Source organism: Salvelinus namaycush, chromosome 40 (assembly GCF_016432855.1).
Source record: "Salvelinus namaycush isolate Seneca chromosome 40, SaNama_1.0, whole genome shotgun sequence".
In the NCBI taxonomy this organism is placed as follows: Eukaryota; Metazoa; Chordata; class Actinopteri; order Salmoniformes; family Salmonidae; genus Salvelinus; species Salvelinus namaycush.
The window spans coordinates 22444338-22516426 of record NC_052346.1 but is presented as its reverse complement, the minus strand read 5'-3'; the positions used below and the strand labels follow the sequence as shown (position 1 = coordinate 22516426).

The 72089-nt window shown below is 40.9% G+C and overlaps 1 protein-coding gene, 1 non-coding gene and 1 pseudogene across 2 annotated transcripts; all 3 read left to right on the top strand.

Annotated features, from left to right (window-relative positions):
• Window positions 1–4161: 4161 nt before the first annotated feature.
• Window positions 4162–4354, top strand: LOC120033778. Its single transcript, XR_005473991.1, has one exon. It is a non-coding gene; the product is annotated as a U2 spliceosomal RNA (small nuclear RNA).
• A 34305-nt stretch (window positions 4355–38659) lies between these two features.
• On the top strand, window positions 38660–39941 carry LOC120033644 (gastrula zinc finger protein XlCGF71.1-like). Its single transcript, XM_038980078.1, has one exon. It carries the CDS (start codon window positions 38761–38763, stop codon window positions 39583–39585), a length of 825 nt encoding a protein of 274 aa, XP_038836006.1. The 5' UTR covers window positions 38660–38760; the 3' UTR covers window positions 39586–39941.
• A 17333-nt stretch (window positions 39942–57274) lies between these two features.
• LOC120033494 lies at window positions 57275–65473 on the top strand (annotated as a pseudogene).
• Window positions 65474–72089: the final 6616 nt, after the last annotated feature.

Below are 72089 nucleotides of genomic sequence, written 5' to 3'. Positions count from 1 at the left end.
AAGCCTGGACATGCATAATATGATGGAATCCGGGTTTGGCAACCCTCCCATGGGGGAGCCGTCACTGGCTCACCACCTTAGCCCCTCGTGCCATGTCACTAACAACACCAGAGCTTAATACATTCCTCCCTGAAGGTAAATAATGTACTTATGTTCAGAATCTCGCTCTGATTTGTATGTAGCATAGTTTTGTTTGATCAAATCATTTTTATATTAAAATGTAGGAACTGGGTTCTACAGTTTGAACCCCTGACGTCTCTGAAGTCCAAATTCAATCCCTCCTTATACATATTTAATGTTATCTTATATACATTAAAAACACGATCATTATTTCAAATGAATTATCAACATAGTAATAGGTTTTGGTAAAACTTAATTCTTAATCAAATATAAAATATAGAGGTAAAAATACATTGTTCCTTTTGATAGTGGTGATAGTAGTGACTGAGTAAGCCTAATTGTAAAAGTAAGCCTCAAAAGTGGCATGTTTATTATGAGGAGGAAACATTTAGGCAGCCAGGACCACAGCCGCTCTGGCCTAGCTCTCACTGCAGTCCAGTGCCATGGATGGACATCGTTGAAGTTTGGCCTCGAGTAATTTAGGAGGGCAACTTTATGAAGGCTTCTTCACAAAGGCCTTATCATACAACGCTCTACAAGAAAAAAATGCATAGGCTACTTTTATTGTTCACATTATTTGCATTGATGATGTATTGAAGTCAAGTGGTTCAACATTCAAATGCAGTTTGATGTACCACACGGGACAGCTTGGAAAAAGGGACGGTTGGTGGAACTCTGGTGCCACCAAGTGGACAATTGTTTCTGTTCCATTGTGGCAGCAACGCTACCAGAGATATTTGATACAAGATCAAATCTTATGTCAATATTATTATCTCCAAATTGTTTCCACCCCACCCGTGATAAATTATTATTCCAATTTCGCTGTTAATATGGTTTTAATTGAACAACGCTTTCTCTCATTCCTGATTGGAGGGCGGATAACCACGTGACTTTAGAACCTACAACTGTGTTACTTTGTAACAGTCGAACGTGGTTATTCCTGACGTTGATCAACTCGCAATCCATGCCACCATTTATTTAAAGCATTATCTTTTTTTATGGGGAAAAAAAGCATACAGAGCTCATTTTGGTGTAACCAATGTCAAATTTGACGTGTCGGAGAACGGCCACTTCTTCCCGAAACCATTGTGGGTATCGCTTCTCGGCCTTTTGGCTCAGATCAAGCTTGGTACCGAGGTGCCCCAGAGCTCGCTGAGTCAGAAGGTCGAGGGAAGCCCGGAGGGAGGAAATTTTATTGTTTTGGTTGGAGAAGGTATTGGTTTTTCAAACAAATTAGTAAGAGCATTTATCAAAGGGAAAATGGCGCAATTTTCACCTAGTAGTTCGGTTCCGAGGATTGGGCTGGCGAACACGGTTCGTTTCGCATGGAGAGATAAGGAATTGGAGCCAAATGGGAGAGAAACCTTTGGGAGAACGATCTTGATGGGCATATTGAAACTGGAGGTGAAAGAGGTCTTTTGCTTACAGGGGAACCCTTTGGAGGCAGCCTATGACGTGACTTTTTACAAAGAAGCAAAGCATGACGAGATCATGAAGAAGGTGGAAGAAGTTGGAGATGATAGGCCGATGTGCCAGTACAGAGTCACTAGTTTGGCAAAAAGTAATTTTAGGGTTGTGACTGTGAACATTTACAACCCGCATGTCAAAGAAGAAGAGGTGAGGAGCTTCCTGGGGAGGTATATGGACAATGTATCCTCAGCGAGGCTCCTCAGAGACTCAATGGGGTTTTGGACAGGGAAGAGAGGGTTTCAGGCCCTCCTCAGGGAGGACCCAAGGGGGGAAGGTGGTTACCTCCATCCTCCTGCGATGTTCTCCCTGGGGGCTGACAGGGGGACGTTGCATTACGCACGTCAGCCCCCGTTTTGCAGGCGTTGTATGGCCTACGGTCATACCCTCGCCTCGTGTAGGAACAGAAAGTGCAGGTTCTGTGGGTCTGACGAGCATGAGGCGAGGGAATGTGCCGAGCCTAAGGCATGTCATGGGTGTGGCTCGGTGGAGCACCTGTGGCGAGACTGCCCGGCTAGGCACAGGTCATACGCGTCTGCAGCTGGGGGGAGAGCGGGGGATGGGGGTAGAAGAGAAGAGGAGCGGGAAGAAGGTGGTGGCAGAGGAGGAGGAACGGCATCGAAGGAGCCAGAGAGAGAAGGGGATGGGGGTAGAAGAGAAGAGGAGCGGGAAGAAGGTGGAGGCAGAGGAGGAGGAAATACACCGAAGGAGCCGGAGAGGGAAGAAGAGGGAGAGGAGGAGAGGGCCGGGACAGAAGTGGCTGGGACAGAAGGAGGGGTGTTTGGGACAGAAAGAGTGGTGGACGGGACAGATGGAGTGGTGGACGGGACAGAAGGAGTGGAGGCTGGGACAGAAGGAGGGGTGGCCGGGACAGATGGAGTGGAGGCCGGGACAGAAGGAGTGGAGGCCGGGACAGAAGGAGGGGAGGCAGGGGCAGAAGGAGGGGTGGCTGTGTTAGAAGGGGTGGTGGAGGGGGCAGAGAGAGGGTGGGTGGGGAGGGAAGGAGTGGTGTTAGAGATAGAAGAAGAGGGGGTTGGGGGGGAAGGAGAGGTGGTAGGGACAGAGGAGGAGGAAAAAAGAAAGGAGGAGAAGGAAACACTAAGGGAGGAGAAGAAGGTGGGAAAGGAGATGATGGATAGACTGGTTTTCGGGAAAATAGAAGAATATAGGAGGAGAAAGGGGGTTTTGAAAGAAGGGGAGATTGGGGAGGTAAGGTGGAATTTTAGGAGGGAGGTGTTATACATGTCGGGAGAGGATTTTGATAGGCAGTTGCCGAAATATGAGGGAGAATTTGGAAAGGAGATGAGGAGGGAGGGTTTATTTAAAGAGATAGACAGGGTAAGGGGGAAATATAAAGATTGGCAGGAAGTAGACCATGAAGGTACAATGAGAGAGATGGGTTACTACGAAAGGTTTTTGGAGGTAGGAGAGAAGGAAGGGAAAAAAGGCGAGGCGGCTGAGAGGGAAGGAGAGGAGGTTGGGATAGAGGGAGAAGAGAGGAAGGAAGCAGAAGAAGAGGAATTGGAGATGGAGGTAGAGACAGGGGGAGAGGAGAGGAAGGAAGAAGAAGGGGAGGAATTGGGCATGGGAAGGAAAAATGAAGTCCTTCGGATGATAAGGGAGAGGATAGAGAAGAAGGGGCCGGTAAAGGGTTGGAGGGAAGGGGAATTTGAGAGGGTGAAGAGAGAATTTGAGAAGGTAGTTAGGGAAAAGTTTTTGTCTGGGGATCAGGAGGGTAGGGCAGGGATAGAAGGAGAGGTGGAGGGGGAAGAGGAGGGAAAAGGAGGGAAAAGGAAGGGGAAGGGGTTAGAGGAAGGTAGGGTAGAAGAGAGGAGGGTGGAGGAGCAAAGAAGGCTAGTATATGGGAGAATGTTGGAGATGGAGGAAGGGAAAAGGTCGATAGATAATTGGGGGAAGGAGGAAACTAGTCGGAACTTGGAGAGGTGTAAGATGGAGGTTAGGATGATGGGGAATAGGGATTATAGGATGGAGCTTGTTAGATATGATAGGGTGTTTGGGGAGGAGATGAGGAAGCAGGGTTTGTATGTGGAGAGGGATAGGGCAAGGGAGAAAAGTGGTTCTTTGGTGCATAGTAAAAAAACGAAGAAGAAGAAAAAGGTAGAGACTGTGGATAGGGGGAGAGGTGGTGGGGAGGGAAGGGGGGAGGGAGAGGTGGCAGGACCTTCGGGTGTTTCTGCTTTCCTCTCTTCCTTTTCGTCCTTGGCACCTTTGAAGGAGCAGGTTGACAGTTGATAATTGGGGGGAAATGAAGGGAGGGAGTCAGGGACAGGGAGATGGCCCTGAGGGACATTTTGGTGTTGGAGGGTAGATGGGAGAGGGGAGGGGGAGGGAGGAGTTTCCCCTAGATGTTAATTGATTGATTGGTTATGGTTATTGTTTAAGTTTTGGATGGATTTTTGTTAGTTAGAGAAATATAGTTTGAAATTATGTAAAAATTGAAGATATGAGTTGGTTATTTAGTAGGTTGAGAATGATTTTGTTGGTCAAAGAGATATGATTTGAAATTATGTAAAAATGGAAGATTTTTGTTGGTTTATGAAAGATAATAAATAAATATTTTATATTTTTTATATAAAATAATAAAAAAAAAAAATCTGTTCTTATCAGTTTAATATCTGATACGTCCCCTATCTGGGGACCATATATTAAATTGATTTTTGGAATAGGGAGATGGAATAGGGGCTTGCTCCGTCCACTCCACGCATCGACCTGGTATTGCAGTACCTCCAGGAACGGTGCACCCCCTGTCGTTGTAAATATAAATCAGGCGTTGATTCGTTTTTAAGGTTCATAATCTATATTGTATTTTCACATTGGACAAGTTCATTTTAGTGTCAGTGATGGCTCGATACTGCTGGTCAAGTCGGTCACCGTTATATTGACTTTGATAGCTGATGTGAATGCTACGTTAATCTTTAAAAAAAAGTTTTCGTCACATGCACGGGATACAGGGTGTAAACGGTACAGTGAAATGCTTAGTTGCAAACTCTCCTCAACAGTGCAATACACACGATCAAAAATATACACATAGCTAAGTAATAAAGTAGTTATAAAAATGGTTATGATTGGATATATATATATATACACAAGAAGACTATACAGTTCAAACTATGAAATGTGCTAAAGTCATGTACTGGTAACATGGACTGCCTCACATATCGGTAACGTTATCTGATGTATTTGTCTGAAGTCATTATTTGATAGGCCTGCTATTTTCACAAGACTCAAATATATGACTCATCTGCCTGTATTAAAGTAACTATGTCAATTATCCCATTGATTCTATTTCAATGATTTCACACTGCACTTTCTCAAGTGACATAAACTTGATATAGTGTAGTAAGAGTTATTCCTTCACTTACGGCATTATTACATATCATATATACACAATACAGTCACTGGCTTAAGGCCATACCAGTCTCAATACGCCTGGTCTCGGAAGCTAAGCAGGGTCGGGCCTGGTTAGTACTTGTATGCTACGCTGCCTGGGAATACCAGGTGCAGTAAGCTTTTTTGTCCAGCAGGGTGTACTCTTGTACTATTTAATCAGGGAGCAACTGTCTTTATCTATTACAGTTTCTCTCAATCGGCTACAAGCATTTTTTGGAACAATGTTGTTGATTTTCAAAACAGAGTCCACAAAACACACAACTTTTGCAAAACAGTAAATGCTTTTAGAAAATGTAGTTGTCTTTTTAAAAAACATAACATCGGTATCATCACAATCCAATTCCATGTATTCAATACATAGGCTGGTTTGCTCATAGTTTTGTAGACTTTCCATTGGTGTACAGAAACACAATCCACAATAGAAATAAGTTACACTGAATACAACAGGGGAACACAACTGATATGAATGTATAGGCCTCAATCCACACCCAAGCAAAGCTCTAGAATAGGTCACATGTTGGAGATGATGACATAGGAGTCAGCCAAAGTTACTTAGAAGTAACCCAACTTCATTCTCTGCATCTCTGAATATCTGCTCAACTAAATATTAGGAAGGTGTCCTTAATGTTTTGTACACTCAGTGTACATACACTGAAAAAATATATAAATGCAACATGTAAAGTGTTGGTCCCATGTTTCATGAGCTGAAATAAAATATCCTTAACCTAGAATACAAGGGTTGGATTTGCACTAAACAATTTAATGTCAGATAAATCATGTAACAAATCTGGCTTATGGTTAGCCTCATATACATTATCTATTTCAAATGTAGAACAGCTCAACAATATGAAAATTCTGTGAGTTTAGCTATTGTCTGCTGCTGATGTATAATGACAAGGGGCACATTGATTGCACATGTCCATTAGGCCAGTAATGCCATCATACTGTAGACATATGGCTGCATTGGTAATGCATGCCATTATGATAAGCAGCTAAATGGATGATATACTGAGACAGCGTGACAATCAAATAAAACCTCTCAGAGAGATTACAACTGGACAAAAAGGTCATGTTCATTTGAGACAGAAACACAGACAAATTAGAGACAGATCCCCTTCACACCTTTTTATTGTAGAATTCTGATCTGTAATTAATGAACATTGACACTAGTTCATCTTGAATAATGTTTTTACGTTACAATTAAAACAAGTTGAACAATTAATAAAAATGGAATGAATCAACATATAATTTCAATGTACAAATAAGCTAACTTGTTTGTAAATGTTAGACATCTTAGTATAAGTATGCTATTATTACTAAAGCATCATTTTTAGAAAAACAAAAATATCCATACCAGAGGTGGCCAACCTTGATCCACTCCCTGATCTACTGGGTGAGCAGACTTCTATTCCAGCCCAACAATAATACACATTATTATCAAGTCATTAGGATTGATACGTTTGTATCAGGTGTGTTAGTGCAGGGTGGGAAGAGAAGCCTGCACACCCAGCAGACCTCCAGGAGCAAGATTAGCCTGCTACAGTTGTAATATGTTTGTAGCCTACATTGTGTGTGAATTTTTAACTTTATTGTTGTGTACAACATGTGCTAACATAAGTACACACAAATCCTATGGCCCACAAGGATGTGCCTGCAGTCTCTTTGACCTTCACTGGGACCTTTTCATCTGCAGACAGTCTCTTGGACCTTCACTGGGACCTCTTCATCTGCAGACAGTCTCTTGGGACCTTCAATGGGACCTCTTCATCTGCAGACAGTCTCTTGAACCTTCACTGGGACCTCTTCATCTGCATACAGGCTTTCACAGCTCTCCATATCTGAGGACAGACATCACAAAGAAACAGGCTTCATTATATTCCAATTAGACAAACCTGACTATTATCTCTCTGTCTTCATAGTTTTCCTTTTCTGACAGCAGGAGCAGAAAATCCTTTCACCCACTTCCATTACTGTTATCTACAAACGCATTTGGATTATGAGTTTTTAATTTACAATGATAAATAGGTGAACATTAAGATAACAAGCTAATATGGCGTTAGCTAGCTGATGATATTTATCTTCACTCTAGTATGTAAAGTTGCTAGCGAGCAGCTCATCAGCCTACACACAGTGGCCTGACTTACTTGACTATCTTCATGCTCGCTTCTGGTCAAAACCTACCGTGAGTCGAACCAAAAGTCCACACCTCTTCTCAGTCTGCGGCGCCCTGGAGCAGCACCTGGGATCAGTTGAATTGCCTCATGGGGTACAAACAAAGGATCCAATTCAGGAAAGTTGTATTTCAGGTTGAAATGCTGGTGAGTGACCGCCGATCCAATAACCAAAAGTTATTTTCAGCTGTAGGTAATAATGCAAGAAACGTTCTGAACTAATAATGCAAGAAATAACCCCCCCCCCCCCAAATAAATACTACAAAGTTGCTTAGCAGCAAGGAACAGGGCGTCCATGTATACCGGCGCCATCTTGAAAACCACATGAGTACATGCATCCATCATGCCTCGTGTCAACACTGCAGGCTGGTGGTGATGGTGTGGAGTGTGTTTTCACAGCACATATTGGGCCCCTTGATAAAAGTGGAGCAACGTTTGAATACCACAGGATATCTAAACATCATTGCCAACCAGGTGCATCCCTTCATGGCAGCAGTTTATCCATCTGCAAATATATTTTTTTCAGCAGGAAAAAGTCCCATGCCACAAGGCTAGGATTGTCCAGGAATGGTTCCATGAGCATGACAGTGAATTCAGCCAACTACCAGCCATAATGACACAAGTGTGGGAAGCATTGGAGTCAATAAGGGCCAGCATCCCTGTAGAACACTTTGTACACCTTGTAGAGTACATGCCCTGATGAACTGAGGCTGTTCTGAGGGCAAAGGGGGTGTAACTCCGTATTAATGTGTTTCTAATGTTTTGTACACTCAGTGTCTATTGAGACACATTACAGACAGTAGCCTACAAGTAGCAAAACAGAACTCACTTGATTGACAATTAAATGTATTTCAACATTTATATAGGTCTATAGGCTGCTGTTTATACACTATATTGCCAAAAGTATGTGGACACCCCTTCAAATGAGTGGATTCGGCTATTTTTGCCACACCCGTTGCTGACAGGTGTATAAAATCAAGTTACACAACCATGCAATCTTCATAGACAAACATTGGCAGTAGAATGGCCTTACTGAAGAGCTCAGTGACGTTCAATGTGTCACCGTCATAGGATGCCACCTTTCCATAAAGATACTTCAAATAGAGAAGACAATTTTCAAAATTCCAAAAAAGACAATGTCGTTATCACCTTTGTTCCAAAAATATCAATCGAATTTGTCCATGAATTGTCTTCAAGACCGATTTTTTTTTTTAATCCCCCCCCACAAATCACAGCTAAAGTTATTAACGTTTTATTTTCATGCTATTACATGGAAGAGCTTGTGCTGCATGCAGAAGGAAAAACAATGGAAATCACTCTCATCCAGGACCTGCTCATTCAATGTGATGGATTCCTGACATTGGAAGATGAGACAGACTGACTGAAGTGAATGGATAGTCCAGGATCTACTGTTTGTATGTGGCTGCTTTGAAAATGAACTGTGTTTGTGTGTGATCAGGGGTGTATTCATTCCGCCGGTTCTGTTGAAAAACGTTCCTTAAATGGAAGCAAACGAAACAAAGATAAACAAACATACCGAAATTTGTCAAAAATTTGTCCAATTGTTTGCAACTTTTGGACTAATGATTACACCCTAGATCAGCTAGATACAGGCAAGAGTGTGCAAGGCGGTATTGAATGTGTCAATGTTACCTTGATCACTCAAATTTCTCTCGACCTGTGCACCTACATTGTAAACTTTCCTTCATAGGCTAGGTTGTAGTGTAACAGTTTAACTTTAGTCCATCCTCTTGCCCCGAACCCGGGCGCGAACCAGGGACCCACTGCACACATCAACAACTGACACCCACGAAGCATCGTTACCCATCGCTCCACAAAGGCCGCGGCCCTTGCAGAGCAAGGGGAACCACTACTTCAAGGTCTCAGAGCAAGTGACGTCACCGACTGAAAGGCTGCTAGCGCGCACCACCGCTAACTAGCTAGCCATTTCACATCGGTTACACTCACCCCCCTTTCGACCTCCTCCTTTTCCGCAGCAACCAGTGATCCGGGTCAACAGCATCAATGTAACAGTTTAACTTTACGTCCGTCCCCTAGCCCATACCCGGCCTAGAAAAAGGGACCCTCTGCACACATCAACAACAGTCACCCACGAAGCGTCTTTACCCATCGCGCCACAAAGGCAGAGCAAGGGGGACCACTACTTCAAGGTCTCAGAGCAAGTGACGTCACCGACTGAAAGGCTGCTAGCGCACACCACCGCTAACTAGCTAGCCATTTCACATTGGTTACAGTAGCAACCTCTTGATGGGTATAGGGAAAATTTGAGTATCATGTAGTAGCCTAAACTTATCGATGTTACATTGAGCTGGGTGAATGGCATATGAACGATAGTCATCCAATATGCTGTTATAGAAATAAGGCCATGCTCATTTAAAAAAAAAAACCTGTCCTCACTTGTCTTAAACGGCAGACCGCCACTGGCATTTACTAATGGGCTCCTGAATCCGGAACTAGCAAGATGTCAGCCTCCTTGAATAGGAGAATCTGACCGTGAGTAGATTACGTTCAAAACAACGGTCGGCCATCTTGGAGGCTGTTTCTAGTTCTTATTATAACTCAATGCATTGCTGGCTTCCACCATTTTAATGTAGTCAACTGGGTGGTATTTCCAACTTCATTGACTGATCCCTCGTGACCCGGTTGGAATCTCCAGCTGGCACATCAGTAGGGATTATGCTGAGCCACTGGGCACCGGTCTATGGCCCGTGATGTAAACAGTAACAGGCAAATGTGGCAAGGGATTAGCGCCCTTCTCAAATAGCAACAGTAATCTGCGCCTTTTGGTCATTTTGTCAACAAGGTGCATCATCCAGAAACATCTCTTTTCCATCAAATATTTATTTGATTTTTTTTAAACCAGGTTTCATTGGGAAGGCAGATAAAGCTTTTTTTTAATCAAAATCAATAACTTTTTCATATGAAACACAGAATCCTACTCATTACTCCAAGTGCTTAATTACATCACTTTTGTTTGGAGCCGACTTAGTTGTGGGCTTTGAATGTGGCACCTGGCCAAAAACAAAACGAATGCCATCAACTTTCCCCCCGTGCAAAACACGCCTATCCGGGAGCCCAGGCCAGATTAATCGAATCCCGTCAATGCCGCTGCGCATTCTGTCACAGACGCTATAATGACACAGATACAAAGATGAGTCCTCTATCTGTCTCTATGGCCGCGCACCATTGTTAAGAATCTGTGCTGTGAAGACGATATTTTTTGTCTCCGTTTCTATGTATTATTACAGGTAGGTAATAGTTTAAACGTGCTATCTAAAATCGAAAGAACATGATGTCATGATAGGTTACAAATCCGTCAAAAGATTGCCAGGTTTCTTATGTTAAATTTGTTTCGTGATGAAAACGATTTTACAAGTCATATAGCTTGAGATTTTGGGTTTGTCTGACTCAATGTACACCATTTCGTCAAGGTAATTTAAAAATATTCAATTTATTTGAGATTTCTGAGTTCGTTTTGTTATTGGTTTTGTGTATTTTTTTTAAATCTCACGAGCTGGTAAAATGGCGGCGCCGCTGTCTGCGTTTTAATAAAGTCCAAATAGAAGACAATGGACCCGATCATATATTTATGTAGTTGGTGCAGTATATTAATTAATATACATGGGTTCTAAACGGAACCATTTATTAGTTTACAATTGTACAATTTATGCTCCCCGCAAAAATAAACAACTAGCACAAGATCGTAATTTTGATGACACATGGGGAGGTTACTGCCTACTATACTGAGTAAAATGGTGCGCACCAAATTGTAGTTCACATTTTGGTGTGGAAAACGGCGGTGAGAATTTTTCTTCAATATTCATCAGATATGAACACAATTACAATCTTTAGAGAATACAAATCTCATTTCATCAATTGCATGTGAAAAAACGTTATCAAGCCAGCAGCAGATGAAACGGAACCAAACAAAATCTAGCTCACTTATTTTGCCAGCTAGAAAGAAATGGACACACACTTATTCAGAATCGGAGCAAGCTGCACACCCAGCAAACTGTCTTTAAAAAGACGACTATGCCCGTTCGTGTTTGGTTGAAAGTGAAAGCTGAAAATATGTATTTTTCATGTCGTTGAAAAGACGTCCTTCTAGGCCTGTTTTGGTTGAAAGTTGAAAATAAGTATTTTTCAGGTCGTTGTTTTAACGACTTGCAAAGAACATAATTTAAATGTACTTGTAGCCTATACACATGGATGCAGTAACCAAAAAATGCTCAATCCCACTACTCATTACATTACTCCAGTATTTGCACAAAACATTCAGTCAAAGAATACTATCTAGTACAATGATAAGACAAAATACAGTTAAGGTCAAATGAATATAATTATATTCATTGAATAATTATCAATCAAAATTATAGATATATTTCGCTGCGTTAGCAACGGCCCTATGTGGTGGTGACGTGGAAACCATCACCCCCGACTCTACCACGAGCATGCTTGAGGTGGTCTGCCACAGCTCTCCGAACATCATGGTCAGTGGCCTTGCTGTTCCATTTCTTGACTGCAGCTGTAACACCAAAATAAACACAGTAAGTTATAGAAAAGACTAATAGATCTGGAGCATCTTACAGGTTCCCCACGGCATTCAGGGCTCAAACCACCGGTTTATCACTAACCAATGGTGGCTATTTTGTGTTGTGCAGTAATAATGATAATTTATTACATTTATTCAGAATAATTTAGAAGTGGATAAATGTGTTTGCTTTTCCGTGTCTGTCAAAGACAAAAAGCAATTTACAAGATAAGTTTGGTTAAAGTTGTCCTTCTCAGGGGCTGACAATTGATTAGGGCTGGGCTCAAACTTGCACGCAGTGTAGAAAAGACGAGGGCCTGTTTGAATGGCACAAGTTGTCTCTTTCATTCCTCCCTAATAGACTATTATAATCACATTCATTGGTAAACTCTGAACACGGCAGCCTAATATATTTGTCAGTATGCGGAGATCGCAAGTCAAAAATGTTTACTTGAAATGGGGGAATGTTTAACCGACAGTTGTGTTTCCTAATCGCCACTTTGCGTGATGGCCGTTGAAGTTGAACAAGGACATCAGGCCATTGGTAAAGAGCCTGAAAGTCAAGCACACATAGGATGTTCTTTGTGAATTGAACACTTTCAAACTGCTGAGGAGATAAGGCTCTTGGATTTACTGTCTTTGTTGCAGACAGTTTGTATCACTAACGATACCTTTAAAATTACTTTCTTATTGGATCCATTCTAAAGATATGACATAACTGTCCATGACCTTGTTGGCACAGTCCTTTGTGTCCTTACCACCAATTTTGCTTAACCTTGAAATCTGTGTCAAGAGACCTTGTTTGAAACCCTGGAAGTTATGCTTTAACCTCTGTCTCAGTAGGACTAATAAAATAAAATAAATATATTCTACAGGCATTGCTTGTAAGAGTGGAATGAACAAATTGTATCGTTTTAGGTAGCGTGAAAAATGCTGACAGTGTAAATTAAATGGTACCTACAGTGTAAATTAAATGGTCAAATAAGCCATACTAGTTAGTTAGCAAACCAACCAGCTTCACGGTAGGTACCCAGAGAGTAACGTTGATGTTAGACTCCAGCTAGTTCATAAAATAAATAAAAATGACTCCACACCTGTTACAAGAAAACATAGCTAACCGTAGTTAGCTAGACCGATACAGTAAGTTAGCTAACAGTACAACAATCAAATCTGTTAGCCCTGCTTTCCCGCCCTACTTTCTAACGTAAACTGACCCCATTCCGTATAAATGTGCACAACCGCAACATTCAAACGAGGCTGCAAAGAAAACTAATGGGACTGTACGGCATGACACGTCACGATGTAACAGAGGGTCAGTTTTTTCAGCTTTTCTCCAATACCAGAAGGCCATTACCATGTCGATCAACGCTTAAATAGAAACGTAGTAGAAACGTAGTTCACACCCCAGATTTTGAAGTCAACACAGTCACAACACTGTCACAGTCACAACACTGTGTTGACTTCAAAATCTGGGGTGTGAACTACGTTTCTATTCAAGCGTTGATCGACATGGTAATGGCCTATAGTATTGGAGAAAAGTTTAAAAAACGGACAGTCCGTTTCATCGTGACGTGTCATGTCGTAACGTACAGCACGCATAAAGCAACTATTTCTGTTTTACAATCTCTCTCCACCAGGTGTAGCACTTCTCTCATCATTTAAAAACAAGAAATGGACAGTGACGGGGGTAAGGGGGGGATAACTAGTCATTTTTTGCATCATCATTGCATACGATCATCATTCTCAAAGCCGCTGTTTACTTCTAAGATCACTTTAGCACCGCCTTAAAAACCCGATTCAAATTCGACACAAACCTTCAAATAGGTATATAATGACACATTATATAAACTCTTTATAGTGTTTTATTTACATTTTTAGAGGCGATAAGGTGATAAGTTGGACAGATTAAGTGAAAAAAAGCAATTTTCCCACACAACATCTCTACTTCTCACTATCACGCATTATTTTCCCTTCCCCACCCGCCATTTTTAAAAAGACCCGACGGGGCTCATTGCCTGCTTGAATCATGCAGAAACGGGCAGCGTTTAGGTCATGTAATTGATTCTGTTGGAAAGGGGAGAAATTGTGCTTTACAATGGTATTGACATTACAGTTGATCTGGAAGTATTAGGTTTTTGGGGCGCTAAAATAAGGGCAATTTGTACGGACCAAGGCGATGTACGAGTTTACGTGAGTTAACGTTAGCTAGCTAGTTAGTTATCAAGGCATAGTTGCTTATGTTAGCCTAGAGAAAATAATAGTTTGCGACATTAACAGAAACTGATAATTATTATAACAACCTTATCAAATTACAAATGTTTTCAGAAATGTTGATGCTTATAATTATCCTCGTGTCGTTGTGTTAGTCTTGAGGAACAAATGTCGGGTGAATGACTTGCTCTTTCTGCTTCTCCCAGTTTTGAGACATGACGGTTATACATTGTAATAAATTCCGTTGTGATATTGTAAACTAATGATTTGAAATTACAGGTAATTTTCTGTCATTCTGTCTATATCAGAACATCTAACAAGCTATTCGATTTTATTTTAAATCAATATATTTCATGATATTGTGTATATCAAAAAAATAATCAAACTTGCAATATTGTATAATTGTATTTGTGTATCTGTAACGGATGTGAAATGGCTAACTAGTTAGCGGGGTACGCGCTAATAGCGTTTCAATCAGTTACGTCACTTGCTCTGAAACCTAGAAGTAGTGTTGCCCCTTGCTCTGCAAGGGCCGCGGCCTTTGTGGAGTGATGGGTATTGATGCTTCGTGGGCGAACGTTGTTGATGTGTGCAGAGGCTCTCTGGTTCGCGCCCGGGTTGGGGCGAGGGGACCCCGTAAAGTTATACTGTTACATTGATGCTGTTGACCCGGATCACTGGTTGCTGCGGAAAAGGAGGAGGTTGAAAGGGGGGTGAGTGTAACGGATGTGAAATGGCTAGCTAGTTAGCGGGGTACGCGCTAATAGCGTTTCAATCAGTTATGGCACTTGCTCTGAAACCTAGAAGTAGTGTTGCCCCTTGCTCTGCAAGGGCCGCGGCTTTTGTGGAGCGATGGGTAACGACGCTTCGTGGGTGTCAGTTGTTGATGTGCAGAGGGTCCCTGGTTCGCGCTCGTGTCGGGGCGAGGGGACGGGGTAAAGTTAAACTGTTACATATCTCATGCATTTCAATGAGTACAAGCTGATCAGGCTGACCCTCGGCTATATTTGGATCAAAACAGACGGACAATTTTGGGTGAAATAAAGTCCATGATGGATGGACCTGATATAGGCGAAAATTCGCCGTCCGTGGACGTCACCACTGATGCCATGGCAAAGTCACCGTGAAATTCCCCTTTAACCTGTAGTTGTTGGCTTTTTTCAATGCAGGATTCTACATGCAGGAGTTAGTCCGTGGCGGGGTGTGTCTGGTTTTGGGTAGGAAAATATGACGAAGCGGAAGTGCATTTCGAGTCTGATAGCTCCCAGTTGAGTAAAGTTGGTAGGAATTAATGGAAGACGGAGACAACGAAAAATGGAGCAAACAGACCAAAAGTTGTAAACGAACATTGTTTTTTTTTGGAGCGCGATTCATCAACAATTGTGTAATTTGGGCAGTGGCGTGCCGTGGGCCTGGGGCCTAGGCCTTCAGTGAGGTACTACACAGTCCCACCCGAATTAATCCACCTCTTATTATCATCAATTATGCCATGGCTCTAGACACTATACATTTAGACAGAAACGCAGTATAACCAGGCGTTGCGTCACCTTGAAATTGACAAATTGACATTTTTGGGTAAACAGTGTTTAACAGACAACTCAAGTTTGCAAAGCCAGTGTGGCTCCAAACACCAAATCGATCACTTGCAAATAATAGGCATTCCCAGCAGTACAGTTTGCAGTGCTTCTCGGAGCCTGTGAGCCATTGACAGCGCTCGTAGTTGAAACTTTGAAAGTGGCGAGCGAACGAACCCCTTTCCCGCCTGTGACAGGCTTTGTGGCGTCGGGCGACCTCTCCTTACAATGTCTAACTTTTCTTGAAAAGTTCGTCTTGAGAATGGCGTTATAATTATATCCTCGACGAAATCGATATCTTCTCCTCCTTCCGCCATTGTGGGTTCAAAAAACAGCTTAGTAGAGTTTCCTAGATCTGCATAGACCTGCCCATAGGACCTGCCTCTCAATATTGGTAATCCAATCAAAAGACGTGGACGCCCTACGCCTGCTAGCTGGCTCCTGTGTAACACTGGAGCCAGCCAGCAGGCGTACAATAGCCAACTCTAAAGCTGATTGGTTGACACAAAATTTTAATTTCCATTCACTTTAAGCTACAAGCGCCCGCACTGTTGATTCTGAAGGCCTGAGAGCAGATTTTAGACCCCTGGCAACACATGATGGCTGAATATGATTGGATAAAAGATCTAACATAAAGACCAGCCCTCCAAATCTCAACCTGGGGCTGGAAGCAGTGCAACCAAGAGGAAAGCTATGAAATGAAGAGTATAACTCTTACTCTGGGGAATAATTTAATACATATTTGTGGGAAAATATATTTAAAAAAAAATTATATTCTGATGATGTTTAGGCCAGCAGAGAAGGCCTTGCAGGCCCTGACGGCCCACCACTGAATTTGGGAGATCATTTGAGGTCAGGAAGATGGTAAAGGAGGCATTAGGAAAGGTAGAGTCAGTCATTGACCAGTAGTGGTTTTGATTTGATTTCATGCGTCTCAGAAGAGCAGAAGGAGAGAGCATTGTTTTTCGGAGCAGGGCACCGTTAAAATGTGTTATATATGGAGTTTCGTTGAAAGAGTGAAGAGTGTCTGCCTACTCATGTGATGCGGCAATATGTAAGATACGCAGTGAGAGCTATTGTGAATAAACCACTGCAGTTATGAAATTTATAAAAGGATGACCATGTTTGAAGTGTGTTTCGACGGAATATCTTTGGTATTTATTAGGATCCCCATTAGCCACTGCAAAAGTGTCAGAATTGTTCACTTCTCATTGACTTGTCAAACTTCTCTCCACCGGGTGGAGAACAAACAATGACTGGAATGAACTACAAAAATCTCTGAAACTGGAGACACTTATCTCCCTCACTAGCTTTAAGCACCAGCTGTCAGAGCAGCTCACAGATTACTGCACCTGGACATAGCCCATCTATAATTTAGCCCAAACAACTACCTCTCCCCCTACTGTATTTATTTATTTAGCTCCTTTGCACCACAATTATTTCTATCTTTACTTTGCACATTCTTCCACTGCATATCTACCATTCCAGTGTTTTACTTGCTATATTGTATTTACTTCGCCACCATGGCCTTTTTTTGCCTTTACCTCCCTTATCTCACCTCATTTGCTCACATTGTATATACTTATTATTATTTTTTTAATTATTGTATTATTGACTGTATGTCTGTTTTACTAGATGTGTAACTCTGTGTTGTTGTATGTGTCGAACTGCTTTGCTTTATCTTGGCCAGGTCGCAATTGTAAATGAGAACTTGTTCTCAACTTGCCTACCTGGTTAAATAAAGGTAAAATAAATAAATAAAACCCCGGCTTGGTCTGCTTCGCAAGCCTTCTCGGAAGTGTCGCGTTTTTACGTCTCTGGGTTTAGAAACTGGTAGTTGGGGAACAGGAAGTTCCGCGCAGGCGCGCATCATTCTTCATAATAAAGGATACGCCAGAATTGTGCAGTCGAGACAACTTCTGTGTCCGTTTCAAATGTATTGCTACTGGTATGTAATAGCACGTTCTAATATCGAAAGAACATGTCATAACATGCTAGGTAACAAATACGTCAAGGTATTATCATGTTTGATCAAGGTTTTATGTGCTATTTTTGTGTCAAACCGCATGAGTGAACGTGATCAATTTTTTACAAGTCACATAACGTTAGAGACTTTGGGTTAGTCTGAGTGGATGTATATACTTTCGTCAAGGTAATTTCATAAAGGATACATTTATCTGAGATTTCTGGGTTCGATTTACATGTCGTTTTTGGTTTTGTGTAAAATCCACGAGATGGTAAAATGGCGGTTCCCACTCGGTCTGCATCAACGCACTTCAGTGCAGGCAGTGATGTTGCAGCAGAGAGAGACAATTTTAAGGCTGCACTACTGTTTGGAGCTAAATGTAATGATTATCAGTTTTCAACATTCAGTTGTTTCTGTCTATAAATGTTACTATGGTGTGAACGGAAATACTATTGCTTTTTGATTGAAATAATACAGTGAATACAAGGTTATTCAGGAAAATAGTACATAGTGCTGCCTAAAACAATGCAACCTTGTACTAAATGTTTTTTTCTATGCATTTGTGAATTCAGGAAATCTATAGATTATGTGCATTTAAGTTGTGTTGCCTAATTTTAAAGTGTATACTTTGTCTAATATAAATTAATTAATTTTGTCAATGCTTAGCTACCAGATCTATTGAAGTGAGATCAGTGCTTGACTTGGACAGGAGCTCACCGGACCGGAGTACCGTCACCTCACATTTCTACTGCTTGAGCTCATGTTCCTCTTTATAGAATATTAGCTCAACAGTATTGTGGAGCTCCTGCACCTAAATATAAACCATATTTTTAGAGAATAAAGAAAGTCTTGACAGTTCTGGCACTAACTTTTGTGTCTGCTTCTCTTTATTACTATTGGCCGACTCAGATTAAGTCTGAGGCCGGTAACCAACAGTGAGGACAAACCCAGCCTGCCTCTCCTTCCACACTGAGTCCAAACCTACAGTCACTGGGTCCTGATTGTGAGAGTGGAGCCCAGTCTGCACTGCAGGATCCAGAGATGGCATCAGTGAAGCTGGAAGACTGCAGTGGGTCACTGGAGCTGAATGCCTTCATTAAAGATGAAGAAGAGGAGGAGAAGATTGGGAAATCTGTTTTTCATGGTAAGCACAGGTTCTATCTAATTAAGTTTGTTTTTCATACCAGCTTCCCACTGCATGAAAAGTTGCTGTAGAACTGTTTTATTTATTTATTTTATTTCACCTTTATTTAACCAGGTAGGCCAGTTGAGAACAAGTTCTCATTTACAACTGCGACCTGGCCATGATAAAGCAAAGCGACAATAACAACAACAGTTATACATGGGATAAACAAATGTACAGTCAATAACACAATAGAAAAATCTATATGCAGTGTGTGCAAATGTAGTAAGATTAGTTTTCAGATTTATAAAAAATTAAAAACAGAAATGCCTTATTTACATAATTATTCAGACCCTTTGCTATGAGTCTCGACATTGAGCTCAGGTGCATCTTCTTTCCATTGATCATCCTTAAAATGTTTCTACAACTTGATTGTTGTCAACCTGTGGTAAATTCAATTGATTGGACATGATTTGGAAAGGCACCCACCTGTCTATATAAGGTCCCACATTTGACAGTGCATGTCAGAGCAAACACCAAGCCATGAGGTCGAAGGAATTGTCCTTAGAGCTCCATGAATGGAAATATTCACGAGCTGGTAAAATGGCGGCACCCGCTCGGTCTGCGTCAACGGACTTCAGTGCAGACAGTGTGTATGCAGCAGAGGGAGACAATTTTACGGTTGAACTACTGTTTTGAAGCTAAATGTAATGATTATCGGTCTTCTACATGTATTTTCCAAGATGGCATAGCAGTCAGACGTCCTTTGTCCTCGTCTTGTCGTGTCCCGTGTATATATATATATATTTACATATTTTCTTCGCATATCTTTTAATATGTTTTTCCTAAAAACTCAACTTCAAAACACTCCTGCAACCCGCCTCACCAATAAAAAATACAAATAGTATTATTTGCCTCAAATATGAAATCCAGAACAGAAGCTAGACAGAAGTTAGCTGGCTAACGTTAGTATTCGGCTAACCACGGTTGGCGGTCATCAGCTATCCTTTAACTCGAAAAGCTATCACCAGTTTTGTACAACGGGACTCAGACCAGAGCATACCGGACCTATTTTCTCTCCATATCCCCGGATTTCTACCTCAAGCTCTGGACATTTACACCTGGATCTTGCAGCTAGCCAGCTGCTATCCGAGTGACTATTGGCTAAAGTCAGTCCCGGAGCAAACATCAATTATTCCGTAGCTAGCCAGCTGAAGAGTTCCATTAGCCACTCCTGGGCTACAATCACCTATCCGGACCCATTTTACTGCCGATGCGGAGCCCCCACTGGGCCTTCACGACTGGACTACCGACGTTATCTGCCCGAGGGAGTTATCTAACTCGTCCCTCCGTCGTAACCTGAACGCCCATCTGCGGCCCGCTAATCGTTAGCTGTCTTATCGGCTGCTATCTGAATAGGTCTATCGGACAATTTTCTTGGACCACTATAACTATAACTATTTTGCCAATTGGATTGGTCCCGTCTACCACACGGAACCCCACTAATCTACCAACGGAAACGCACAAGGTGGCTAAAAACAGACCTCCATCCTCTGCAAGCTTGCTACCCATGGCCCGGCTATCTGTCTGAATCGCCGTGACCCCAACCAACCTCACTAATCACTGGACCCTTATGATCACTCGGCTAAGCATGCCTTTCCTTGATTCTCTCCAGACCTGACTGCCCTTAACCAACACAAAAACATCCTGTGGCGTTCTGCATTAGGGTCGAACAGCCCCCGTAATACGCAACTTTTCAGGGAAGTTAGAAACCAATATACACAGGCAGTTAGAAAAGCCAAGGCTAAATTTGCTTCCCGCAACACAAACTCAAAACAGTTCTGGGACACTGTAAAGTCCATGGAGAATAAGAACACCTCCTCCCAGCTGCCCACTGCACTGAGGATAGGAAACTGTCACCACAGATAAATCCACTATAATTGAGAATTTCAATAAGCATTTTTCTACGGCTGGCCATGCTTTCCACCTGGTTACCCCTGCCCCGGTCAACAGCACTGCACCCCCCACACCAACTCGCCCAAGCCTTCCCCATTTCTTCTTCTCCCAAATCCAGTCAGCTGATGTTCTGAAAGAGCTGCAAAATCTGGACCCCTACAAATCAGCCGGGATAGACAATCTGGACCCTTTCTTTCTAAAATTATCTGCCGAAATTGTTGCAACCCCTTTTACTAGCCTGTTCAACATCTCTTTCGTGTCTGAGATTCCCAAAGATTGGAAAGCAGCTGCGGTCATCCCCCTCTTCAAAAGGGGGGAACACTCTTGACCCAAACTGCTACAGACCTATATCTATCCTACCCTGCCTTTCTAAGGTCTTCGAAAGACATGTCAACAAACAGATTACCGACCATTTCGAATCCCACCGCACCTTCTCCGCTATGCAATCTGGTTTCAGAGCTGGTCATGGGTGCAGCTCAGCCACGCTCAAGGTCCTAAACGATATCTTAACCGCCATCGATAAGAAACAATACTGTGCAGCCTTATTCATTGACCTGGCCAAGGCTTTCGACTCTGTCAATCACCACATCCTCATCGGCAGACTCGATAGCCTTGGTTTCTCAAATGATTGCCTCGCCTGGTTCACCAACTACTTCTCAGAGTTCAGTGTGTCAAATCGGAGGGCCTGTTGTCCGGGCCTCTGGCAGTCTCTATGGGGGTGCCACAGTGTTCAATTTTTGGGCCGACTCTCTTCTCTGTATACATCAATGATGTCGCTCTTGCTGCTGGTGATTCTCTGATCCACCTCTACGCAGACGACACCATTCTGTATACTTCTGGTCCTTCTTTGGACACTGTGTTAACAACCCTCCAGACGAGCTTCAATACCATACAACTCTCCTTCCGTGGCCTCCAACTGCTCTTAAATACAAGTAAAACTAAATGCATGCTCTTCAACCGATCGCTGCCTGCACCTGCCCGCCCGTCCAGCATCACTACTCTGGACGGTTCTGACTTAGAATATGTGGACAACTAGAAATACCTAGGTGTCTGGTTAGACTGTAAACTCTCCTTCCAGACTCACATCAAACATTTCCAATCCAAAGTTAAATCTAGAATTGGCTTCCTATTTCCTAACAAAGCATCCTTCACTCATGCTGCCTAACATACCCTCGAAAAACTGACCATCCTACCGATCCTCGACTTCGACGATGTAATTTACAAAATAGCCTCCAATACCCTACTCAATAAATTGGATGCAGTCTATTACAGTGCCATCCGTTTTGTCACCAAAGCCCCATATACTACCCACCACTGCGACCTGTACGCTCTCGTTGGCTGGCCCTCGCTTCATACTCGTCGCCAAACCCACTGGCTCTAGGTCATCTACAAGACCCTGCTATGTAAAGTCCCCCATATCTCAGCTCGCTGGTCACCATAGCAGCACCCACCTGTAGAACTGCTCCAGCAGGTATATCTCTGGTCACCCCCAAAGCCAATTCCTCCTTTGGCCGCCTCTCCTTCCAGTTCTCTGCTGCCAATGACTGGAACAAACTACAAAAATCTCTGAAACTGGAAACACATCTCCCTCATAAGCTTTAACTTCTTGTCAATATGGGGGCGCTGTTTTCACTTTGTAGAAATTCGTTCCCAAATTAAACTGCCTCGTACTCAATTCTTGCTCGTACAATATGCATATTATTATTATTACTATTGGATAGAAAACACTCTCTAGTTTCTAAAACCGTTTAAATTATATCTGTGAGTAAAACAGAACTCAAGTTGCAGCAAACTTCCTGTCAGGAAGTGAGAAATCTGAAATCGGACACTCTGTTCCAGGGTCAGTTTATTAATTTGCATGTAATCTATGAGTCAACATGCACTGCATACGATTTCCCCTAGATGTCAGTAAGCAGTGAGAATTGGAATGGGGTTGCTAGGCAGATCTGAGGCCGTATAAAAGCTCTTGGAACCGGGGGTGCACTCTTTTCAACGTTCGTCATGACGCAAGACAGACCTCAGGATGGCATTCTGAAAAGCTGTCGTTATAGGCCTTAGATATATCCGGCTCTGATTTTATTCAATATAGGTGTTAAAAACATCAATGTAGTTATTTTAAACCGAGATATCAGTTTATATCAGTATATTGCGATTTTCGGAATTTTCTTTGTGCTGCGTTATGAAGAGTTGGACACGTCTGGGCCACATAGCTAATGTTTGCTGCTAATTCCTAAGTTGAAGACGACAATCTACAACCGAGCAACGATGATTCTGGACAAAGGACAACTTACACAAGATTCTGATGGAAGCTCATCAAATAGTAAGAACTATTTATGTTGATAATTTGTTGTTCTGTTGAAAAATGTTAAACTACTATTCCGCCATTAATTTCGGTGCGGTCTCGCTTTAACGCACGCTGTATGTCGTAGTAACGTTAATTTAAAAAATCTAACACAGCGGTTGCATTAAGAACTAATGTATCTTTCATTTGCTGTCCAACCTGTATTTTTTTAGTCAAGTTTATGATTAGTTATTGATTAGATTAGGTGCCTCTCCCAAGATTTCTCCCGACATTTTGTTGGCAGCTTTGCTACTATTCTCATTGTATAACCACGATTTGTGCCGCTAAATATGCACATTTTCGAACAAACAATATATGTATTGTGTAATATGATGTTATAGGACTGTCATTTGATGAAGTTTTGAGAAGGTTAGTGAAAAATTTAATATCTTTTGCTGGATTATTCGCTATTGCTAACGTGCATGAATCAATGCTGCTGTGTGGTTGGCTATTGTAGTAAGCTAATATAATGCTATATTGTGTTTTCGCTGTAAAACACTTAAATCTGAAATATTGGCTAGATTCACAAGATCTTTGTCTTTCATTTGCTGTACGCTGTGTATTTTTCATAAATGTTTTATGATGAGTATTTAGGTAATTCACGTTGGTTATTCTAGCTGCTTTGGTGAGATGTTGTGATGGTGGCTGCAATGTCAAACTATGATTTATACCTGAAATATGCAAATTTTTCGAACAAAACATATGCTATACAATAAATATGTTATCAGACTGTCATCTGATGAAGTTGTTTCTTGGTTAGTGACTATTTATATCTTTATTTGGTCGAATTTGTAATAGCTACCTATGCAGGAAAAAAATGGTGGGGAAAAAAAGTTGTCTTTTGCTATGGTGGTTAGCTAATAGAAATACATATTGTGTCTTCCCTGTAAAACATTTTAAAAATCAGAAATGATGGCTGGATTCACAAGATGTGTATCTTTCATTTGGTGTCTTGGACTTGTGATTTCATGAACATTTTAATATATGATATCCCTGTGGCTTTAGGCTAGGCTATGCTAGTCAGCTTTTTTTATGGGGGGGATCCCGGATCCGGGTTTGTGACTCGTTAGAGGTTACGCACCAGCTGTCAGAGCAGCTCACAGATTACTGCACCTGTACATAGCCCATCTATAATTTAGCCCAAACAACTACCTCTTCCCCTACTGTATTTATTTATTTTTCTCCTTTGTACCCCATTATTTCTATTTCTACTTTGCACATTCTTCCACTGCAAATCTACCATTTCAGTGTTTTACTTGCTATATAGCATTTACTTCACCACCATGGCCTTTTTGCCTTTACCTCCCTTATCTCACCTCATTTGCTCACATTGTATATAGACTTATTTTTCTACTGTATTATTGACTGTCTGTTTGTTTTACTCCATGTGTTTTTGTATGTTTCGAACTGCTTTGCTTTATCTTGGCCATGTCGCAATTGTAAATGAGAATTTGTTCTCAGCTTGCCTACCTGGTTAAATAAAGATGAAATAATAATATTGACACATTCAGTTTGTGTTTATCTTTAAACGTTACTATGGTGTGAACAGGAAATACAATTGTTTTTTGAAGTAAAACAGTGAATACAAGGTTATTAAGGAAAATAGCACGTAGTGCTGCCTAAAACTAACCTTGTACTAAATGGTTTTTGAGTCATTTATGCATTTATCTACTACAGGTTAAGTATTAGCTCAAAAGTATTGTGGAGCTCCTGCACCTAAATATAAACAGTACCAGCACCCAAAATGAGTATCGGCAACTATTTCAGTCCAAGTCAAGCACTGAATTAGATAATTGAACAAGAAAAATATAATATATTTAATAGAGAATAAAGACCTTGCCAGAACTTTCAAGAAAATAACTTTTTGTGTCTGTTTCTCTTGTACTACTTGCCGACTCAGGTATGAGGCCGGTAACATCAACAGTGAGGACAAACCCAGCCTGCCTCTCTCCTTCCACACTGAGTCCAAACCTACAGTCACTGGGTCCTGATTGTGACAGTGGAGCCCAGTTTGCACTGCAGGATCCAGAGATGGCATCTGTGAAGCTGGAAGACTGCAGTCAAACACTGGAGCTGAATGTCAACATTAAAGATGAAGAAGAGGAGGAGAAGATTGGGAAGTATGTTTCTCATGGTAAGAGCAGATTCTATCTATCTAATTTGATTGTTTGTTACGTCTTCCCACTGTGTATGAAAAGTTGCAGTAGAACTCTTTCAATGAGAAGGTAAATATTATTTCATGCTACTGACACTTGCATGGTTTGACACCAGCGTTGCCAGCAAGTGTTTTATTCACTGGGCTGTCTGGAGTGCTCAGAGAGTAGACTAAAGTAGTGAAGTAGACAAACTGCCATTGTTTTAAAGTTCTATGAATTGAGTCTGTATAGTATCTAACCCTTGTGATAGTGAGTGGAGGATGAAATAGGTCATAATGTTCTTGACTTATTGACTTGATGGTTTTAGAATTGTTTTATTCTCCTTTTCACAGCCTACTGATATGAATACATACAGTACCAGCCTACTGATATGAATAAGTACAGGTAGCCTAGTGATTAGAGCATTGAGCCAGTAATCGAAAGGTTGCTGGATCGAATCCCTGAGCTGACAATGTAAAAATAAACTCAGCAAAAAAATAAACATCCTCTTACTGTCAACTGTGTTTTTTTTCAGGAAAATGAACATGTGTAAATATTTGTATGAACATAAGATTCAACAACTGAGACATAAGTTGAACAAGTTCCACACACATGTGACTAACATAAATGGAATAATGTGTCCCTGAACAAAGGGGGGGTCAAAATCAAAAGTAACAGTCAGTATCTGGTGTGGCCACCAGCTGCATTAAGTACTGCAGTGCATCTGCACCAGATTTGCCAGGTCTTGCTGTGAGATGTTACCCCACTCTTCCACCAAGGCACCCGCAAGTCATTAAAAGTAATTAAAACTCATTTTTCAACCACTCCACAAATGTCTTGTTAACAAACTATAGTTTTGGCAAGTCGGTTAGGATATCTACTTTGTGCATGACACAAGTAATTTTTCCAACAATTGTTTACAGACAGATTATTTAACTTATAATTCACTATATCACAATTCCAGTGGGTCAGAAGTTTACATACACTAAGTTGTCTGTGCCTTTTAAACAGCTTGGAAAATTCCAGAAAATTATGTCATGGCTTTAGAAGCTTCTGATAGGCTAATTGACATAATTTGAGTCAATTGGAGGTGTACCTGTGGATTTATTTCAAGGCCTACCTTCAAACTCAGTGCCTCTTTGCTTAACATCATGGGGAAATCAAAAGAAATCAGCCAAGACCTCAGAAAACAATTGTAGACCTCCACAAGTCTGGTTCATCCTTGGGAGCAATTTCCAAACGCCTGAAGGTACCACGTTCATCTGTACAAACAATAGTACACAAGTATAAGCACCATGGGACTACGCAGTCGTCATACTGCTCAGGAAGGAGACGACTTCTGTCTCCTAGAGATGAACGTACTTTAGTGCGAAAAGTGCAAATCAAACCCAGAACAACAGCAAAGGACCTTGTGAAGATGCTGGAGGAAACAGGTACAAAAGTGCCTATATCTACAGTAAAACGAGTCCTATATCGACATAACCTGAAAGGCCGCTCGGCATGGAAGAAGTCACTGCTCCAAAACTGCCATAAGCCAGATTACGGTTTGCAATTGCATATGGGGACAAATATCATACTTTTTGGAGAAATGTCCTCTGGTCTGATGAAACAAAAATAGAACTGTTTGACAGAAATGACCATCGTTATGTTTGGGGAAAAACGGGGGAGGCTTGCAAGCCGAAGAACACCATCCCAACTGTGAAGCACGGGGGTGGCAGCATCATGTTGTGGGTGTGCTTTGCTGCAGGAGGGACTGGTGCACTTCACAAAATAGATGGCATCATGAGGGAGGGAAATTATGTGGATATATTGAAGCAACATCTCAAGACATAAGTCAGGAAGTTAAAGCTTGGTCGCAAATGGGTCTTCCAAATGGACAATGACCCCAAGCATACTTCCAAAGTTGTGGCAAAATGGCTTAAGGAGAACAAAGTCAAGGTATTGGAGTGGCCATCACAAAGCCCTGACCTCAATCCTATAGAAAATGTGTGGGCAGAACTGAAAAAGCGTGTGCGAGCAAGGAGGCCTACAAATCTGACTCAGTTACACCAGCTCTGTCAGGAGGAATTGGCCAAAATTCACCCAACCTATTGTGGAAGGCTACCTGAAACGTTTGACCCAAGTTAAACAATTTAAAAGATGCTACTAAATACTAATTGAGTTTATGCAAACTTCTGACCCACTGAGAATGTGATGAAAGAAATAAAAGCTGAAATAAATAATTCTCTACTTTTATTCTGACATTTCACATTCTTAAAATAAAGTGGTGATCCTAACTGACCTAAGACAGGACATTTTTACCAGGATTAAATGTCAGGAATTGTGAAAAACTGAGTTTAAATGTTTTTGGTTAAGGTGTATGTAAACTTCCGACTTCAACTGTATTTACACATGTTAGGTTTGCTGAAAATAAACACAGTTGACAGTGAAAAGAGACAGATACCATTGCACATGTGCTACATTACCCCAAGGCCCTTTGCACATGGTGTTAGGCTTGCATTTGAGTGTCAATCATTTTAGTCCAATGATATGATCAAAAATCCTCCAAGAGCCTTGGTCAGGGAGGTGACCAAGAACCCAATGGTCACTGTGACAGAGCTCCAGAGTTCCTGTGTGGTGATGGGAGAACCTTCCAGAACAACACCAATCAGGCCTATATGGTGGAGTGGCCAGATGGAAGCCACTTCTCAGTAAAAGGCATGACAGCCAGCTTGGAGTTTGCCAAAAGGCACCTAAAGGACTCTGACCATGAGTAACAAGATTGGTGAAGGTAACTCGGAGTGGACTCATAATGATTTATTGTTTCTCTTATATCCAGAGGCAGTGGGCGCTCCGGATTTCGCGATTGGGGACAATAATTGTGACTCTAATTGCTCTCCGGAACAGGGCGGCATTGAAAGGAGTGATAATGGGATTAGGTTTAAGTGTTAAGCAGTTGAAATGGAAGATTCCAGGTGTCTGTGATGCTCGTCTTTAAGTGAGACGTAGATCCAGTGTAGAACGTTGGGAAACAGAGAATAGTTTGTCTGTCATGTAGAGTTTTGATGCAGAGGTGAAGGTAGGAAGTGTCAGTTATCCCGTGAATGCTTTTGTTCTGTAAATACTACAGTGTTTTAGGTGTCAGGTTTATGGGCCTGTTGAAGCACTGTGTAGGCATGAGATGCCTAGATGTGAGAAGTGTGCAGGAGGGCATGAGATGAAGGAATATGTGGTATCGGTGGAGAAAGTTCTGTGTGTTAGTTGTGGGGTAACCAATGGGGCTGGAGATCTGAGGTGTCAGGTGAAAGAAAGGCAGATTGAGGTTGCCAGGGTTACAGTAGTACAGAAAGTGTTGTATGCCGATGCAGTGAAGAGAGTGGTAGAGGAAGATGGGTACAGGGTGAGTGATCCTGAGAAGATTCCTGTGAGTAGGCAGAGACCAAGAGAGAGTGATGGGAAGAATATGTGCTTCAGTAAGGTGGGCTTTTTAGCATTTATAGCCATGGTTGTCAATTGTACTGCAGAAATGGATAGAAAGTCACGGAAAATAGAGGTTGTGGGATTGGGATTGTGAGGATTTACTGCAGAACAGCTGCAGAGGGTGTTGAGTGGTGTAGTGGTCTGGCATAGGGTTAAATAGTGGAATGGGGTGGTGGGTTTTTATTGTGGAAAATCACCACAAAGGGACTCAGTCAAACTTAAATGAATCATTCTTTATTATCAGCAAGCTGGAGAGGTTCCAACAAACCTAAAGCACCATATTACACGTCGGTCGGGAGCTCTGCCGGGGCAGTCCCGTTAGTTCTCCTATATACTGCTTAGGCAGACAAGTTATATTTGCATGATTTAGTTTATTCATTATTCATCATTAACGTTTGGTTCCTGCATGTGACCGACCAGTACCTCACAAGGCTTCTTCTCTCCAAGCTGAGACCTTGAAACGGATCCCTTTTGGTAACCAGAACGATGTTCAGGGTCTACTGCCAATTGGTCTGAGGAGATGAGTCACCCGCACGAACCAAGAACATTTTCCCCCAAATTTTAGAGGGCTAATAGTTGGCAGGGCAATTCTGTATTAATTATGTATCAAAAGTATGTCGGGTGTGGAATCCCTCACACCAGTACAGTAGGTGGCGGTGTATGCAGATAAAAGTTGGATGCGATCCGCTAAACAAATCCCAAAGAAGAAGGATGCGAATGCACGTCGCTTGAACCGTATGGAGAATGTGAAGAAGGAACATTGTTAACCTCTATTATTGATGTTTTATGAAGAGTATCTACCACCCTATGGGGTATATTTTATATCCCAGCTTCACATAAGAGAGTTGGTGTAAAACCCGATGCAATGGAAGAAATGCAAAAGGTTTGGCCACATGTCAAGTGTTTGCAGACAGACATTTTTTATTGAAGAGTATGTGAATGTAAAATGTTGCAACTGTGGAGGGGGTCATGTTCCTGAATTCCCAGAGTGCCCTGTTAGGAGATTTGATGTACATTCACCCTATGTGGAGGTGGTGAAGAGTTATAGGGCAAGAGGCCACAGTTCTGAAGAAGATATGGTGGTGGATGCACCACAACCAGTTGCAAATGTTGTACGTCAATCAAGTGATCTGGATACACATTGTGAAGGTGGATATTTTAGTATTCATAGCCACAGTTATTAATTGTACTGCACAAGAAGTCCAAGAAGCTGGACATCATATCTGCAGCTGAGAAGTTTTTGGGACCTCCAAGACTACAAGGACCACTGTCACCTTCTCAGCCTGTGTAGGGACCTGATTAGAACAGAAAAGCAGGCTGATTTAGTTTTTAATTTAAATGTTGTTATTGATAGTTTGTATGATAAAAAATCAATAATAATAATACTGTATACACTGAACAAACAAACACAACATGTAAAGTGTTGGTCCCATGTTTCATGAGGTGAAAGTAAAGATCCCAGAAATGTTCCCAACACAAACTTATTTCAAATCAAATCAAATCAAATCAAATTTTATTAGTCACATACACATGGTTAGCAGATGTTAATGCGAGTGTAGCGAAATGCTTGTGCTTCTAGTTCCGACAATGCAGTAATAACCAACAGTAATCTAACCTAACAATTCCACACTACTACCTTACACACACACAAGTGTAAGGGATAAAGAATATGTACATAAAGATATATGGATGAGTGGTGGTACAGAACGGCATGGCAGATGCAGTAGATGGTATAGAGTACGGTATATACATATGAGATGAGTACTGTAGGGTATGTAAACATAAAGTGGCATAGTTTAAAGTGGCTAGTGGTACATGTATTGCATAAAGATGGCAAGATGCAGTAGATGATATAGAGTACAGTATATATACATATGAGATGGGTAATGTAGGGTATGTAAACATTGTATTAAGTGGCATTGCTTAAAGTGGCTAGTGGTACATTTTTACATAATTTCCATCAATTCCCATTTTTAAAGTGGCTGGAGTTGAGTCAGTATGTTGGCAGCGGCCGCTAAATGTTAGTGGTGGCTGTTTAACAGTCTGATGGCCTTGAGATAGAAGCTGTTTTTCAGTCTCTCGGTCCCTGCTTTGATGCACCTGTACTGACCTCGCCTTCTGGATGATAGCGGGGTGAACAGGCAGTGGCTTGGGTGGTTGTTGTCCTTGATGATCTTTATGGCCTTCCTGTGACATCGGGTGGTGTAGGTGTCCTGGAGGGCAGGTAGTTTGCCCCTGGTGATGCGTTCTGCAGACCTCACTACCCTCTGGAGAGCCTTACGGTTGTGGGCGGAGCAGTTGCCGTACCAGGCGGTGATACAGCCCGACAGGATGCTCTCGATTGTGCATCTGTAGAAGTTTGTGAGTGCTTTTGGTGACAAGCCGAATTTCTTCAGCCTCCTGAGGTTGAAGAGGCGCTGCTGCGCCTTCTTCACAACGCTGTCTGTGTGGGTGGACCAGTTCAGTTTGTCCGTGATGTGTACACCGAGGAACTTAAAACTTTCCACCTTCTCCACTACTGACCCGTCGATGTGGATAGGGGGGTGCTCCCTCTGCTGTTTCCTGAAGTCCACAATCATCTCCTTTGTTTTGTTGACGTTGAGTATGAGGTTATTTTCCTGACACCACACTCCGAGGGCCCTCACCTCCTCCCTGTAGGCCGTCTCGTCGTTGTTGGTGATCAAGCCTACCACTGTAGTGTCATCCGCAAACTTGATGATTGAGTTGGAGGCGTGCATGGCCACGCAGTCGTGGGTGAACAGGGAGTACAGGAGAGGGCTCAGAACGCACCCTTGTGGGGCCCCAGTGTTGAGGATCAGCGGGGTGGAGATGTTGTTACCTACCCTCACCACCTGGGGGCGGCCCGTCAGGAAGTCCAGGACCCAGTTGCACAGGGCGGGGTCGAGACCCAGGGTCTCGAGCTTGATGACGAGTTTGGAGGGTACTATGGTGTTAAATGCTGAGCTGTAATCGATGAACAGCATTCTCACATGGGTATTCCTCTTGTCCAGATGGGTTAGGGCAGTGTGCAGTGTGGTTGCGATTGCGTCGTCTGTGGACCTATTGGGTCGGTAAGCAAATTGGAGTGGGTCTAGGGTGTCCGGTAGGGTGGAGGTGATATGGTCCTTGACTAGTCTCTCAAAGCACTTCATGATGACGGAAGTGAGTGCTACGGGGCGGTAGTCGTTTAGCTCAGTTACCTTAGCTTTCTTGGGAACAGGAACAATGGTGGCCCTCTTGAAGCATGTGGGAACAGCAGACTGGGATAAGGATTGATTGAATATGTCCGTAAACACACCAGCCAGCTGGTCTGCGCATGCTCTGAGGACGCGGCTGGGAATGCCGTCTGGGCCTGCAGCCTTGCGAGGGTTAACACGTTTAAATGTTTTACTCACCTCGGCTGCAGTGAAGGAGAGCCCGCAGGTTTTGGTAGGGGGCCGTGTCAGTGGCACTGTATTGTCCTCAAAGCGGGCAAAAAAGTTGTTTAGCCTGTCTGGGAGCAAGACATCCTGGTCCTCGACGGGGCTGGTTTTCTTTTTGTAATCCGTGATTGACTGTAGACCCTGCCACATACCTCTTGTGTCTGAGCTGTTGAATTTCGACTCGATTTTGTCTCTGTACTGAGACTTGGCCTGTTTGATTGCCTTGCGGAGAGAATAGCTACACTGTTTGTATTCGGTCATGCTTCCGGTCACCTTGCCCAGGTTAAAAGCAGTGGTTCGCGCTTTCAGTTTCACGCGAATGCTGCCGTCAATCCACGGTTTCTGGTTTGGGAATGTTTTTATCGTTGCTGTGGGTACGACATCGTCAATGCACTTCCTAATGAACTCGCTCACCGAATCAGCATATTCGTCAATATTGTTGTTGGACGCGATGCGGAACATATTCCAATCTGCGTGATCGAAGCAGTCTTGAAGCGTGGATTCAGATTGGTCGGACCAGCGTTGAACAGACCTGAGCGCGGGAGCTTGTTGTTTGAGTTTTTGTTTGTAGGCTGGAATCAACAAAATGGAGTCGTGGTCAGCTTTTCCGAAAGGGGGGCGGGGGAGGGCCTTATAAGCGTCGCGGAAATTAGTGTAACAATGGTCTAGTGTTTTTCCAGCCCTGGTAGCACAATCGATATGCTGATAGAATTTAGGGAGTTTTGTTTTTAGATTAGCCTTGTTAAAATCCCCAGCTACGATGAATGCAGCCTCAGGGTGTGTGGTTTCCAGTTTACAAAGAGTCAGATAAAGTTCGTTCAGGGCCATCGATGTGTCTGCTTGGGGGGGAATGTATACGGCTGTGATTATGATTGACGAGAATTCCCTTGGTAGATAATGCGTTCGACATTTGATTGTGAGGAGTTCTAGATCAGGTGAACAGAACGACTTGAGTTCTTGTGTGTTGTTATGATGATCACACCACTTCTCGTTAATCATAAGGCATACCCCCCTGCCCCTCTTCTTACCGGAAAGATGTTTGTTTCTGTCGGCGCGATGCATGGAGAAACCAGCTGGCTGCACCGACTCCGTTAGCGTCCCTTGAGTTAGCCATGTTTCCGTGAAGCAGAGCACGTTGCAATCCCTGATGTCTCTCTGGAATGCTACCCGTGCTCGGATTTCATCAACCTTATTGTCAAGAGACTGGACATTGGCGAGTAGTATGCTAGGGAGTGGAGCGCGATGTGCCCGTCTCCGAAGCCTGACCACGAGACCGCCACGTTTTCCCCTTTTTCGGCGTCGCACAGGGTCGCCGGCTGGGATCAGATCCATTGTATTGTGTGGAAGGCAAGACACTGGATCCGTTTCGGGAAAGTCATATTCCTGGTAGGAACGATGATGAGTTGACGTTAATCGTATATTCAGTAGTTCCTCCCGACTGTATGTAATGAAACCTAAGATTACCCGGGGTACCGATGTAAGAAATAACACGTAAAAAAACAAAATACTGCATATTTTCCAAGGAGCACGAAGCGAGGCAGCCATCTCTTTTCGGCGCCGGAAGTTGGTCAACATTTCTCACAAATGTTGTGCACAAATGTGTTTACATCCCTGTTAGTGAGCATTTCTCATTTACTAAGATAATCCATCCACCTGACAGGTGAAACATCAAGAAGCTGATAAAATTGCATGATCATCATTACACAGATGCACCTTGTGCTGGGGACAAGAGTAGCTGAGTAGGTGCCTTGGCAGCAGCTAATAGGGATCCCTGATGTCAACATTGTGAACAGAGTGCCCCATGGGGGGGTTATGGTATGGGCAGGCATAAGCTACAGACAACGAACACAACTGCATTTTATCAATGGCAATTTGAATGCACAGAGATAACATGACATGATCTTGAGGCCCATTGTCCTGCCATTCATCCGCAGCCATCACCTCATGTTTCATCATGACAATGCGCAGCCCCATGTCGCAAGACTCTGTACACAATTGAAAATGCTGAAAGTGTCCCAATTCCATGGCCTGCATACTCACCAGACATGTCACCCTTTGAGCATGTTCGGGGTGGTCCGGATCGACGTGTACGACAGCTTGTTCCAGTTCCCTCCTATATCCAGGAATGTCGCACAGCCTTTGAAGAGCAGTGGGTCAACATTACACAGTCCACAATCAACAGTCTGATGAACTCTATGTAAAGAAGATGTGTCCTGGAGGAGGCAGCGGCAGCTACCCACTTCTCCAGTGCTTCATTTGTAAATTGGGAGGTGCCGGAACCAAAAGTGAACCCAAGAGGGGGAGTGACCTGGGGGTCTCTGAGGTACCAGAACATATGAAATTAAATACCTTTATAATAAAGCATTGCATGCATTATCATGGCTTTAGCGTACTGGCATATATTTATTTTATGTATTTAATCTTTATTTAATTAGGCAAGTCAGTTAAAAACTTATTTACAATTACGGCCTAACCGTACCAAACCCGGACGATGCTGGGCCAATTGTGCCAAAATCACGGCCGGATGTGATACAGACTGGATACGAACCAGTGATGCCTCTTGCACTGAGATGCGGTAACTTAGACCGCTGTGCCACTCGGGAGCAGTGGTGTTGAGCCGCTTACAGAAGTTACACACATGGAGTAAAAAAAAAAATTGTAGCCTAGAGTCCGGGACAAATGTGGCCTTTTATAAACGGATTTCATGCAGTTCTACATAATTTTAGATGACTGGGGACTTGTGAAGAATATTTTTTAATACCTCACAAATGACCAAAACGACAGGCTACTTTGACACTAACAAACTGAGAATCTGAGATCAATAAAAACGACCTTGTCTCTAATCCATCAATAGCCTAGGTCAGGTGTGAGGAGAAACACATTGTACAATATGAGGAGGAAGTTATAGTCCTAAACAAGCTTTCCAGTTTCACTGACTCACCCAATGATGTGCAGCTCTGCTTGTGGGGCAACAGGAAGTTCGTGGCAGGCATGCATAAATCTCCAGAACTGTGATGTTAAGAAGATAACCCTTGTGTCCGTTTATATGTATTACTACAGGTATGTAGTAGCAGGTTTAAACTTCCTATTATCAAAACATGTCATACCATGCTAGGTAACATCCGTTAAGGTATTATCACATTTGGTAAAGGGTTGATGTGTTATTTTTGTGTCAAACCAAGTGAAGAACACAACTTTTTTTTACAAGCTACATAGCTAGAGACTTTGGGTTTGTCTGAGAAGATGTACATCATTTTCTCAAGGTAATTTCAAAATCAATTTACTTGAGATTTCTATGTTCGTTTTGCATGTTATTGGTTTTGTGTAAAATTCACAAGCTGGGAAAACCGCAGCGTCCACTCTGTCTGCGTCAAAAAGAGACAATTTTATGTAGTAATATTCAGACACATTCAGTTTCTTTGTCTATAAATGTTAATATGGTGTGAACGGGAAATACAATTGTTTTTTGATGTGAAATACAGTGAAGACAAGGTTATTCAGGAAAATAGTACATAGTGCTGCCTAAAACATACTGCAACCTTCTACTAAATGGTTTTTGAGTCATTTATTAATTTATGTAAATCCAAGAAATCTACTATAGGTTAGGTTTAGTTACATTGTGTAGCTTGTACTTTGTCTAATTTGAATGAATTCATGTTTGTTGTCAATGCTTACTTACCTGATCTATTGAAATGAGATGGACAGGAGCTCACTGGAGCTGAGAACCGGAACCTCAATTTTCTACTGTTTGAGCTCATGTTCTTCTTTATAGAATATTACCTCAACAGTGTTGTGGAGCTCCTGCATCTAAATATAAACAGTACCGCCCCCAAAATGAGTATCAACAACTATTTCAGTCCAAGTCAAGCACTGAATGAGATAATTGAACAAGAAAAAATATAATATATATTAATAGAGAATAAAGAATGTGCCAGAAATGTCAACACAATAACTTTTTGTGTCTGTTTCTCATTGTTACTACAGGACGACTAGAATTAAGTCTGATGCCGAGGCCGGTAACATCAATAGTGAGGACAAACCCAGCCTGCCTCTCTCATTCCACACTATGTCCAAACCTACAGTCACTGGGTCCTGATTGTGACAGTGGAGCCCAGTTTGCACTGCAGGATTCAGAAATGGCATCAGTGAAGCTGGAAGACTGCAGTCAAACACTGGAGCTGAATGTCATCATAAAAGATGAAGAAGAGGAGGAGAAGATTGGGACATCTGTTAATCATGGTAAGAGCAGTTTCTATCTAACTAAGTTTGTTGTTCGTTCCAACTTCCCACTGTGAATGAAAATTTGCAGTAGAACTGTTTCATGATGAACTGTTTCAATGACAAGGTAGATGTTATTTTATGCTACTCAGACTTGCATGGATGACACCAGTATTGCCAGCATTTGTTTTATTCACTGGGTTATCTGGAGTGATCAGAGAGTAGACTAAAGAAGTGAAGTAGACAGTTTTTATTTAACCTTTATTTATCTAGCCAAGTCAGTTAACTTCTCTTGGGTAGGGGGCAGCATTCGGAATTTTGGATGAAAAGCATGCCCAAATTAAACTGCCAGCTACTCATCCCCAGAAGATAAGATATGCATATTATTAGTAGATTTAGATAGAAAACACTCTGAAGTTTCTATAACTGTTTGAATCATGTCTGTGAGTATAACAGAACTTATTTAGCAGGCGAAACCCCAGGGACAAACCATTCAGATTTTTTTTTTTTAGTTTACTATCTTTTCAATGTGATTTCATTGGGAAACCAGATTTCTAAGGGACCTTCTTGCAGTTCCTATCGCTTCCACTGGATGTCAACAGTCTTTAGAAATTGGTTGAGGTTATTCCTTTGTGTAATGAAGAAGTACGGCCATCTTGACGGAGGGTCACTCAAAGTGTCCTGTTTGTTAGAAGCGCATGACCAGAAAGCTAGCTACAGTTGGTTTTAATCCTGTATTGAACACAGATCATCCCGTCTTCAATTTGATTGATTATTTACGTAAAAAAATACCTAAAGTTGTATTACAAAAGTAGTTTGAAATTTTTGGGCAAAGTTTACAGGTAACCTTTGAGATATTTTGTAGTCACGTTTCAGAATTTGGAACCAGTGTTTTTCTGGATCAAACGCGCCAAATAAATTGACATTTTGGATATATATCGACGGAATTAATCGAACAAAAGGACCATTTGTGATGTTTATGGGACATATTGGAGTGCCAACAACAGAAGCTCGTCAAAGGTAAGGCATGAATTACATTTTTATTTCTGCGTTTTGTGTGGCGCCTGCAGGGTTGAAATATGCTTCTCTCTCTTTGTTTACAATGGTGCTATCCTCAGATAATAGCATTGTTTGCTTTCGCCGAAAAGCCTATTTGAATTCTGACATGTTGGCTGGATTCACAACCAGTGTAATTTTAATTTGGTATCTTTCATGTGTGATTTAATGAAAGTTTTCTTTTTATAGTAATTAATTTGAATTTGGCGCCAAGTGAGACAGTAGCGTTCCGCCTAAACTCAGATTTTTGGATATAAATATGAACTTTACCGAACAAAACATACATATATTGTGTAACATGAAGTCCTATGCGTGTCATCTGATGAAGATCATCAAAGATTAGTGATACATTTTATCTCTATTTCTGCTTTTTCTTACTCCTCTTTGGCTGGAAAAATGGCTGTCTTTTTCTGTGACTTGGCTCTAACCTAACATAATCGTTTGGTGTGCTTTCGTCGTAAAACTTTTTTGAAATCGGACACTTTGGCTGGATTTACAACAAGTGTATCTTTAAAATGGTGTAAAATACTTGTATGTTTGAGGAATTTAAATGATGGGATTTCTGTTGTTTTGAATTTGGCGCCCTGCAGTTTCACTGGCTGTTGATGAGGTGGGACGCTACCGTCCCACATACCCTAGTGAGGTTAATGACAAATTATTGTTTACATTGACGGCCTACCTCCCGGCCAAACCCGGACGACGCTGGGTCAATTGTGCGCCACCCTATGGGACTCTTAATCACGGCCGGATGTGATACAGCCTGGTTACTAACCCTTGTGATGATGAGGGGAGGATGATATGGCTCATAATTTTCATGACTTTTACCCACTTTTAGAATAGTTTTATTCCCCTGTATTGTACAGCCTACTGATATATATACGTATGTCAACCAGTACAGCCAGAAGAGAACTGGCCACCCCTTTGAGCCTGGTTCCTCTCTACGTTTCTTCCTTGGTTCCTGCTTGCTGGGGAGTTTTTCGTGGCCACTTTGCTTCTACATCTGCATTGCTTGCTCTTTGGGGATTGAGGCTGGGTTTCTGTAAAGCACTTTGTGACAACTTCTGATGTATTAAGGGCTACATAAAATACATGTGATTGACATGTATATCACACCAACTGACTGGTTCTTCTGATGTTGTTCACACAGGAGACCGTGTTGAGACATTCTCTTCATCGAGAGAGCAACAGCAGGAAGATCACAGAGCGAAGAGGTCTCACCACTGCCCACATTGTCAGAAGATTTTCCCATTTCTATCAAAGCTAAAAATACACCTTAAAATACACACAGGAGAGAATCGGTATTCCTGTACTGACGGTGGGAAGAATTTCACAACATCCAAGGCTCATCAAAGACTGCACACAGGAGAGAAGCTTTACTCCTGCTCTGACTGTGTAAAATGCTTCACAACATCAACTTGGCTAAAAGTTCATCAGAGAACACACACAGGAGAGAAGCCTTACTCCTGTTCTGATTGTATAAAATGCTTCACAACATCAGCTAAGCTAAAAGTTCATCAGAGAACACACACAGGAGAGAAGCCTTACTTCTGCTCTGCCTGTGCGGCGAGTTTCTCTATAATGTGCAACTTAAAACGACATGAACGTATACACACAGAGAAGATTTACTCCTGCTCTGACTGTGCGGCGAGTTTCTCTCTACTGTGCAAATTAAAACGACATGAACGTATACACAAAGGAGAGAAGCCTTACTCCTGCTCTGACTGTGGAAAGAGTTTCTCGCGATTGGGCCACTTAAAAACACACGAACAAAAACATACAGGAGAGAAGCCTTACTCCTGCTCTGACTGTGGAAAGAGTTTCTCTCTACTGGGCCAGTTAAAAATTCACCAACATATACATACTGGAGAGAAGCCTTACTCCTGCTCTGACTGTGGAAAGAGTTTCTCTCGACCGGGCCACTTAAAAACACACGAACAAAAACATACAGGAGAGAAGCCTTACTCCTGCTCTGACTGTGTAAAATGCTTCGCAACATCAACTGAGTTAAAAGTTCATCAAAGAACACACACAGGAGAGAAGCCGTACTCCTGCTCTGACTGTGTAAAATGTTTCCCAACATCAACTAGGCTAAAATTTCATCAGAGAACACACACAGGAGAGAAGCCTTACATCTGCTCTGACTGTGCAGCGAGTTTCTCTCTACTGTGCAACTTAAAGCGACATGAAAGTATACACACAGGAGAGAAGCCTTACACCTGCTCTGACTGTGCGGCGAGTTTCTCTCTACTGTGCAACTTAAAACGACATGAACGTATACACACAGGAGAGAAGCCTTATCACTGCACTGACTGTGAGAAGAGATTCTACAGATTGGGCCACTTAAAAAGACACCAATGTATACATAAAGGAGAGAAGCCTCATCAGTTCTCTCAGACCAGCTGAGATTAGACACTCCACTTAATTATCATGTCTTTAAATAAATGGCAACGATGAATTGGATCAAATGAAGACAGCTTAGAACACTCTATTGTAAACCTATAGTTTCTCACTGTGAGAGAACTGTGCTTAGGAAAGGGAGCGTTATAGAATGTTAGCCTCTCTTTACTTTACTGATCAGTTTGCACCTTGTTAGTTTTGATGTGTTTTGTTAGTTTCTACTGTAAAGATATTAAGATGACCTTGGATTTGCCCTTAGGGTTGAATATCCTCTGTGAGACGTCTCACAATGGAGTCTGATGGTTGACTGGGTGGTACTGCTTCCTTCTGCAGTTCTCTGTGGGAATGAGTTAGTAGATACAACATACACTGAGTGTACAAAACATTAACGACACCTGCTCTTTTCATGACTTAAACTGACCAGGTGAATCCAGGTGAAAAGCTATGATCCTTAATAATGTAGTTTTTGTGTATTTCTTATGGATTCCCATTTGCTTTCAGTAGAAAACAAGAAACTGCAGTTAAGGACTGAAAAGACTGGACAATGGAAAATGTTAAAAACATTGCCTGGTCTGATGAATCCCGGTTCCTGCTGTTTCATGCTGATGGGAGGACTATGGGGTGTGGGGTGTATTTTCAGGGCACACATTGGACCCCTTGATTAAAAGTGCAACAATGTTTGAATGCTACATAATATCTAAATAATCATGGCCAATCAGGTGCATCCCTTCATGGCAGCAGTGTATCCATCTGCAAATAGATTTCTTCAGCAGGATTAAGCCACACGGCTTGTCCAGGAATGGTTCCAAGAACATGACAGTGAATTCAGCTTAATGCAGTGGCCTGCCGAGTCACCAGATCTCAATCCAATTGTGCATCCGTGGGAGGAGATGGAACAAGCTATTCGGAGTAGAGATCCACTTCCAGCCAACTTGACACAATTGTGGGAAGCATTGGAGTCAACATGGGCCAGCATCCCTGTGGAACACACAACACCTTGGACAGTCCATGCCCCAATGAATTGAGGCTGTTCTGAGGACAAAGGGTGGGTGCAACTCAATATCAGAAAGGTGTTCCTAATGTTTTGTACACTCAGTGTATATCAGATAAAGATGGTGTGACCAGTTTTCAGCATTAGTTTATTTTAAATTACTAAACAACTTTTGTTTAATGATTAACAGGCTATGAATCATCTAATTGTGTTTATTCAATTGTATTTGAATACTAGCTTTATTATTTTAGTCATTGATGATGAATGTATTTGAATAACTGTGTTGAAGTTAATTGATCTGGCGGCAGGTAGCCTAGCAGTTAAGAGTGTTGGGCCAGTAACTGAAAGGTTGCTGGTTTGAATCCCGAGCCGACTAGGTGAAAATCTGCCATTGTGCCCTTGAGCAAGGCAATTAACCCTTATTTGTCCTGTAAGTCTCTCTGGACAAGAGCATCTGCTAAATGACAAAAATGTAATGAAAAATGTTTGTACATGAATTTATGCTGGGCAACTGCTTTTTTTTCTCTTGTGTATAATCAAATAAACTGTTTGAAGTGAAATACTGTATATACAATACACAACATTACCACTTTGTTTACCCTGGTCAGAGGTACAGGACCATAGTAAACTAGACTATGTAGCTGCTGTTAGTAGCCTACAGTTTCCATGTAATACAGCATGTCAGATCACTAATGATTAGGTGTATAGGCTGCTACATTTTTGCAAGAGTTTTAGCTGGTGTCTATCAGGAGTGATGTATTATCAGGCTACCAGAGGGAAGTGGAGAGCGCGCATTGAGCTTTGTGGGTTGTGCGCGGCCCGCCCGACATGGTCAAGAGAGGCAAAGGGCCTACAGCAGCACTCTGATGTGAAGAACTGTACAAAAATGTATGATTGTAGTACAATGAAAAAAATATAGCATGGTATTTTCGTGGAATGGTAGTGACCAAAAAACAATATGTTTCCATTGTACTAGAGGCCTAGGAACATAGAAGAAACTGACAGATGTGTCATAATAGCCCGGAAGTAAAGCCGCACTGGGAGACACATTTGAAATGGAATACATTGAATATATGCAGCAGGGTGGAGAAAAATCACAGTAAAACACGATTTAAATGTATTGTCGGAAGGGCTGTGGTTTCCATTCATGTAATACAATAAATATATACATCAGATGGTATTAGGGAGCAATTTCATAGGTTTTTCACAGGTACATTATTTACCCATTTCAATCTTATACCAACCAACCCTATGCTTGGTGTGACTGTTATGGTCAGAGCAGACCATCTGATATACCCTTAAATATTGTAATATGTAACCTGGAATTAAAATGTAAGAGGACCAGTGCTTCTACAGTGAAACACATCTCACATCTGTGCTGTTTGAGAGAGATGTTGTTAGACTACATTGTATCATTGTTTCCTCTTCTGAGTGCACTGATGGGGAACAACATAATTTCAATTCACAGAGACAATGACTATTTCAAATTTAGCCCTATATCCACACGTTTGAAATATCCTATTAACAAATAGCCTATAGCTGCCCAATTCATAGTCCTACAGGCTATGGCTACACTACACATTTAACACGTGGTTAGTGGGCTAATCAATTCAATGACCATAACATAATGTCGGATCTGATTACAGTGGTAAAATCACCAATGTCTTTATTAATACGTAGGGATGCATGATATATCGTGAACATATCGGATGTCTAGTTTAACTCCCGATGTGCAAAACCGATGTCAAAGCTGACGTGCATACCTATATAACGAAGGTACATGACGTAATGACGCCACGTAAAATGTTGCGCAATACGTGCAACGCAGCATTCCTAAACTGGCCCACAATGTCTGCCAGTCAACAAGTAAACATTTCAGCAAGACAACTCCAAGGTGAAATCCATTAAATCCAAGATAATGGAATTCATTGCCCTTGACAATCAACCATTCTCTGTCTTGGGTTATGTTGGCTTTCGCTGACTGGTCGAGCACAAGTTAACGGGTACCAAGTGCGCTATTTTTCCGATGTTGCCCTACCGGAGTTACACAGTAATAGCGTCACTGCTATTAGCTTCACGACATACACACTATTGAACGCCGTTTGAGTCTTTGCGTGTCAAAAATGATACAGTAGCACTGTCAAAGCTGTACAAAAATGTCAGCAAACACCGACCAGGAACGACGTGTTTACAATACCGCGTTGGTAATAAAGCATTATTCGTTCGACCGCAACTTCTGGGGTAGCTAGCTTTAGCTTGGTAACCTAACTAGCACCAATACAACCAGCCTGATCACAATGACCAGTAAAAACTGCAGTCATTTTCATTATTCTTCGCAATGATTTCGGAATCCTTGTAAGTATTAGCTAGGTTGCCACTTGTTGTTCGCCTATTGAAATTGAACGTTTATAAGCAGCCAGCTAGCTTCATTAAGCTAGTGAGACTTGACTGGACCGGGTTATGTGTTGTTAAACTAGCCATAAGGATTAGGCACAATAGTGGAATTTGCGGTTTGCCTTCAAAATAAAAGTATGTCATTGAAAGTGATGCAAGTTAATAAAAATAGTAGAATTATTCCATACTTTTATTTTGAAGGCTAACTGAAAAGTCCACTATTGTTGCTAATCCTTATTGTGGCTAGCTTCACATAGATGGGTCCGACCACCATTAATCAAATAAGAACTGTCTTATAAATTAGGGTTATTTTAGATGATGACACCTAGCTAAATAGTTACCTAGCTAACTATAGCTACTGTATCTTTTTTGACACGCAAAGACCCATAGAAGTCCTGGTTGAGAAATAAGTGACTGAACAAATGAACGAAACAGCACAGCAAGTAAGTTAAATATATGGGTTTTGATTATGTTTTTAATGGTAATGAGAACATACGTAAATGGCAACAAAATAACTTTTTGGTAGGTGTGGTGTGTGTAACCTTTATTTAACTAGGCAAGTCAGTTAAGAACAAATTCTTATTTAAAATGACGGCCCGGACGACGCTGGGCCAATTATGTGCTGCCCTATGGCACTCCCAATCACGGCCGGATGTGATGCAGCCTGGATTCGAACCAGGGACTGTAGTGACACCTCTTGCACTGAGATGCAGTGCCTTAGACCGCTGCGTCCATGTGTGTGTGTTAACTAATTAACTGTACTAGAATGCTTAAAACGCTGCAATTTTTTTTAAATATCGGTTATCCGGTACCGGGTTTTTTTGGCAAGGAAAATATTGGATATCGGTTTGGGCAAAAATGTCATATCGGTGCATCACTATTAATAGGCCTACCTGTTCTATTAAATATATGGTTGTTTTGAAATATTTTGGAAAATGAAACCTGTTGAAAGTGCTTTTTATCTGAATATCTTCTTCACTCTATCTGGAAAGAAGATCTAATAGTGGCTGAGATCAAACTATTTAAGAATATAAATATTTTTATCGGTTTCTCCAAATACCTATAGGGAAATGTCATTACCACCATGTCATAAAATTAGCTATTTTAGTTGAAAAGGAAATTACAGAAATTGTACCGAGAGTGTTTTATATAACATTTCACATTAAAAAACTATTTTGTTTTACTATTTGGAAGTTTTCTTAATTATATGTATTCATCATTGTCATGTCTAAATGTCCAAATATGCCTTTATTAAACTCAGAAACATGTATTTACCATGTCAAAATCGTAATATGTTACATTACTTTAGAAATTATCTTAACAAGTATAAAAGGTTCACATATGGGAATAATAATTTATATCAGTTTTGCCACAAAAATATGTACCGTGATGGTAATGACTTGGCGTTGTGGTATTGACAGAGTGTGGTGGAAATGACATTTCATATTAAACAACTGATGAAAAATACCATTAAACATTTTAATGTCACAGTAGTACATGTTTAATTTGATTGAAGATATAGAACAGACCAATTTATCCCAAAGGTGTTCAATGGGGTTGAGATCAAGGCTCTGTGCGGGCCAGTCAAGTTCTTCCACACCAATCTCAACTAACCATTTCTGGAAAGAGGAAAGGGCCTTCTACAAAACTTGTCACAAAGTTGGAAGAACAGAATCATCTACAATGTCATTGTATGCTGTAGTGTTACGATTTCCCTTCACTGGAGCTAAGGGGCCTAGCCCGAACCATGAACAACAGCCCCAGACCATTATTTCTCCTCCACCAAAATGTAGTTGGCACTGCATTGGGGCAGTCAGCGTTCTCTGGCATCCTCCAAACCCAGATTTGTCCGTCGGGCTGTAGATGGTGAACCCATGATTCATCATTCCAGAGAACGCATTTCCACTGCTCCACAGTCCAATGGCTAGCTTTACACCACTCCAGCCGACGATTGGCAATTGTGCATGATGATGCCAAGAGTGTGCAAAGCTGTCATCAAGGCAAAGTGTGGCTACTTTGAAGAATGTAAAATATAAAGAAATGTTTGATTTTAACACTGTTTGGGTTACTACATGAATCCGCATGTGTTATTTCATAGGTGTGATGTCTTAACTATTATTCTACAATGTAGAAAATAGTAAAAATAAAGAAAAACCCTTGAAGGAGTAGGTGTGTCCAAACTTTTGACTGGTACTGTATATGTGTATAAAACAATATAATTCAGCACACAATAACAAAATAAACATATTTAATAAAAGCAATCACATTCAACTACATAGAGGTCCTCAATCAATAATGTAAACTGCCTGAGTGGCACCAGTACATCTAACTGCAGTGAACTCTGCAGATTGTTCCACAAATTAGGGGCAAAAAAAAACAAAACGCAGATTTTCTCAAATCTGTGGAGACTGGAGGGATCTCTAGTGTTATCCATTCCTGTCAACGGGTTTGGTAACTTCTGATTCTTAACATAATTAAGTTACATTTGAAGGGAGTTTCTGTAAAATTGCTTTGTAAATAAATGAGAATGCAGCTCTCTTCTTAAAGACAGAGAGATCCATCATACATTTTTATACAGACTACAATGATGAGTCCTAAAATTGTCCTTTGTGATAAAATGTATTGCGTAATGGTTGACTAGGTGTCAACGCAAATGATACAGGTGGCAATTTCATTAATTGTTCAGCAAACTTATGGCTTGGGGGTAGAAGCTGTTAAGGAGCCTTTTGGATCTAGACTTGGCGCTCCGGTACCGCTTGCCGTGCGGTAGCATCGAGACATTTACAAATAGTACATAGTGCTGCCTAAAACAAACTGCAACCATGTACTATCTGTTTTTGTCATTTATGCATTTATGTGAATTTGGGAAATCTACTATAGGTTAAGTTTACTTACGTTGTGTAGCCTAATTTTATAGTGTGAATGAATGTTTTGTTGTCAATGCTTAGCTACCTGATCTATTAAAATTAGATAATTGAACAAGAAAACATATTATATTTTTTGAGAATAAAGAAAGTGCCAGAACTGTCAAGAATAACTTTTGTGTCCGTTTCTCTTTATTCTCTTTACTGGCCGACTCAGATTAAGTGAGAGACCTGTAGTGGAAAATTACATAATTAGTCATGCTATCCCGTGTTTTACTGCTTAAAGAATAGTCTCTTGTTATATGCTAGTGTTTTATCTAATCTGATACAAACTTCTTTGGGTGACTTTGTCACAACACTGGGCGTATAGCTATGATCAGTCAGGTGAGTCCGCAGCATGTGACATCCCTTGGGTTTACTATCTTTCTTAATTTCATCTGTCACATTATTATGTAGTTTACGGTAGTCCCCCAGTCATGTGGTGTTTGTTTACAAGAACACAACGAGAAGAGACCGGAACCTTGTGAGTCAGTTGCTGTTGTGCAGCATGCGCCATATAATTACAGTATGGAATTCACAACTAAATGTTTGCCAGCTAGATGTCTTATAACTATTGTGTTAACCATCTACAATGTGCTAAATGCTCTGCAGTTGTGCATTTGCTTTGCTAATTTAGTAGCTAGTTAGCTAAGTGGTTATCTTCTTCCAAAATCAAACATTCGTTAGGTAACAGCAGATAATCCCCTCCTGGATAATATTCGTTTTGTTCGTGCAACAAACTGTAAGTAGCGTTTTTGAGTTACCTGTATAGTTTAGGTCAGAAACTGTACAAATTGTTCGCAATGCGTTCATTAGCATTTGCTAGTGCTCTCTTTGAGGATTCATTAGTACTTGTTAGCATTCTGCTAACTGACGTTTTTTGGGGATTGAATATTTGTACTTTTTGTATAAATACCTGTAGTCAACTTGTGCACCGGGTAATAGATAAAATACATCGCTTTCATAATTTCGCCTGTTAGATGTTTTTCATAATGAAGAGTTTTCATTATGAAGCTTACGGGTACTAGTTTCGCAAAACAACGGTTTGAACTAGTCACGTGTGTTTGTTTACAATTAAGCACAATTACCAAAATGTCTGCTTCGTGAGGTGAGCCTCCTGCACCTCAATTTAAGTGAGGTGACCAACTTGTATGAAATTCACTACTAATGTTTGGACGAGTACTGGCCACCCCTGTAATCTAGCTCCTCTCTAGGTTTCTTCCTAGCTTCCTGCCTTCTAGGGAGTTTTTCCTAGCCACTGTCCTTTCTACATTTGCACTGATTGCTCTTTGGGGTTTTAGTCTGGGTTTCTGTAAAGCACTTTGTGGCAACTGCTGATGTTAAAATGTTTAACATTTGCAACATTGTTTCAATATTGAAATTCGATATTTATTTATTTATTTTACCGTTATTTTACCAGGTAAGTTGACTGAGAACACGTTCTCATTTGCAGCAACGACCTGGGGAATAGTTACAGGGGAGAGGAGGGGGATGAATGAGCCAATTATAAACTGGGGATTATTAGGCGACCGTGATGGTTGAGGGCCAGATTGGGAATTTAGCCAGGACACCGGGGTTAACACCCCTACTCTTACGATAAGTGCCATGGGATCTTTAATGACCTCAGAGAGTCAGGACACCCGTTTAACGTCCCATCCGAAAGACGGCACCCTACACAGAGCAGTGTCCCCAATCACTGCCCTGGGGCATTGGGATCTTTGTTTAGACCAGAGGAAAGAGTGCCTCCTACTGGCCCTCCAACACCACTTCCAGCAGCACCTGGTCTCCCATCCAGGGACTGACCAGGACCAACCCTGCTTAGCTTATGCACTATCCTATTGATTATTAACGTGTAAGGAGAGTCTGACATCTTGTCTCAGCCAGTCAAAATCTTTATCGATATATACAAAGAAATGTCCATTTAAAAACAGGTCAAATGAAATTAAAAGCAGTTACTTTGCTGTTATTCTAGCTGCATGGTTTGATGTGACTGTTAATTGTAGTTGGCTAGCTAGCAAGCAAGGGGTAATAGTGTTGCATGGCAACGGAACATTTAGAACTGATGGATTCTATTAAAATGTAACATGTTTCAAGTTAAACTGTAGTTAGTGTGTATCCTGTTTAGTGAATGACTACTGTGAGTATTAATGGAGTTTAGGACATGAAACTGTATTAATGGAGTTTAGGACATGAAACTGTGTGGATGCTCATTTAGAAATGTTGACCCAATCAGAGAAGAGGAAATTGCCTAGGATCAGAGAGCAGGGTCAGGCCCAGAACAGAAGATGGACGGGTTGTGATTCTGACATCTGGCTAAACAAAGAGAGGACCATGGACATTCCACAGGGGAAAAGAGGGCAACTCATTGGGGCCATAAAATGTATAGCTGGGGAGGTGACGCCTATAAGGGAAGAGTATAAAATGTGTTGTGAGCTTTCGAAATGCATGCACTCGGCTGACTGTATCCTTGGTATTAAACACTCTCTTAAACTTCTCTTGAGCTTTTGATCTCAATTCCTTATTGCAAAAAGGTTGCAATTGCATTTTTATTTTTAACACTATCAAAGCTAAAAATACACCTACAAATACACACAGGAGAGAGTCTGTATCCCTGCTCTGACTGTGGGAAGAGCTGCAAAATATCAAGGGATCTGACAGTTCATAATTCAACACTGGAGAGAAGCCCTACTCCTGTTCTGACTGTGGGAGAGTTTCTCTCAGCAGAGCAACTTAAAAGGACACCGACATATATAAATGTGAGAATCCTCATCTGTTCTCTGACTAGCTAAGATTAAAATCATTCCATCATTTAATTCTCAATAAATCGTAGCACAATTTACTGTAATCCTATTCTTTCTCACTGTGAGAGAACTGTTCAGAGGAAAGGGAGTGTTATAGAATGTTAGCCTCTCTTTACTTTACTGATCACCTATTCACCTGGTCAGTTTTGGTGTGTTTTGTTCGTTTCTACTGTAAAGATATTAAGATGACCTTGGATTTGCCCTTAGGGTTGAATATCTTCTGTGAGACGTCTCACAATGTAGTCTGATGGTTGACTGGGTGGTACTGCTTCCCTCTGCAGTTTTCTGTGGTAATGAGCTGGCAGACACTACATGTATCAGATAGAGATGGTGTGATGATCAGTTTTCACCATTAGTTGGGAGGGAGACAATTTTTACTACAGCCTGTACATCAATAAAAAAAAATGTTTATTACATTTTATTTTAAAACTAGATTAGTTATTTTAGTCATTGATGATGAATATGTTTGGACAGCTCCATTGAAGCCAGCTTAATTGATCTTCCAATGAAAAATAAAGTTTGTACATGAATTTGTACTGGTCAAACTCTAATTCTCTTGTATAATGAATTACAAAAAAAAAACATATTTTAAGTGAAATATTTAGTGTTTATCTGAAGCTGAACAAGACAGGAAGTTGAAATGAGCATCACAAAGCTAAACCTATTCTCTAACATGTTTTGTCAGCATAAGCAGCTGTGAGACCTTTAATTTAACTTTAATTTAATTAGGCAAGTCAGTTAAGACTCATTACGTCCAGCTGTTTTTATCCACACAAGATGGTTAAATGGAAATCTATTTTCTATTTCAACTTTTTCAAAATGGTGACAAAAAATATCTCTATTGGAAACATAGCTAATTTCACAAGATTGGAAAGTACTACAGCAGAGTACAGGGAAAAAAAGTAAAGTTTAAATCAGTACAGTATAGTACAACAGTACAGAGCATAGTACAGTATAAAGTATTGTATTTTACTTTACTCTAATGTACTCCATTAGGGCTGGGCGATATGGACAAAAAAATCATACAGCTTTATCTTGAGTTTTTAAACTTCTAGGCGATTCACCATATATATCTCAACGTAGTTTTTCTCTAAATAAGCGATGTAAAATTAAAGTTTGAATACACTGCATTTCAAACAGTCAGCAATAATCTAATGAATTCAGGGTTTGTGAAGTTATACCTAAGCTAAATATAAGCCATCCACAACCATAACACCCACTAATAATTTATTATTTTATCAAAATAGTTTAACCTGCTTTTTTGTTGTTGCAATAATCACTGATCTGGCTTTCAATTCTGTCTATGAAAATGACCCTTTGTTAAAAATGGACTAACTTATTGTAGCAGGCATTATTAGCCTATAGAAAATGAACACCGGTCTGTCTCATCAACAATCTCTCAAGCCCACGTGCTAGTGATTAGCCAGCTAATTTTTATATTTCAAGTTTAGTCAACTTGGATCTATTTGTTAGATAACAAGGTAGAACAGTTGAATTGTTATGAACACACCATTCTGTCTCCAACTGTTTGAAAAGCTTGTTAGCCTGTCCACTTTATTCAGATGTTAAAATCAAGTGGCCTACCTTATTTCTCAGAATGAGAACGAGTTGCCAATACTTTTATATAATTGTGTTTTATGCTTATTGCACATTTATAAAACAGACTAGAGAGCTATTATAATAGTATTTGTCTAAAATACTGCTAGCAGTACTAATACTAGCATTCATGAATTCATGAAATCTACTGTAGGTTATGTGCACTTACGTTGTGTACTTTAAGGTGTGCACTTTGTCTAATGGGAAATATCACTTGGTTTGTTGTCAATGTTTAGCGACCTGATGTAATATATTTTTTGAGAATAAAGTGCCATAACTGTCAAAACTAACTTTTGTGTCCGTTTCTCTTTATTACTACTGGCCGACTCAGGTCAAGTCTGAGGCCGGTAACATCAACAGTGAGGACAAACCCAGTCTGCCTCTCTCCTTCCACACAGAGTCCAAACCTACAGTCACTGGGTCCTGATTGTGACAGTGGAGCCCAGTTTGCACTGCAGGATCCAGAGATGGCATCAGTGAAGCTGGAAGACTGCAGTCAAACACTGGAGCTGAATGTCATCATTAAAGATGAAGAAGAGGAGGAGAAGATTGGGAAATCTGTTATTCATGGTAAGAGCAGATTCTATCTATCTGTAAATTAGACCTCCTTAAGTTATGAACCAGTCTATTGATAGGTTGAATTCTGTAATTCTGACAACACATCCCTGAGCAACTGGGCTGTCTGGAGTGATCAGAGAGGAGACTAAAGAAGTGAAGTAGACAAACTGCCAGTGTTTTGAAGTTCTATGAAATGAGTCTGTGTAGTTATTAAACCTTGTAATAGTGAGAGAAGGATGAAAATACTAATAATTTTCATCCTTTTTGCCTTTGACTGTTAAAAAGCTTTTAGGACTGAGACCCCTTTTAGTCAACTGGTAGATTGTTTGGTCGATAGATAGGCTGTTGGTCAACCAAGCTTTTTTTAGTCAAGCAGTGGCAAAAATACATACAGTATATATAAAAAAATGTATGGCACACAAGCCATCTTTCTGATTCACAGCTGTCTGAGTGGACTAGTCCATTGTCTGTCTACTATCACCAGTAGTACATTTAGCCTACTGTTATTTCCCATCATTTCTAATCTACAATGTTTGTTTGGTTACGGTAATGCATTCAATATATTATTATTACAGTCTTACCATTGTCATTGTAGGAGTGGACACATTGTTTGCAGAGCACACAACCTAGGCTACACTTGTGAGAAAAGTTTTGGTGTATTTCATTCCATTTAGGAGTTGTCAATTTATTCATTGTGTTTTGTTTAGTGTGCTCCTGTCAATGTTGAGTAAGGACACACACCTGATTACTCATTGAAGTAGTCCTATAGGCTAGCTGGCCTCTGTGTAAATGAAGGCCTATAAATGTGCCCATTTGGGGATCTGATACTATTTCTGATTGTCTTCACTCACCGTCACTGTGGTGTTTCTCAAATATAAAAATGTTCAGCTCAAACAGCAAGTATGTGAAGTCTGTTTCTACATCCATTGAGAATGATAATAGTTCCTCTATGTAGCCTATTTGAAAATATCTAGCTCTCTCTCTTTTGATAACCACCAAAACTGTCATGCTCTGATCCGGTGGAAACGTCATAAAACAGGCCTACCTAATGACTTCTTATCCTTTGTGCAAAATATCCCTACAGCTGTCTGTCTGTCTGTCTGGAGCTCGCTGTCATGGGAAACTGAGGGCCCAAAATATTTTATACAATGTTGCAAGTTTGCTAGCACAGGCCAGACCAAATTAATAGTTGATACAATGTTTCAAGTTTCTTGCAGACAGGCCATGTGTAGCCAATTTGATTCATATGATATTTATTTCATCAGGATATTTTCTACCTGCAGGCTGCGATTGTTTTTATTTGTTGGCTTTATGTAAGCTAGTTTTGGCAATTATTTTAGATTATAATTTTGATTAACCACGTGACATTGATTTGAGATAAATAGACTTTATATATAAATATCTGTGCACGCGGACGACTGATGTCCTGTTCAGTTTGAGAACCTGAAGATGAGGAAAACTAGAGCTAGGGCTATAATTGGTTTGAATGAAAACAAGGTTTCATTGCACATAGTTATTGACCTCACAATAAGCCATATTCAAGTAATTTACATAACTTACATTACTATGAAGCGGTAGACGCGGAGATGAACAACGCTACATTAGCAGCTAATTAGCATTTCATTTTTGAGGGGCATTGAAGAGTTTGAATGTAAAATGTTGCAACTGTGGTAGGGATCATATTCCCGAATTCCCAGAGTGCCCTGTTAGGGTGAAAGAGGTTGAGGTGTCAAGGATCAGGACTGTTCAGCAAATCTGCCATGTGGAGGCAGTGAAGAGGGGCAAGGAGCCACAGTTCTGAAGAAGATATGGTGGTGGATGCAACGCAACCAGTTGCAAATGTTGTACGTCAATCAAGTGATCTGGATACACTTATTGTGAAGAAAATGCTTCGTGATCAAGACAAAGGAGATGATTGTGGACTACAGGAAAAAGAGGACTGAGCACGCCCCCATTCTCATCGACGGGGCTGCAGTGGTGCAGGTTGAGAGCTTCAAGTTCCTTGGTGTCCATATCACCAACAAACTAACATGGTCCAAGCACACCAAAACAGCCATGAAGCAGGCATGACAAAACCTATTGCATCATTGCCTGTTATGGCAATGCTCGGCCTCCGACCGCAAGGCACTACAGAGGGTAGTGCGAACGGCCCAGTACATCACTGGGGCCAAGCTTCCTGGACATAATTATATCTACAGCTGAGAAGTTTTTGGGCCTCCAAGACTTCACAGACTACTGTCGCCAGAAAATGTTCCAGCCTTAGAGGATCCTTCTGAGCCTGTGTAGGAACCTGATTAGAACAGAAAAGCAGGCTGATTTTAGTTTGTATTATTTATTTTTTATACTGTATGTACTGAACAAAAATATAAACGCGACATGTAAAGTGTCCCATGTTTCATCCCATAAATGTTCCATACACACACAAAGCTTATTTCTCTCAAATGTTGTGCACAAATTTGTTTACATCCCTATTAGTGAGCATTTCTCCTTTGCCAAGATAATCCGCCCACCTGACAGGTGTGGCATATCAAGAAGCTGATTAAATTGCATGATCATCATTACACAGGTGCACCTTGTGCTGGGGACAAGAGTAGCTGAGAAGGTGCTGCCTTTGTAACGGATATGAAATGGCTAGCTAGTTAGCGGGTACGCGCTCGTAGCGTTTCAATCAGTTACGTCACTTGCTCTGAAACCTAGAAGTAGTGTTGCCCCTTGCTCTGCAAGGGCCGCGGCTTTTGTGGAGCGATGGGTAACGACGCTTCGTGGGTGACTGTTGTTGATGTGTGCAGAAGGTCCCTGGTTCGCGCCCGTGTCGGGGCAAGGGGACGGTTGAAGTTATACTGTTACATCTTGGCAGCAGCTAATGGGGATCCCTAACAAATATAAAACGAAAATGCCACTAAAATGTGCAGTTATGTCACACAACCCAATGCAACAGATGTCTCAAGTTTTGAGAGAGCATGCAATTGGCATGCTGACTGCAGGATTGTGCACCATAACTGCTACCAGATAATTTAATGTTCATTTCTCTACCATAGGCCGCCTCCAAGTTGTTTTTGAGAATTTAGCGGTATGCCCAACAAGCCTCTCAATTGCAGACCACGTGTAGGGTGTTGTGTCGGGAGCGGTTTGCTGTTGTCTACAAAGTACTCCATGCTAGCATCGGGTTATGGTATGGGAGACAACGAACGCAATTGCATTTTATCAATGGTAATTTGAATGCACAGAGATACCATGACAAGATCCCGAGGCCCATCGTCCTGCCATTCATCCACAGAAGGATCTGTACACAATCCCTGGAAGTTGAAAATGTCCCAATTCTTCCATGGTCTGCATACTCACGAGACATGTCCCCCATTGAGCCTGTTTGGGGAGGTCTGGATCGACGTGTATCACAGCTTGTTCCAGTTCCTGCCAATATATAGCAACTTGGCAATGAGGAATAGGCCCAGAAGCGGCCCTCTTCCGGTGGGCCGGAACTGATTGACTCGGCCCGGTATCAGAATTAATGACTGCCAAGAATCGGCCCAAGTACATCAGGCTGTTTCCATCTACCGGAATTGAGCCAGCTTTGCTGGCATCTTACCAGAATCCCCCCAGATGCGGCCAGATGCAAATTGAAATAAATGTATAAAAAATTACCAGACAGTAATTTTAAATATTACTATTATACATTGTATGCATACAAATTATACCCCTCCACCCCCAAAAAATAACGTCAGAGGAAATGCTGTATGGGACAAGGACATCCTGGCCTTCCAAACCCTCCCCTAACTCAGATGACGCTGGGCCAATCGTGCGTCGCCACATGGGTCTCCTGGTCACGGCCGGCACTGGCATCGAACTAGCATCTGTAGCAATGCAGTTCGCACTGCGACTGCTGCGTTAATGTTTATCAGCTGCCATGTACAAAGTATCAAAATAATAAAATACAACTTAAACCGGACTCTAAAATAATTTAATTTAAATGTTAATTGAATTTTTTTTAAATCACGGAAACAATGAAAAAATATGGACAAATAAATAATGAAATGTTAATTATATACAGACGCCCGTTTAATCATCTGCCAGAGAGTAGCCCCAATCGTCCCGAGACCCAAGTAATACATTTGGGAGCAGCAGCAGCTACCCCCTTCTCATGTAACAGGGTAAGGCCAGCCCAAGGATCCCGCAATGCACGGACGGTGTTAGTGGGGGAACAGGAAGTTCCCGACAGGCGCGCACCATTCTTCAGAATAAAAAAGCGCCAGAACTGTGCAGTCAAGAAGGTATCTTTTGTGCCAGTTTCCTTTTATTACTACAGGTACATAATAGCACGTTTACATTTTCTAATTTCGAAAAAACATGTCATTCCATGCTAGGTAACAAATCCATTAAATTATTATCACGTTTGGTAAAGGTTTGATGTGATATTTGTGTCAAACCGAGTGAAGAACGTGGTGACGTTATACTATTTTACAAGTCACGTAACTAGAGACGTTGGGTTTGTCTTAGTGGATGTACATATTCTGCTCATGTTAATTTTCATAAAGAATCCATTTATTTGAGATTTCTGAGCTGCATGTTATCGGTTTTGTGTAAAATTCACACGCTGGTAAAATGGCGGCGCCGCCTCGGACTGGGTCAACGGACTAAAGTGCAGGCAGTGTGGGTGCAGACCATTTTACGGTTGCGCTACTGTTTTGAAGCTGAATGTAATGCTTATTGGTTTTCTACATGTGTACTAATATTCAGACACATGTAGTTGTTTCTATCTTTATCTATACATTTGAGTATGGTGTGAACGGAAATACTACTGGTTTTTGATTGAAACAACGAAGACGCGGTTCTTCAGGAAAATAATACATAGTGCTGCCTGAAACAAACTAACCTTGTACTTCATGGTTTTTGAGTCATTTTATGTGAATTTAGGAAATCTATATATTAAGTGATCTTAACGTTGTGTGTCCGTTGTGTTTTAATGTTAATGCAATAATGTTTTGTTGTCAATACTCACCTACCTGATCTATTGAAATGAGATCCGTTCTTGACTTGGACAAGAGTTCACCTCAAATTTCTCCTGTTTGAGCTCATGTTCCTCTTTATAGAATATTAGCTCAACAGTATTGTGGAGCTCCTGCACCTAAATATAAACAGTACCAGCACCTATTTCAGTCCAAGTCAAGCACTGAATTAGATAATTGAACAAAAAGAAATATAATATATTTTTAGAGAATAAAGAAGGTGCCAGAACTGGCAAGAAAATAACTTTTGTGTCTGTTTCTCTTCTACTACTTGCCGACTCAGGTATGAGGCCGGTAACATCAACAGTGAGGACAAACCCAGCCCTCCTCTCTCCTTCTGCACCGAGTCCAAACCTACAGTCACTGGGTCCTGATTGTGACAGTGGAGCCCAGTTTGCACTGCAGGATCCAGAGATGGCATCAGTGAAGCTGGAAGACTGCAGTCAAACACTGGAGCTGAATGTCAACATTAAAGATGAAGAAGAGGAGGAGAAGATTGGAAAATCTCATGGTAAGAGCAGGTTCTAAGTTTGTGTTTTTCGTTCCAACTTCCCACTGTGTATGAAAAGTTGCAGTAGAACTGTTTCATGATGAACTGTTTCAATGAGAAGGTAGAAGTGCCCACTATTTATAGACTATAGAATTAGAATAATCATTCTATTTCCATGATTCCAAAAGATCACCTTGGTGTTTTGATCTAAATTGCAATTGCAACATTTGGTTAAAAATAAGCACTAGTATCTTTGCCCAGTGTGTAAATTATCTCAAATGAGTGCAGGAAATTATTTTAGGTTGAAGTTGAATTGAACACTATAAAACAATCAGAATGGAGAAAGTCCCATTGAACATTTTTTTGAATATAAGTGTTGCCACCCTAGGGTCACGCACCACTCATAAAGCAAATGTAGACCTTTTATTAATCAAAAACATAAAATACCGCCAAAAATGTGAAAATACCATGTTGTGATATTTTGCCCACATCGCCCAGCCCTGTGTCAGGGCGAAAACCAAGCCATGAGGTCGAAGAAATTGTCCGTAGAGGTCCATGGAAGGAAAAATTCACGAGCTGGTAAAATGGCGGCGCCCACTATGCTTCAACGGACTTCGGTGCAGGCAGTGTGGGTGCAGCAGAGACAATTTTAAGGTCGCACTACTGTTTTGAAGCTAAATGTAATGATTATCAGTTTCTACATGTGTAAAATATTGACACATTCAGTTTCTGTCTATAAACGATACTATGGTGTGAACGGAAATACAATTGTTTTTTGATTGGAATAATACCGTGAAGAGGGTTAAGGAAAATAGTACATGGTGCTGGCAAAAACTAACTGTAAACTTGTACTAAATGGTTTTTGAGTCTTGTATGCATTTATCTACTACATGTTAAGTATTAGCTCAAAAGTATTGTGGGGCTCCTGCACCTAAATATAAACAGTACCAGCACCCACAATGAGTATGGGCAACTATTTCAGTCCAAGTCAACCACTGAATTAGATAATTGAACAAGAACAAATATAATATATTTAATAGAGAATAAAGAAAGTGCCAGAACTATCAAGAGAATAACTTTTGCGTCCGTTTCTCCTCTACTACTTGCCAACTCAGGTATGAGGCCGGTAACATCAACAGAGAGGACAAACCCAGCCTGCCTCTCTCCTTCCACACTGAGTCCAAACCTACAGTCACTGGGTCCTGATTGTGACAGTGGAGCCCAGTTTGCACTGCAGGATCCAGAGATGGCATCAGTGAAGCTGGAGGACTGCAGTCAAACACTGGAGCTAAATGCCAACATTAAAGATGAAGAAGGGGAGGAGAAGATTGGGAAATCTGTTAATCATGGTAAGAGCAGGGTTCTATCTAACTAAGTTTGTTTTTCATTCCAACTTCTCACTGTGTATGAAAAGTTGCAGTAGAACTGTTTCATGATGAACTGTTTCCATGAGAAGGTAGATGTTATTTCATGGTACTGAGACTTGTATGGTTTGACACCAGTATTGCCAGCATTTGTTTTATTAACTGGGCTATCTGGAGTGTTCAGAGTAGATTGATGAAGTGAAGTAGACAAACTGACAGTGTTTTAAAGTTATATGAAATGAGTCTGTGTAGTTTCTAACCCTTGTGGTAGTGAGTGGAGGATGATATGGGTCATAATTTTCTTGATTTATGAGATACTGTTAGAATAGTTTTATTCTCCTTTTGTATTGCACAGCCTACTTCTGTGAATACGTACAGGTAGCCTAGTGGTTAGAGCATTGGGACAGTAACCGAAAGGTTGCTGGATCGAATCCCCGAAGACAAGGTAATAATCTGTTCTGCCTCTGAGCAAGGCAGTTAACCCACTGTTCCCCGGGCGCCGAAGACGTGGATGTCGATTATGGCAGCCCTCCGCACCTCTCTGATTCGGAAGACACATTTCAGTTGAATGCATTCAGTTGTACAACTGACGCGGTATCCCCTCTCCCATTTGGAAAGTTTTTAGACCCCTTGACCTTTTCCACGTTTTGTTATGTTACAGCCTTATTCTAAAATTGATTAAATAAACAATGTTCCTTATCAATCTACACACAATGACCCATAATGACAAAGCAAATACAGGTTTTTAAAAATATTTTCACATTTATATAAAACAAACAAATACCTTATTTACATAGGTATTCAGACTTTTTGCTATGATACTCGACATTGAGCTCATGTGAATCCTGTTTCCGTTTCTCAACTTTGAGATGTTTTTTATATATATGCACATTATCGAACAAAACATAAATGTATTGTGTAACATGATGTTATATGACTCATCTGATGAAGAATTTCAAAGGTTAGTGATTAATTCTATCTCTATTTGGGGGTTTTGTGCAAGCTACCTGTGCTGTGAAAGAAATGTGTGTGCTTTTTTGTATTTGGTGGTGAGCTAACATAAATATACGTGGTGTTTTCGCTGTAAAACATTTAAAAAATCGGACATGTTGGCTGGATTCACAAGATGTTTATCTTTCATTTGCTGTATTGGACTTGTTAATGTGTGAAAGTTAAATATTTCAAAAAAATATTTTTGAATTTCGCGCGCTGCCTTTTCAGTGGAATGTGGGGGGGGGGCTTCCGCTAGCGGAACCCCGGGGCTAGACAGGTTAAGATCAGATGTTTCATAGATTACAACATTTGCAGAATGTCGGCCAAAATCCATCTCGTTCCATCTTCTCCCACTGCTAAGCGGATGCTTCATATTTATACATCTTTTGAAATATCTGTCTCATTGTTCTACCTGTGGCTGCACTGTGGAAGTGCAGGAAGTTCAGGGCAGGCACACAACATTCTTCAGTATAAAGAAACGCCAGAACTGTTGTGAAGAAGATAACCTTTTTGTCCGTTTCCATGTATTACTACAGGTATGTAATGGCACGTTTAAACTGTCTAATATCGAAAGAACATGTCATACCATGCTAGGAAACATCCATTAACCTTTCACTAGTCACCAACCCGGATCCGGGAGCACCCCCCACCCGCCCCCCACTGAGTAGCATAGCTAGCATAGCGTCACAAGTAAATTGTAGCATCTAAATATCATTAAATCACAAGTTCAAGACACCAAATGAAAGATACAGATCTTGTGAATCCAGGCATCATTTCTGATTTTTAAAATGTTTTACAGGGAAGACACTATGTAAATCTATTAGCTAACCACGTTAGCAAAAGACACCATTTTTTTTACTCCAACAGTTTTTTCCTGCGTCAGTAGCTATCACTAATTCGACTAAATAAAGATATATATAGCCACTAACCAAGAAACAACTTCATAAGGTGACAGTCTGATAGCATATTTATGGTATAGCATAGGTTTTTTCTTTTTTAAATGTGCATTTCTCAGGTATAAATCACAGTCCTACATTGCAGCTGCAATCTGAAATAGTGCCGAAGCAGCCAGAATAATTACAGAGACCAACGTCATATAACTAATTACTCATCTTAAAACATTTCAGAAAAAATACACAGCGTACAGATATTGAAAGCCCAACATCTGGTGAATCCAAACAATGTTTCAGATTTATTCAATGTTTTATAGCGAAAACAAAATGTAGCGCTAAATTAGCATAGCCACGCCAGCCAGAACCAGCTGGGCGCCCACGACCAGTTCACATGCACGACAGATATATGAAATAACATCGTAAATTGGGTCTTACTTTTGCTGATCTTTCATCAGAATGTTGATCAAGGTGTCCTTAGTCCAGATGAGTCGTTCTTTCCATTCAGAATGGTACCTTTCCCACTTCATTTAGCATTGGTACTGGTCGAGTGGCACGGATCTCTCAAACGAAAATAAAATCAGAGAACGGAACACCGCAAAACTCCCGAAAAAATTCAAATAATCTGATTAAACTATATCCTCTTATGGCTCAAATATCAGCAGTGAGTATCAGCAGTGAGTAACCTGGAAAGAGGTGGCCATTTCAAACGGCCTCGTACTCAATTCTTGCTCGTACAATATGCATATTATTATTACTATTTGGATAGAAAACACTGTCTAGTTTCTAAAACAGGTTTAATTATTTCTCTAAGTGAAGCATAACTCTTTTTACAGCCCATTTTCTATCTGGAAGTGACTTTTCCAAGAAGCTGTCTCTCTTCAAGATACTCTCTATAAAAGGCCTTGGCACTTAGGACTGTACAAACACGTCACACGCCTTCCCCTGGGTGTCAAGCGGAAGTGAGAGAAGAAATTAGTTGATTATCTCTGTCAGGGACTGAAAAGAACATCTTGGAGTCAGAAGTGCGCACTTAATTTTTTTTTTCTGGGCGCGAAGTAGGAACTGGACTGCGCTCCTGGAAAACCCTCGTTATAGGTGAATATGACCTCCAGCTTCGATTTTTTTTGATACATGTCACAATATCATCCTAAAGTATGTTTTTTCAATATACTTTAATTATATTATTGAAATTTATTCTGGACTTTAGACGTGATGCGACGCAAGAATTTTGTCAAGACGGAGAGGTTAGCACGGCATGGCCAGTGTGCCATGCTAATTCAAGAGGGACATCGTTCGTTCTGGGTCCAAATGAAGACGGATCTGAACAAAGGACCCTTTGGAGAACATTCTGATGGAAAATCAACAAAGATAAGGACCCAATTTGGGATGCTTTTTCATATATCTGTCGAACTGTGCTATCGCTAGCGTTTGACTAGAATCAATGCTGCTGTGTGTTAGCTATTGTAGTAAGCTAATATAACGATATATTGTGTTTTCGCTGTAAAACACTTGATAAATCGGAAATATTGTCTGTATTCACAAGATCTTTCTCTTTCATTAGCTATCCACCATATATTTTTCTGAAATGTTTTCTGATGTGTAATTAGTAGTTGACGTTGGTGTCTGTATTTTCTCTGGCTACTGCCATGCGATTTCTGACTGTAGCTTTGATGGTGGCTAAGATGGTAGCAGTAATGTAAAACTGATTTATAGCTAAAATATGCAAATTCTTCAAACAAAACATAGATTTATTGTGTAACATGTTATAGGACTGTCATCTGAGGGAGTTTTTTCTAGGTTATTTAGGTTGGTTCTAGGTTATTTAGGTTGGTTCTAGGTTAGTTTGGTTAGCTTTGTGCATGCTACTTGCATGCTACCGTTGCTGTGAAAAATGTCTGTCTGTCTTTTGTATTTGGTGGTGAGCTAACATAAATATATGTGGTGTTTTCGCTGTAAAACATTTTAAAAATCTGAAATATTGGCTTTATTCACAAGATCTTTGTCTTTCATTAGCTATCCACCATATATTTCTCTGAAATGTTTTCTGATGTGTAATTAGTAGTTGACGTTGGTGTCTGTATTTTCTCTGGCTACTCCCGTGCGATTTCTGACTGTAGCTATGATGGTAGCATGAATGTAAAACTGATTTATAGCTAAAATATGCAATTTTTTTGAACAAAACAGATTTATTGTGTAACATGTTATAGGACTGTCATCTGAGGTAGTTTTTTCTAGGTTATTTAGGTTGGTTTTAGGTTAGTTAGGTTGGCTTGTGCATGCTACTTCATCCTACTTGTGCTGTGAAAAATGTCTGTCCTCTTTTTTATTTGGTGGTGAGCTAACATAAATATATGTGGTGTTTTCTCTGTAAAACATTTAAAAAATCGGACATGTTGGCTGGATTGACAAGATGTTTATCTTTCAAATGCTGTATTGGACTTGTTAATGTGTGAAAGTTAAATATTTTAAAAAAAATAGATTTTGAATTTCGCGCCATGCACTTGAGCTGGATGTTGTCAGAGGTGTCCCGGTATCGGGCTTGCAGCCCTAACAGGATATTGAAAAAACATACATTACGATGATATGGTCACATGTATCAAACAAAATTCGAGACGGAGATAGTTTTCATCCGTAATGGACGCACAACAGAAGGCAATCGCACCTCCAAGTCGCGCGATTCAGAGAACCGGAAGTGGGCGGTCACGCCAAGGAAATAGGTCTTATTTCACGTCAGAACAAGATAAACACAAAATTTCTCCTCTGACGTCCTCTTGACACCCAGAGGATGGCGTATGAAGTGTGTTTCGGGTCATACGTGGCATGACCATATATAGGCAGAGCGTTGAAGCAAGCATAGACATCTTGCATTCTACTTCCTGGTCAGGGAAAGTGCTGTCAAATGACTTCTGTTTCACTCAGAGACAAAATTGAAACGGTTTTAGAAACTAGAGATTGTTTTCTATCCAATAGTATCATTAATATGCATATAGTAAGAGCAATAATTGAATAAGAGGCAGTTTAATTTGGAGAGGCAAAATGTCGAAGTTGAAAAAAAAAAAACTGTATTCTCAAGAAGTTAACTTCTTATTGCTGCAGGGGCAGTATTGAGTAGATTGGATGAAAAGGTACCCAGTCCCAGTTGCTAATATATGCATATTATTATTAGTATTGGATAGAAAACACTCCGAAGTTTCTAAAACAGTTTGAATGATGTCTGTGAGTATAACAGAACTCATATGGCAGGCAAAAACCTGAGAAAGAAATCCCCTTTGAGCCTGGTTCCTCTCTGTTTCTTCCAAGGTTCCTGCTTTCTAGGGAGTTTTTCGTGGCCACTGTGCTTCTGCATCTGCATTGCTTGCTCTTTGGGGATTTCGGTTGGTTTCTGTAAAGGACTTTGTTACAACTTATGTAAAAAGAGCTTCATAAAATACATTTGATTGACATGTATATCACACCAATTGACTGGTTGTTCTGATATTGTTCACACAGGAGACCATGTTGAGACATTCTCTACATCCAGAGAGCATCAGCAGGAAGATCACAGAGCAAAGAGGTCTTACCACTGCTCACATTGTGAGGAGATTTTCCCATTTCTATCAAAGCTAAAAATACACCTAAAAATACACACAGGAGAAAAGCTTTACTCCTGCTCTGAATGTGGAAAATGCTTCAAAACATCAACTGCGCTAAAAGTTCATCATAGAACACACAGAGGAGAGAAGCATTTCTCCCGCTCTGACTGTGGAAAGAGTTTCTCTGAACTGGGTAAATTTAAACAACATGAACGTATACACACAGGAGAGAAGCCTTACTCCTGCTCTGACTGTGGAAAGAGTTTCTCTCGACCAAGCCACCTAAAACAACATGAACGTATACACACAGGAGAGAAGCCTTACTCCTGCTCTGACTGTGGAAGGAGTTTCTCTCACCTGGGCCACCTAAAACGTCATGTACGTATACACACTGGAGAGAAGCCTTACTCCTGCTCTAAATGTGGAAAATGCTTCACAACATCAACTGGGCTAAAAGTTCATCAGAGAACACACACAGGAGAGAAGCCTTACTCCTGCTCTGACTGTGGAAAGAGTTTCTCTCAACTGGGCACCTTAAAACAACATGAACGTATACACACAGGAGAGAAGCCTTACTCCTGCTCTAAATGTGGAAAATGCTTCACAACATCAACTGGGCTAAAAGTTCATCAGAGAACACACACAGGAGAGAAGCCTTACTCCTGCTCTGACTGTGGGGCGAGTTTCTCTGAACTGGGCAACTTAAAACGACATGAACATATACACACAGGAGAGAAGCCTTACTCCTGCTCTGACTGTGGAAGGAGTTTCTCTCAACTGGGCCACCTAAAAACACATGAACGTTTACACACAGGAGAGAAGCCTTACTCCTGCTCTGACTGTGGAAGGAGTTTCTCTCGCCTGGGTACCTTAAAGAACCATGAACGTATACACACAGGAGAGAAGCCTTACTCCTGCTCTGACTGTGGGGCGAGTTTCTCTCGACTGGACACCTTAAAAAAACATGAACGTATACACACAGGATAGAAGCCTTACTTCTGCTCTGACTGTGGCAAGAGTTTCTTTCAACTGGGTAACTTAAAACAATATGAACGTATACACAAAAGAGAGAAGCCTTACTCCTTTTCTGACTGTAGGGCAAGTTTCTCTCGTCCGGACACCTTAAAACGATCTGAACATATACACACACTGGAGAAGCCTTACTCCTGCTCTGACTGTGGAAAGAGTTTCTCTTAAATGTGCCATTTAAAAAGACACCAAGGGAAACACAAGAGAGGAGCCTTACCACTGATCTGACTGTAGAAAATGTTAAAACACCAGCTGAGCTTAAAGGTCATTAGAGAAAAGACAAAGGAGAGAAGCCTTACTTCTGCTCTCAATGTGGCAATAGTTTTTCCCGATTGGGCAATGTAAAAACACACTAACGGATAGACACTTGAGAGAAGCCTTATCACTGCACTGACTGTGAGAAGAGATTCTACAGATTGGGACATTTAAAAAAGACACCAATGTTTACATAAAGGAGAGAAGCCTCATCAGTTCTCTGACCAGCTAAGATTAGACACTCCACTTAATTCTCATGTCATTAAATAATTGGCAACGTTGAATTGGATCAAATGAAGAAAGTGTAGAACACTATTGTAATCCTATAGTTTCTCACTGTGAGAGAACAATGCAGAGGAAAGGGAGTGTTATAGAATGTTAGCCACTTGTCAGTTTTGGTGAGTTTTGTTAGCTTCTACTGTAAAGATATTGAGATTACCTTGAATTTGCTTTTAGGGTTGAATATCATCTGTGGGGCGTCTCACAATGGATTCTGATGGGTGACTGGGTGGTACTGATTCCCTCTGCAGTTTTCTGTGGGAATGAGCTGGTAGACACAACATACACTGATTTTGCAAAACATTAAGGACACCTACTCTTTTCATGACATAGACTGACCAGCTGAACCCAGGTGAAAACTATAATCCTTAATGATGTAGTTGTTGTTGTATTTATTTTGGATCCCCATTAGCTTTCAGTAGAAAACAAGATGTTGCAGTGGGCTAAGGAATGAAAACACTGGAGAATTTAAAAAACATTGCCTGGTCTGATGAATCGCTGTTCCTGCTGTTTCACGCTGATGGGAGGAAACCACGAGTACAACATTGCATGCTGGTGGTGGTGGTGGTATGATGGTGTGTTTTCATGCCACATATTGGGCCCCTTGATAAAAGTGGAGCAACGTTTGTGTAAAGATCATTGCCAATCAGGTGCATCCCTTCATGGTGGCAGTGTATCCATCTGCAAATAGATTTTTTTCAGCAGGATTATGCCACAAGGCTTGTCCAGAACTGATTCTAAGAACATGACAGGGAATTCAGCTTAATGCAGTGGCCTGAATTGGATCAAATGAAGAAAGTGTAGAACACTATTGTAATCCTATAGTTTCTCACTGTGAGAGAACTGTGCAGAGGAAAGGGAGCGTTATAGAATGTTAGCCTCTCTTTACTGATCAGTGTGCACCTTGTCAGTTTTGGTGTGAGAGAGAATAAAGTAGACGGCACACGTCAAACGTTTGATTTATGACCCTATGTCCGGATGACGTGTGCATGCCCATATTTGGGCATCCAATCAGGACATCCTGGCGGGAAGTGATCACGTGGTTATGCCCAGATATGGGCTTCCTGTTCCTATTCTCATGCCTTAGTGAGTGAGACAATATTTATATAATGCCTTTAAAGTTGTCATGATGATTGATGTCTAGGGACCTCTTTGAACTGGGGAGATGAACATTTCGAAGAGTATGAACCCCCACCCCCTATTTTATTGCCCTTAGGGTTGTTGTCTATGAAACACGAATGTCCTGGGGTATTGGGGTTGGCAGACACCTTATACATAAAACCCAGAACAAGACATGCGGCCCCAGAACACTAAACAAGATTTTTAAAATCAGCATGGATTTTGTGATCAGTGGCAAAGCAGTGATGACTGTAACAACGGAAGCAGGACCTCGGTTGAAACATAGAGAAAGGGCCAAGTATCAAGCCACAATATACGATGCGCCAAAAAAGCGGTTTCTAAGTGTGTATAGAACCCAAATACCGCCTGCAACTGCGCTGAAAGGTCAAGTGCTGATGTCTAATGGACATCAATGGGGGTATCGGTTTGATTACCTGGCCTGTAGAGTGAACCTCTATACGGTAGCCGAAGGAGAAGAATATACAGACCAGACTTTAGGAGTGGACTACGGGCTTGAAGACTGGATGGTTTTTCGCAAGGGTGTGTCCCGAACTGAGCCTTATCACCAAGGGGTATAGCTTGTTCACGGGCTACGAGACCCGTTGGGAAGGTGCCCCTGACTCCTCAGGAAGAATATTTCACAGGGTGAAAATACAAAGAAAGAATGGACTTCCATGTGGCTACGTGGAGTTCTATATCAGCAACGAGGAAACCCGCAACCAAAACATTCGTGATGGTGGCCTGACTGGGGATTTTAGGTTGCGCATGCTTATTCCTTTTAAAATTTGGGATCTAATGGAATTGAAAATGTTACAGCTGTTGGACGCTCTCTTTGTACAGAGCCAACAGCGGCAGAGCATTGTTCATGTAAAGAAGTGCATAATATATACGAATCCTGAGGATTATGATTCAAAGGAGCCCCAAGAAGGTACATCCTCAGAAGGGACAGCCTCCGAAGAAAACTAAGTACGCGGCTGCGTTAACTTCTACTTGGTCACAATCCCGGATCAGGGAGCACCCTCATCAGTAAAAAAGCTGACTAGCATAGCCTAGCATAGCGCCACAAGTAAATACTAGCATCTAAATATCATGAAATCACAAGTCCAAGACACCAGATGAAAGATACACATCTTGTGAATCCAGCCATCATTTCCGATTTTTAAAATGTTTTACAGCGAAAACACTATGTATTTCTATTAGCTAACCACGATAGCAAAAGACCCAACCGCATATTTTCACCATTTTTTTACTGCATAGGTAGCTATCACAAATTCGACCAAATAAAGATATAGATAGTCACTAACCAAGAAACAACTTCATCAGATGACAGTCTTATAACAGATTTATTGTATAGCATATGTTTTATTCGAACAATGTGCATATTTCAGGTATAAATCATAGTTTTACATTGCAGCCACCATCACAAATCTCACCAAAGCAGCTAGAATAACTACAGAAACCAACGTGAAATACCTAAATACTCATCATAAAACATTTCTTAAAAATCCATGGTGTACAGCAAATGAAAGACAAACATCTTGTGAATTCAGCCAATATTTCAGATTTTTAAGTGTTTTACAGCGAAAACACAATATAGCATTATATTAGCTTGCTACAATAGCCAACCACATAACAGCATTTATTCAACGCAATGGTAGAGATCGCGACAAAAACCAGCAAAAGATATTAATTATTTCACTAACCTTCATAAACTTCATCAGATGACAGTCCTATAACATCATATTACACAATACATATATGGTTTGTTCGAAAATGTGCATATTTAGCGGTACAATTCGTGGTTGAACAATGTGAATACGTAGTCAAAATACAAACAAATTGTCCGGAGAAATCTTGGAGAGGCACCTAATCTAATCAAATAACTAATCATAAACTTTACTAAAAAATACAGGTTGGACAGCAAATGAAAGATACACTAGTTCTTAATGCAACCGCTGTTAGATTTTTTAAAATAACTTTAGTACGACATACAGCTTACGTTATAGCGAGACAGCGCCCAAAATAAGAGCGGAAAATAATCCTAAACATTTTCGACAGAAATACGAAATAACATCATAAATGGGTCCTACTTTTGCTGAGCTTCCATCAGAATCTTATACAAGGGATCCTTTGTCCAGAACAATCGTTGTTTGGTTTTAGATTGTTCTTTTTTCCTCTCGAATTAGCAACCAAAGCTAGTCAAGTGACACAAGGCTGTCCATCACTAACAAACGCAGAGAACGGAACACGCCGAAGCTCACGATAAAATTTCAATAATCTGATTAAACTATATTGAAAAAAACATACTTTACGATGATATTATCACATTTATCAAATAAAATCAAAGCCGGAGATATTAGCCGTCTATAACAAAAGCTTTTCAGAAGCCAATGCTGATGTCCTACCCGCGCCTTCCTGAACAAAGGAAATTGGGGTCCTGTCATTCCAAGACCTCTCTTTTGACCATAGATATAGCTATACACTCCATTTAACCTCTCACTGCCTATTGACATCTAGTGGAAGGCGTATGAAGTGCATGTATACTAATAGATTTTAAGCAAATTAATAGGGAGGCCCTGGAACAGAGCCTCGATTTCAGATTTTTCACTTTCTGACAGGAAGTTTGCTGCAAAATGAGTTCTGTTTTACTCACAGATATAATTCAAACGGTTTTAGAAACTTGAGAGTGTTTTCTATCCAATAGTAATAATAATATGCATATTGTACGAGCAAGAATTGAGTACGAGGCCGTTTGAAATGGGCACCTTTCATCCAAGCTACTCAATACTGCCCCTGCAGCCATAAGAAGTTAAAGCCTCCAGTTCTTCATTTCATCATACACCATGGATATTCATACAACATACCAGGACTCCGATACAACATGGGGGCCAGACCCTAAGGACTCTATGCCTCGCAGCCCGACATTCTACTCCCCCCTGGCGAGACCCACAACACCCCCTACATTTACACAGCCTGAGGATGTGTTTGAAGGGGTAGTCAGGACTATTTTTGTGGACACCATCAAGGCCTTGGTAGCCACACTTTTAGACGTGGTGATTGGAGAATATATAAGAGAAAAATGCATCGGTTGTGAGATCAATCAACCCAGCCAGCGCCGTCATCTGTGCCTATATGACCCGCCAAGATACTACTTCTTCAACCATTTTGAGGAGCTGGTGAAAAGACTGTGGTCCTGCAGGTTTATACCCTGGAGTCTATGGGTCTTGTGCCGTCTATCCCCAGAGTTTACGGGGTAACCGAGGCATTCCTACATGAACTGAAGGAGGCAATCTACATCCACGAGAAACTCAAAGAAATCCGACACACCCTGGTGGACAACAATAAATACCGGGAAGCTGTGGTGGCTGATGTGATGACTTTCTGGCTCAATAAACCCCAAGAGACCGAGTGACATTTTGTTATTTAGTTGTAAAGCAATGGGTAACTATGTGTCTACGATGTTAGAGAGAATAAATAAAATTCTTCTTTTGAGAGAACTTACAAATGTTATGCATCAGATTATTGAAAATAAAGTGAACAACGTTCTACACGACACACAATGCCTGGGTTAATGAAGAGCGTGTGCTGAAAATGAAACAAATCATGAATCATGTACGACATACGGGCGAGAGTCTGCAATGGACACAACTGGTATCTCGTCTTGTGGATGATTCTGAAAAATTAGAAACAACTTTGTCTAAGATTTTACTTTATTTGTTTGGAACACCATTTAATTGTAACGTGTATCATATTTGTTGTTTATATGCTTATATATCGGACGTGTGTGTTTTTAAAAATTGAGCGACACAGGCCTGTAAATCTAAACCAAATATACAGGGTGTTGCATGCTGTGATCGTTGAGAAAACTGGGACATGTATCCTGCAAAGAATCCTGAATTGTCTGTATACGTAATACTTGATGCATAAAATAAAAATTCTAAAATGAAAGTGAAATGTTGTCGTTATTTGAAAGTGGCTCATTAACGTTATTGTACCTCAGCGAGGCAAGAAGGATGGCGGAGCAGATGTTGAAAAACATTTATTATAATCCCTCTAACCCCGGGTCTTATGGGGGTAAAGAGCATTTCCAGAGAGCTATAGCCGAAGAAACCGGTAGCCTGTTAAGCGAATGAGTGGTTATCAGAGCAGGATGCATTAACTCTCCATAAACCTGTAAGAAAACAATTTCCAAGAAATAGTTTTTTTTCTGCGCATCCATTGTCCCAATTTCAGGCGGATCTATGTGACATGCAGGCCCTTGCAGATAAAAATGATGGAAATCGCTACATGCTAACGGTTATAGATATTTTCTCTAAAATAGCATTTGTAAGGGGCTTAAAAAATAAGAGCGGGGCAGAGGTGACCCGGGCCTTTGACTCTCTCTTGAATGAAGGAGGGGCCCCCAAGAAAGTGCAGACTGATGGCGGAAAATAATTTTTTAATAATACTTTTCAGAAACTCATGAAGATAAATGTGATAATATCATCGTAAAGTATGTTTTTTCAATATAGTTTTATTTGATTATTGAAATTTTTTCGGGAGTTTAGGCGTGTTGCGTTCTTTGCGTTTGGTGACGAAGGAGAGCTTAGCGCCACTTGGCTAGTTTTGCTTGCTCATTCGAGAGGGAAAAATGCCATTCTAAAACCAAACAACGATTGTTCTAGATAAAGGACCCCTTGTACAATATTCTGATGGAAGATCATCAAAAGTAGGACCCATTTATGATGTTATTTCATATATCTGTCGAACATGTTTACTATTAGTTTGTGCACAGATTTTAAGCTAAGCTGCATGTCGTACTGAAGTTATGTTTAGAATTCTAACACGGCGATTGCATAAAGAACTAGTGTATCTATCATTTCCTATACAACATGTATTTTTTAGTAAAGTTTATGAATAGTTATTTGGTCAGAATAGGTGAGTGTCAGAAACATATACGGAGATTCTGGAAAATAATTGCTACATGGTCACATTGTATAACCACGGATTTCAGCTCTAAATATGCACATTTTCGAATAAACCATATATGTATTGTGTAATATGATGTTATAGGACTGTCATCTGATGAAGTTTATGAAGGTTAGTGAAAAAAATTATATCTTTTGCTGGTTTATTCGCCATCGCTAACGTTGAATTGAATGAATGGGGTTGTGTGGTAGGCTATTGTAGTAAGCTAATATAATACTATATTGTGTTTTCGCTGTAAAACACTTAAAGAATCGGAAATATTGTCTGGATTCACAAGATGTTTGTCTTTCATTTGCTGTACACCATGTATTTTTCATAAATGTTTTATGATGAGTATTTAGGTATTTCAATTTGGTCTCTGTAATTGTTCTAGCTGCTTCGGTGCTATTTCCGATTGTAGCTGCAATGTAAAACTATGATTTATACCTCAAATATGCACATTTTTCGAACAAAACATAGATTTATTGTATAACATGTTATAAGACTGTCATCTGATGAAGTTCTTTCTTGGTTAGTTTGGTTGGTTCTTGGTTAGTTTGGTTGGTTTTGTGCATGCTACCTGTGCTGTGAAAATGTCTGTGCTTTTTTGTATTTGGTGGTGAGCTAACATAAATATACGTGGTGTTTTCGCTGTAAAACATTTAAAAAATCGGACATGTTGGCTGGATTCACAAGATGTTTATCTTTCATTTGCTGTATTGGACTTGTTAATGTGTGAAAGTTAAATATTTCTAAAAAATATCTTTTGAATTTCGCGCCCTGCACTTGAGCTGGATGTTGTCATAAGTGTACCGACACCGGCCTGCAGCCATAACAGGTTAACCCAACATTCAATAGAGAGGTCCAGTTATGTGGAGATAGCCCCACTCTCTGCCATTACCGACAACGGTCCTATAGAATTTTTCATACCAGGCCACGGTGACAACTATCTGAACTTCAACAACACCTTGGTGCATTTGCGTCTAAAAGTGACCAAAAGAGATGGCACTAATATTGCAGGCGATGCCAAAGTGAGTCTCATTAATTACCCAGTGGCCACCATCTTCTCCCAAGTGGACGTGACTTTGGGTGAATGCCTAATCAGTCAAAGCAGTGCCACATACCCTTATAGGGCCATCATGGAGTGTTTACTCAACTACTCCGAAGACACTCTCAAGACACAATTCAGCGCCGGGCTGTTTAGCAAGGATACTGCAGGAGGCTCTATGGAATCGACAGACCCTTCCACTGGTGCAAACAAAGGACTGTAGGCACGCGCTCGCTACTGCACCGAATCTCAAGAGTTTCATTTGCTAGGGCCTA

Excerpts from the sequence above, each read along its gene's own strand:
- LOC120033644 (XM_038980078.1), top strand. The coding sequence starts at position 38,761 with ATGTGCAACTTAAAACGACATGAACGTATACACACAGAGAAGATTTAC.